Source organism: Ovis aries, chromosome 3, assembly GCF_016772045.2.
Source record: "Ovis aries strain OAR_USU_Benz2616 breed Rambouillet chromosome 3, ARS-UI_Ramb_v3.0, whole genome shotgun sequence".
In the NCBI taxonomy this organism is placed as follows: domain Eukaryota; kingdom Metazoa; phylum Chordata; class Mammalia; order Artiodactyla; family Bovidae; genus Ovis; species Ovis aries.
The window spans coordinates 57641241-57702188 of record NC_056056.1 but is presented as its reverse complement, the minus strand read 5'-3'; the positions used below and the strand labels follow the sequence as shown (position 1 = coordinate 57702188).

Sequence of the window (60948 nt, the reverse complement as noted above, 5' to 3'; positions counted from 1 at the left end):
TCTGCCTGCAAGCTCTGATCTATGACTAGTCCCTCCCTGGACTCTTGCATTGAGAAAGGTTCTAAGGCTGAGTCTGGGCTTGGGAGGAACCACTAAAGCAATGATTAGTGATGTCTCCCAAGGCCCAGGGCAGAGTGCTGTAAACCAAGTGCCATGATTTCAACAGCTTATTCTTCCCCGCTAGGACTCACTACCACCCCGTTTCCCTTCACTTGCCTGTCTCCCATAGTAGGGAAAAATCATTCATAATCCCACCCTTTTCACTTTGGCTGATTCACTGCTAGAGTTTCTATATACAGAGAGCCTTTTTATGCAGCTGTCGTCAAAAGTGCATTCTAATTGTAAATGTTTTCTCCACTTGGCATTACAACACAAGGATTTTTCTATGATCCTTTTTTAATATCTTTTTAAAAACTAACACAAGTACATTGTAGAAGAGACAAAAAAAATCAACAAGGAAAAAAAACGTTAAAACATCTTTAATTCCAAACTGCACAGGGGAACTGTGCTGTGTGTCAGGGAGTGGCAAACCAGGAGGATGGTCACTCTAGAACAATTGCTCCAACACTTCCCTAAGTATCAGAATTGTATGGGATTTTCTTTTAAGAAATGAGGGTTCCTTCTGCAAACTCATTAGAAAAGGTAAATCTCCCCCACTCAACAACAACAAAAAAAACAACAGCAAAGTTTATAAACAAGAAAATTCACAAGTAAATAATTAAGAAGGATGTTCTTCTCTAATCAGTCAGGAAAATGAAAATTAAAACAATGAGGTGATTTTCACCTCCCCCAGAATACTGGCATGAAGTCAAGTGTAAAAGCATACAGCACAGGCGGGGCAATGGGCTTAAACTACTATAGCCTCTTGGGAAAGTAATCTAGAGTTGTTTATGAAAATTAAAAATACTCTGTGTGCACATTTGTCAAAATAACCCTAGTTCCAGGATCTTCTCTATAATAGTTTAAAAAAAAAACCCAAAACACAGAACATGAAGACATGCTTACAAGGGCATCTAATGAAATACCCACTCATTTATTCGATGAACATTTGTTGACTAACTACTATGTGCCAGGCACCAGGAATACAGTGACTAAAACAAAAATACATTCCTGATTCTGTGGAGTTTACCTTTCAGAGGGAGGAGATAATAAAAAACAAAGGAAACCAAAACCCCCCAGATACACTTAAAAGATGTAGCATGGAGCAAAACAGAACAGGGAAGAAAGACGGAGAAAATGCCAGGGGAAGTAGAGTGTGCGGGGGGTTGGGGAAGGGTTCTATTTCACTTTGAAATAGAACAATCAGGGAAGGCCTCACTGAGAAGGTGGCATTTGATCAAAGTACTGAAGAAGGGGAGGAAACAAGTCATGGGGATATTTAGGAGTGGAGCATTCCTGGTAAGGAAACAGCTGATGCCAAGGCCAAGGGACAAACAGGGTCCGTTGTGTCCGAGAAGCAGTGAAGTCAGGGAGGTAATGGGGCAGATGGGCCCGTTGGAGGTCACTGCAAGGACCTGGCTTCACTCTGAGTGTGATCTTGCCATCTCGGGGATGCAGACAAGCATTAGGAAGTCAACAACATACAAAGGTCATGCAGTCTTGAAGGCGGGAGGCAGGGAGATAGCAGGAACTGAGGACCAGACCCCAGGGCATCCCAAACAGCAAAGGAGGCTAAGGAGGAGTAGCCAGAGGCAACCCAGGGAGACCGGGCTGCGTTTCACGGGGAGGAGGGATGGGCTGTGTCCAGTGTGCTGGCTGACAGACAAAGTCTGATGAGAACTAAGGACCAACATCCTGAAGGAGATGAGCTGGCCCAACCCTGGCAGAGGACTTCTGTCATGGAGGGTGGGCACCTGTACAAGCCCCTCGGGCAGGGAAGTGGAAAGAACCGCGAGAGCAAGGAGAACCCGGAGGACAGCAGCTGATGAGCCCGACAAGCTGTTGCATGGGACAGCTGGCTGTCTCCGGAGAACAATGGAGGGCCCTGTGTCCTTGAGCTCCAAGGAGGCCGCCTCTCACCCAGGGCTGGGCGGCCGGGAGGAAAGCGGATCCCTGTGTTAATTAAGTCCCATCAACAGCAAGTCAGAGCTTGCCAAGCTGCCGGGTGGGGCCTGATCTCAGTCCTGCCTCTGAGGAAACTTCCAGGACGCTGGGACTGGTGTTGGCTCCTCGGAAAAGTGCTAAGGCCGGGAGGAGGAAATGAGTCCCCGATGAGGGCTGGGCCAGAGGAAGGCCACAGCCCTGTGAGGAGCCGGGTGGTGAGGGTGGGGAGGGGGAACAGGGATTGCTGGGGAGAGGCCAGCGGAGGTCTGTCCTGAGTGAGAAAAGCAGATGCTATGAAATTCCTCTTCCTTCCTGCTGTGGGTGATGCCTGGAGGGACAGGGCAGGCTAAAAATGGTGAATTTCAAATAGAAATGAAACAGATTTTCAGCTCACCCTGGGGCTGAGTGACATTTTCTGGACAGAGAATTATCTAGCTGGAAGAGGCCTACAGTCCTCATGTCCGTGAACCACATATTTTACAAATGGAGGAACTGAGGCTCAGAGAGTGGGAGGTGTTTGCCATGGGTCAAGCAGCCAGTGAGCAGCAGGGCTGAGAGCCAGCCTCAGGACCCCTGGCACCTGTACGAGCCGAGGGGGAGCCTGGGAAATGGTGCTGCCTCCTGAATCCATGGACTGCGGAAACCAGGCTGGGGAGCGGAAGCAGGAGACACCGGAAGCCAGTGGGCTCTGACTGGAGAGAGCGGCCTGGCTCCCTGCAGAGTGGGCTTCTGATCGTGCGGAGGGGCCTCGAGGTCTGAGAGGGTGAGTCTCAGTGGGCCCAGGACCTGGAGGAAGCGGCACACAGGCCCTGGGAGGAATGGAAAGCCCATACCTTGGCCTGTGCGTGTGACCACTTCACTTAAACCCTCTGAACCAAACTCAGAACCTCAGTTTACTGCCGGAGTTCCCTTCCCTGTGGGTTCCATCCGGCTCCCACTCATTATTCATTTCCTGCTAAGAATTCTCACCATGTTAAGACTTCCTCCCTGGCCTGCATCTCTGCAGGGCTCTGCCAGACATCCTGGGCTGGAGTAGAATGGACAGGGCCCCTGGGGCTCACCGCTTGGCTCCTCACCAGGGCAAAGAGACCCCAAGAGCCCTCCCAACCCAGGCTGTACATTGAGGCCTCAGGGCCTAGGACTGTCCTGCAATGTGGTGACAGACTGACCTATTCTCTGCCTTCCAGGAGCCCACAGTCGAGCCAGCAAGATGGTTGGAGAGACAAGCCACAGAGCCACGAGGAGCTTGTCTCTCCAACCATCTTGCTGACAAGGAGGTGTCCCAACAGGCCCAAGGCAAGGCATGTGGAATCTGGATAAAGGTGAAAGGATCTTTCGCTGAGGGGCAGGTCAAGAGTCAGGGGAGGTGACCTCTCCTCGGATCAGAAGGACAGCCACTCACTTATTTGTAATTTCTCTAAAGATGCTCTGTTGGTGTCTGTTTTGATTAACGACCCTGGAAGCTATCGGCTCCTTCCAGTTATTCCCTGGTTCAAAAGAATCCCTCAGGAGGAGAAATAACGCTTTTCTAGCAAGAAGGAGGTAAGATCTCAGGCTCCATGTGGTGGGAAAGCCCGTGTGGGCTGTAATCTGAGCCTTGAACTCAGGCATGCAGGCAGTTTGGGGCCCAAGTTGGAAATGGGCTACGAGCAACCTTGGAGGTCACAGAGCCACTGTCTACTTGTACTCAAGATGGGTCACTCAGGGAGCTGAGGGTCTGGCCAAGCTTGACCCCAGGCCTCTGGGTTCCCAGATGGCCATGTTCTCCCTCAGTCACAGGGCACTTGGTTCTGGGTGGTTCCTCACTTGCTTTTCCCACATCCCTGAGCTTGGGAGAGGAGAGCGCAGGAGAAAGCCCACTGGAAAGGGCAGTTGAGCCCAGCAGGTCTGCCTGTGGGAAGTGCTGATGGGAAGGGCAGTGGTTCGGAACAGTCCGTCCAAGCTCCCTGAGGAGCAGGACAGGGTGCACCTATGAGGCTGCCAACAGGGGGCTGGGGCCTCTCAGGCAACTGCTCCCCTCAAGCTTGGCTCCGATCCAGTCCTGCCATCAAAGCCAAGGGAGGCCGCCCTGACAGATGTCACCAGCACGGAGCTGTCAGTCATCCCAGCAGGTCCCCACAGCACCCCCTCTGCCGTCCTGTGAGGGCTGGAGAACAAGGCTCTCCAGTGTGTACCCCGCTGAGCCCTGACGGCTGAGCCCCCTCTCCTAAGTCCTCTCATGGCTGCAGCCTCTGCCTTCAGTTTGGAGACTCAGCTGGTCAGAGACCCTCTGGCAGTGCCTGGGGCAACCACATGCATAAACAAATTCTAGCTCACCCAAAAGCCGAACATTCTAGTGGCCCTGATCCCAGCAGTCCCCAGATTGCGTTCCATGGGCCTTGCCCTGCCAGTGGTGCCCAGTGAGATGCATGTGTGAGTGATCAGTCGTGTCCAGTGCTTTGTGAACCCATGGGCAGTAGCCCGCAAGGCTCCTCTGTTCATGGGATTTCCCAGGCAAGAACACTGGAGTGGGTTGCCATTTCCTTCTCCAGGGGATCTTCTCAATCCTAGGATTGAACCTGCATCTCCCGTGTCTCCTGCATGGAAGGCAGGTTCTTTACCACTGAGCCACTGGGGGCAGAGCAGGGGGAAGCTCGTCCCATGAGAGGGGAATGAAATAAAGAATAAATGCACTCTATCAGCAGATGAACAGAGAAACAAATACATGTACAGTGGAACATTATACAGCCATAAATAGGAACATGCTCAAAATGGGTAGATCTGTTTTTAAATATTTATTTTTATTTATTTGACTGCACCAGGTCTTAGATGTAACATGTAAGATCTTTGATCTTCACTGTGGTATGCGGGGTCTAATTCCTTAATCAGGGATCAAACCCGGGTCCCCTGCATTGAGAACGAGCGCAGTCTCAGCCATTGGACTACTAGGGAAGTCCCAATATGGACAGACTTTGAAAAATTATGTTTATTGAAATAGGCCCAACCAGAAAGGACAAATATTGTATTCCACTTAAATGAGGTACCCGGAATAGGCAAATTTATAGAGATAGAAAGTAGGATAGAAGTTACGAGGGGTGGGGGTTGGAGGAGGTGGGAAGAGGGAAGTTATTATTTAATGGGTACAGAGTTTTCCTTAGGGATGATGAAAAAATCTGCAATACAGTTAGTGGTTACAGTTTCACAACATCATATCTTATTTAGGGCACTTCAAATGATTTAAATGATAAATGTTATACACATTTTATGGCAATAATTTTTTTTTTTAATGTAGTGCTCAAACAAGTTTGGGAGACATTGAGTTCTCAAATTTAAATGCAGGTGCCAAAAAAGAAAAAAAAAACAAATAAATGGAAGGGTAATATAGGGGTTGGGGATTAAACTTTTAAATTAAAAACCTTTTAAACTTAAATTTTTATTTATTTTTAAATAAAAATTAAATTGAATTTTTTAACGGGTTCTTATGGGATTATATGAAATCGTGTATGTAAAATTTGTGAAAATTGTAATGTGCTATAGAATTTAAAGAATATTTCATTTGATAAAAATAAACTTAGGACTCCCTGGTGGCTCAGTGGTAAAGAATTCACCTGCCAACAGAGACATGTGTTTGATCCCTGGTCCAGGAAGATCCCACATGCCACAGAGCAACTAAGCCGATGGGCCACAACTACCAAGCCTGGGAGCTACAACTACTGAGCCCACACGCTGAAACTACTGAAGCCTGCGTGCCCTAGAACCCGTGCTCCCAACAAGAGAAGCCACCACAATGAGATGCCCACGCACAACTGAAGAGTAGCCCCCACTCGCTGCAAAAGCCTGCACAGCACCAAAGACTCAGTAGAGCCAAAAAAATTTTTAATGGGACCTCACAGGACTTTTCAGAGCCTTTATGATGGCAAAATATTAACTACAGTTCCCAGTGGAGAGGATCACTGAACTCTTTGTTCTTAAAAATCCTAGTCCTGTTCATCTTGGGGCTGACCCACATTACAGCATTTGACTTCCTTGGCTGCCTCTCACACCTGGAAGAGGCACTAAAATTTTTGTTAAACCCCTTACCCTGATTTTTATTTAGACAATAAAGGTCAACATAGCTATCCCAATGTGTACCAAACTTTCTTCTATTTTCTCCAAAAACGGTGATTTATTTCCTGGGACTTGGAAGGATTTTAAGTTCTTTATTTAAACTTAAAAAAAAAAAGGGGGGGGTGTGAGTTACATGCATATGTGTGCATGCAAGAGGAAAATTCTAGAAACTTCTGGTGGTGGAAATGAAATCCCAGAGGAGGAATGCATGTTGTCTGTGGACCAGATGTCTTTGAAGGTGGTTTGGGGTATAGCCTTGGCACCCGGCTAAATTCAGGGCTCCACTTGCCTCTTGGGGCAGGGGCAGGCTCTGTCCTGTCCCTTCCTCCCCACAGTGTTGCCAGTCAGCTGCCTCTGGACAAGCCTCGGTTATAGGAGAGCCTAGGGAGAGGAATGTGGCTGGTCTAGGCCCTGCATCTCTTCTCCCAGAGGCAAGACCTGGATGCCTGCTCAGCTGAGTGTGGGTGAGAGGCCCAGCCAGCTGTCGTATTTGCTTATGACCTTTCCACTGGGCATCGTATTTTATAGTCTCCTGTTTTCAGGCTGGGATTTGGTGGTGACCTGGGGTCGGGTAGGGAGATGTTAAATTGAAGAAAAAAGACTGGATTCAAGCCCCAGTTGTGGGACAACTTCAGTGAGTCACAGAGCAGAAATGTGGTGTCAGAGAGAGAAGCCAGAGGGGAAAATATTTATAACTGCTGGAAACATGATGAACCTGTCAAAAATACATGCAATCAGCTAAAGAAATTGGGGAGAAATAGGCAAGGTCTTGTTTGGTTTTCTGGGAGTGTAAACATTTTTTAAAAAATCATCAGGAGAGAGAAAAATATTAATAATTCCTCTATACACAACTGCCTTGTGTGAGTGATGTTTTGGGGAGATCAAGGGAAAGTGCCTATGTTCCTTAAACTGAAGCAGAGTAGAGAGAAGGGATCAACCACAGGAAGCGACTGAGAGAGAGAGAATTAGATTGGAGAGACAGAACCATGGGTTTCCCTAGTGGCTCAGTTGGTAAAGAATCTGCCTGCAATGCAGGAGACCTGGGTTCGATCCCTGGGAAGATCCCCTGGAGAAGGACATGGCTACCCACTCCAGTATTCTTGCCTGGAGAATTCCACAGACAGAGGAGCCTGGCAGGCTACAATCCGTGGGGGTCACAAAGAGTCGGACACAACGGGGCAACTAACAAAGATAACTATCAACTCTCAAGAGATAACCATGGGGATGTAAGCCCCTTTGAGAATCCTCAGAGATCTGGAGCAATAATGGGCTTCCCAATATAGATGGAGCAAAGCAGTATTCTGATTTACATATGAACAGGAAAAGATGAGCCTTAGGATGGGGGGACGTGAACCCAGGCCATTGCTGTTGGGTTAAGCAGGGCCTCTCTGTCTGCCCAGGTTCTGGAGTTGAGCTTTGCGCAGTGGCAGTATCGTAGCCAATGAGGTTTATCTGAGGCGCAATTATTGCTAATTGAAAACTTTTCCCAGGTTCTGGAGTTGAGAGAATTAGACTTCCCTCTGGAGAATCAGGGGTCTTGATGGATTAGATACAGAAGAAAGTTAGATTAAAAAGAACTGTCTCTGGGACTTCCCCAGCTGTTCAGTGGTTAAAACTGCATTTCCACTTCAGGAAGCATGAGTTCAATCCGTGGTTGGGGAACTAAGGTCCTGCATGCTGCAAGGTACAGCCAAAACAAACAAACAAAAAGGAACAGTTTTCACAGCAGTAAACAGCAGTGTCCAGAAAGAATCGTGTTTTGGGGGCAGCCAGAAGAAAGGGCACTGAGGCCTGGCTGTGAAAGAGGGGCTGTTAACACCTGGGGATGGGATACAGCCACATCCCCAGATGACCAAACTAGGTGTCACTGAGTCTAGGGAGACACTGGAGTTACTGGAGGAGGGGATGGGACCATCTGTGACAAGTCCTATGGGCCGCTAAGGAGACTGGACTTTGCCTAGAGGTGACGGGCCCAGGGGAGGAACTTTAGCAACACACCTCCAGTTAGCAGTAGTGGAGTAAGGGTCAGCAAGGAACAGATCAGAGAGAGGAGGCCAGTCATGGAGTGGCCACATAGCCCCGTGGACATAAGCAAGGCAACCTCCTAACATATCCTCCATCATGTCATCCCAATGGTACCCCAGGAGGCTGGCCTGAGGGATTCCCGCCCATAGTTTACCCCAGAATGGCCCTAAGACTGGGATGATCAAGAAAGCACATCTCTTCAATGGATTAATAGTGACTGCCTGGAGCACTGTCTTGAACTCGGACAGCTTCAGACCACCCCCCCCAACCACCAGACAAAGAGCCACAGTTGATTAGTGATATCTGAGGAGGGGTGTGGGGGTGGGGCTGCATTCATTCATTCATCCACACACCTTGATAAACGTTTATTTAGCCCCTCCTGCAGACCAGGCACAGTGCTATGAAGCTCTCCTCTTCGCAGGAGTGCGCAAAGCCTCAGCCACAGAAAGAGTAAAAAGCCTCAAGCCTAGGCTCCCCTCTGCTCTGGAGCTTCTCCCTTTGAGCCGCTTTAAAAGTGAAAGTGTTAGTCGATCAGTCTAGTCCTGCTCTTTGCTACTCCATGGACTGTAGCCCGCTAGGCTCCTCTGTCCATGGAATTTCCCAGGCGAGAATAGTGGAATGTGTTGCCGTTTCCTTCTCCAGGGCCAACCTAGGGATTGAACCGGGGTCTCCTGCACTGCAGCAGATTCCTTACCATCTGAGCCACCAGGGAAGCTTCCTGGGCTTCTTTGAGTCCTTGGTAAAGGCCTGCGCCCTGTTCTCTCCGGTCTTAACAAACTAGCTGCTTGGTAGTTATTTGTGGGAGGGAGAAAATAAATGCGTGAATTACCATGTTTTTCATATTTTATCCGTTCATTCAACAAAGAAACCGATATACACATTGTACAAAGCCTTTTCAAGGATTTGGAGATGTGATTGACCTAATCTCTGCCCTCTAGGAATTCACAGTGTCATCTGGAGATTAGACACGTGCCCAAATATTTGCAAAACAAAGTCGTTATTTATTAAGCCAGGTTTCCTGGGGTCCCTGGCTTCAGGGAGGCAGACACAGCTTGTCTGGGGTCCTGAGGCCAGAGGAGACTGTGAGAAGGTAGGATCCTGGGGGCAAAGGGCGAAGCCAGCTGCTCCTGCCCCTCCCCACCTCGCTCAGGTGGGGCCCCCTCCAGCCTCCCTGTCCTCCTAGAGCCTGAAAACAGCAAGCATCCCTGCAGGTGGCAGAGAGTAAGGAGAGTGGCTACATGAATCTGCTGAAAGACACACTTGGAGACATCAGAGTCTTGCTTCCAGAGGGCTAGGTTATTTGTCACTTGGGCTGCTGGCAATAGCCACTTTGTAGCTCGGGAAGCCAAGTGCAAGGTGGGAGGCAAGTGTAACCCTTGCTCTAGCTCCCTAGTGGGCCCCCGACTGACCCTACCCCACCCAGTACAGCCGTTGTGTTGTTGTGTGTTAGCCACTCAGTTGTGTCTGACTGAGTGGACACAAAGTCACTCTTTGTGACCCCATGGAGTGTATCCTACCAGGCTTCTCTGTCCATGGGATTCTCTGAGCAAAAATACCAGAGTGGGTCGCCACTCCATTCTCCAGGGGATCTGCCTGACCCAGGGATCAAATGCAGGTCTGTCGCATTGGAGGCAGATTCTTTACTGTCTGAGCCACCAGGGAAGCCCCAGTACAGCCCCAGCTCAGCCCAGTTAGCAGTACCCAACTCTCTGCCCCGTATCTTGGGCACAAAGCAGGCCTGTCTGCACCTTTGCTCCCTAGGCAGTCCCTGCTTATAGCTCTGCTACCCAGTTCCCTGCCCCTGGGACTTACTAGCTCTTGCATCTCACTGACTTGTGAGGAAGGGGAGATGAGAGGGAGGATTAATCAGGAAAAGAAATGGGACATAAAGTGGCAGGGATTTGGGGAGGTCCAGGACCACGTGGTGGGCCATGGGGATGGGAGGAAGGACGGTGTGGGGAGATGGAATCCACAGGGGCCCTGGCCATGCTATGACCCCAGAAAGTGGCCCGGGGACTTGTGGAACCCTTCCCCAGAACTTACACCTCTCTTCTGGGACCGCCTGAAGTCGGAACCAAGAAGGAGCATGCAGCCTGTTGTTTTTGAAGAGCCTGATGACGCTCAGCCTTGAGCTTGGGGGGAACCTCCGACTTCCAGAGCTCTTCTTTGTGGTTTTGCCCTTTGGAGAGCAAGAAGCATGCGTGCTGCAGGAACCAATCATGAACCAGAGGTACACACGTGGACATGGTGCATACACACATGGCCTCCTACATGGGTACAAGCCCTCCGTGACCGAGCCACCCTTGGTGTGTGGAGCCAGGACCCAGAGCAAACAACGGAGCACGGAGGGTATGTGTGTAAATGAATCTGCAGGGGCCCTGTGACCACACTCTTAGCTGAAACAGGACAAGTGCTCTCAAGGCTCCAGGAAGGCGGCTCTTTACCACTTTTATTTTGGTGAGGGTCTTCTCGCACGGTCATTTACACAAACTGTTGAGAAGGCTGCCAATGAGATGTGAATCCATGGGAAATGGATTTTTCTTCCCTGGGGATGTACACGGTGGATATCTGGGCATACATGTGCGTTCAAGAAGGAGTGTGTGTGTGTGTGTGTGTGTGTGTGTGCGCGCGCGCGAAAGAATCAAAGCTGCTATATTGGGAGAGAAGCTAGAAAAGAAAAAGGTGGAACTTCTTGTCACTCATATGTGTGTATACATTCATACAGTCATCTGATGGTATCACAATTATTTGCTCGTCTATTTGTACACACACACACACACACATATACGTCCACACTTTTAGCACAGCCTGTATTCCACATCAGCGATTCTAAATCACTTTTTTTGTCAGTGATCTAACCCCACTTAATCCAGTAACTCTCAACCTTGCCTGCATGTTGGAATCACTTGGGGAGCTTTTAAAAGTCCCAAGTGCCCAGACCAATATAGCAGAATTTCTGAAGATGGAACTTTGGCATTAACACTTTATGTCAATATTTAATAACCTCCTTAGGTGATTCTAATCTCTTTTGAGGGCTGAAGACTTCTCTGCATAGAAAGTTCTTCTTCCATTTCTCTGCTCAGAAAACTCCTATTCATCCTTCAAGACCTCTGCCCCTCCTACAGCCCTCCACCCTGACATTCCTTCCAGAGTTCTTTTCTTATTACGCCTCCCCCACCCCCACGAGGGCTGCCCTGGTGACTCAGCTGGTAAAGAATCCAATCCACCTGCAATGCGGGAGACCACCTGCAGCACAGGAGACCGGAGTTCGATCCCTGAGTTGGGAAGTTCCCGGGAGAAGGAAATGGCAACCCACTCCAGTATTCTTGCCTGGAGAGAGGAGCAAGAGAGAGAGGAGCAGTTCCATGGGGAGAGGAGCCTGGTGAGCTAGAGCCCATGGGGTCACAAGAACTGGACACGTCTGAGCGACTAAACCACAACCCAACCACCCCTGCTGGGCTGTTACTGTCCCATTCAAGGCCCACTGCAGCACATGGATGGGACAAAGCCACGCCAAGACCTTGGGCAGGAACTGGCTTACAGGGCTGGAAAGGTGTTAAGAGCCCAGGCTTTGGAGTGAGGCCACCGTGTGAGACCTGGCTTTGTCACTGACCTGCCCTGTCTCCTTCTGTATTCAGGTTCCTGGTCTGTACAACAGGATAAAAAATTCAGTCTCCACCTTATAAACTCACTGTATGGAGTAAATGAGGTACAAGCAGAGAAAGCTCCTCATGTGTCCCTGACCTGGCCTCCTGGTCACTGGTCTAGGCCAAGGCCATGACGAAAGCCCCACCCCACCCCATTACACATATGCACACACACACACACACACACTCATTCACATACTGTTTATTTCTGAAGGACTCTCAACCTCTCTCCTCCCTCTGACTGACCAGCCAAAGTCCTGGTCACCCAGAGTCCATCAACACAAGCAAGTGTTTTCTTTACACATTGGGGCTTTTACTTCAATTTGAAGCAGATGGTTGAGCACAGATGTGAACAGCTTTGGCCTTGTGAGCACAAGGAAAGAACAGGCCTTGGCTTTGAACATGCCTTCCTCCCCACATTACTGGCCCATTCCCCTGGTCCCTTTCTCCCCTCTGCCCCCTGCACAGCCGTCACAGACCACTGGGCTCCAGGCAGGGCACCATCTTGTGTGTTCTGTCAGGAGGGTGGGCCCCTGGCAAGGAGTGCTGGCCAGGCCAGCTGGGGGCAGGTCACCTCGAGGCAGGTCCCAGGGGTGGGGTACAGGTGCTGCTCCCCCTACACACTCACTTCTCATGATGCTGAGGGCCCAAGAAGGAGCCTGGACCCAGGGAACATGGAAAATCAAGGTCAGAGGCCTGGGCAGCCAGTGGGAGGGAGAGAGGGCCGGGATCTCAGATCCCACTCCCCACAGGCACCCCCAGCCTCCCTCTCACAATCCCTAGAAGGTTTATCTTGGGTCCAGCCAGCTCAGGGCCCAGTGGAGAAAGACAGTTCCAGATCAAGTCTGAAGTCACCAAACGTCCACCTCTTCCATGAGTTCCTAGCGGAAATGTTGATTCGTCTTTGGCCTGAGATGGGACCCGGGCAACATGAGGAGCAAAGGTCACAAAGCCACAGTGTGGCTTTTCACCGTGGGGTCCTCTCACCCCCAGTTTGTTCAGTGTCCCTGCTGAATCTTTGGCAATGAGTTTCTGCAGCCAGAAGGACGGTGGGCCTCAGGCCCGGGCAAGGCGAAGGCTTTGCTCTCCCCACCCCAGCAGGCAGAGAGCAAAGTGCAAAGTCACCGTAGAGTAGCTGGGGGTGGGGGTGTGGGAGAGGGTGAGAGGGAGGCAGGCTAGCTCTTGTCCTGAGAGGCGGTGGTCTGAGCATCCGGTGGCATCTTAGAGAGGAAGACGAGGCTGGACTTGGCAAGCTCACCTTCTCCTCAAGCTTGACTTGGAAAGAGGGCCCACAGCAGCATCCTCAGGCGAGCCCATGGCTAGTCACTCCTGAAAGAAACAGCCAGTGGGAGGAAAGGGATAAATTAGGAGGACAGGATTAACATATACGCTACCATATATAAAATAGATAATCAACAAGGACCTACTGTAGAGCACAGGGAACTCGACTCAGTACTCTGTAATAAGCTGTATGGAAAACGAATCTGAAAAAGAATAGGTATATGTGTATGTGTAACTAATCACTTTGCTGCACACCTGGAACTAAAACAAGAGGCAGTCTCCTGCACTGCAGGCAGATTCTTCATCAGCTGAGCCACCAGGGAAGCCCCCGAATCAAACACACTCTAACACACACACACAAAAAAGCTAAGAAACAAACAAAACATAAAATAAAATAGCTAAGCTAAAAGGATATATTGTATGGTGCAGGAAATATAGCCAATATTTCATAATAACTTTAAATAGAATATAATCTATAAAAATTTTGATTCACTGTATTATACAACTGAAAATAATATAGTATTTTAAATCAACTATACCTCAACAAACAAAAAGAAACAACCAGCAGGGACGTCCTGGTGGTCCAGTGGCTGAGACTCCTTGCTCCCAACGCCAGGGGCCCAGATTCCATCCCTGATCAGGGAGCTGGATCCCACATGCCACAACTAAAGGTCCCATGGGCTGCAACCGAGACCTGGCACAGCCAAATAAACAAATTTTTTTTTTTAAAAGAAACAACCAACGGTCAGAAGTACCCCACACACACATACTGGTCCTAACTCCAGAAGGCCAGCCTGCACCGGGTGCCTCACTGGTAGCATCTGCTCTTACTTACCCTCACGGCTGCCCCAGGAAGGACCCATATGGCTCAGGCAGGGACTGCATCTTGAAGGGTTCAGTAAGGGATGGAGCCAACATTTGGACCCAAGACTGGCTGCCACGAGAGCCCACAGTGTCCCCTTACTCCCCACCCCACCTCCACTGCATTTCAGAGCCACTGCTGATTGAGTTGGGCTTCTCAGGTGGCGCTAGTGGTAAAGAACCCGCCTGCCAATGCAGGAGACACAGGAGACACGGGTTTGATCCCTGGGTCGGGAAGATCCCCTGGAGGAGGGCATGGCAACCCACTCCAGTATTCTTGCCTAGAGAATTCCATGGACAGAGGAGCTTGGTGGGCTACAGTCCGTGGGGTCACAGAGCATAGGACAAGATTGAATCGACTTGGCACACATGCTGATTTAGTTGGTTTGGGGGATGGGAGGGGGTGTAGCAGGTAGAAGAAGCCCAGGGACCCCTGGTCCTGACACCCAGGTGTGACCTACAATCCCCAGGTCACACCTCCAAGGAATGTTAGAGTCAGCCCTTCCCCTGCCCACAGGAATGGCATCCTTACTCCTTCTCCCCACATCCTTCAGACAAGATACTACACCAGGAGCCAAGAGGCCGACTCTAGGTGCAGCCCATCCCCCCGCCATCTAGGCCTCAGTGTTCTTATCTATAAAATGATAGTGTCTTCATCTAGTGGAAACAGAATAGCAATGAATTCTGACCTTGAAATTCTAATGCAGAAAACAGATGAGCATGGTTCCGGTCTATTTGAATCAGGAGAGGATGTGGGACACAGAGAGAAGGGGACCCAGAGTCTACAGTATTCTTTCCAATGTGGAGCCTGGTGAAGTCTCTGAGAACTCAGGTGCTTTGGGGCAAATTGGAAAACCCTTAGGTTAGACCATCTTTTTAGTCCCTTGCAGTCCTGACCTTCAGAAGCTTCACTCTGGCCACTGAACTTGGTGTTGCTCATGAAAAAACTGACCAAAGGGTGGGATTTGCTATAGGAAGGGATAGGAGATGGGGAGAGGTCATAGGGGCTGCCAGGGCTTTAGCTTTGGAGGGAGATCAGAGCTGGTGGGGAGGCTCTCGGGGGCTCCAAGTCCACCTAAGAACACTCAGGAGAACAACCATCCCTTAACTGGGCACGCAAACCCCTAGCAAAGCAGTGCCAAATACCTCTCTCTTGCTTCTTGCAACAACCCTGAACAAACAGCTAAGCACTTATTTTTGGAACAGAACAGCTGTCAGGCACCTCCGACGTGCCAGGGAACCTTCTCACATCCCCCATCTCAGAGGTAAGTGCTACCTACGAGTTGGCAGCACCAGCATTTGAACCCTGATCGGTGCTGTTTATCCTAACACACGAAGGCAACTCCTGCTGAAAGGGAGGCTTGGAGAGCCGGGCTGGAGCCAAACCATGAGGATGGAGGGGCTGCTAACCACAGGCCCCGGTAAGCCTCAGGCCTGGGCGGCCGATGGGCAGGCGGCCAAGGCAGAGGCTGGGGCAAGGCTGGAAGTGGGGTCCAGGGAGGGCGAGGGAGCCCCGCCAGGAGGAGGGAGTGTCCTTCGGCTAATAGAGGCTAAGACAGGGATAAAAGGAAAAGTGAGAGGAGGGAGCATCTTGATGTGGTGAGTTCGGGCTCACATTCTCCGAGCCCATGGTGCGTGCTGGCCCCAGCAGGAATCTGCTTTTTGTTACCGAGTCTGAAGAGGAGGATTAAGAAGCGGAAAGGAAACCCGTGGGGATGGCACTGGGTCTGTGGTCCATGGGGTGATTTACAGCCGCGTCATCCCGGCGCTGGCTGCCTGGGCGGGCCGGCCGAGGACTGGCCCCAAGTTCCTCCCTTGCTCAGTCCGCCTGCGGTCAGAGAAGGCGCGCGAGGCTGGGGCAGCTGGAGCCGGCCCACTGGCTGCTCTGTCAAGGCGCGGCCGCCCAGCTGGGCTCTGCCCCAAGCCATCGCTGGGGCTCTCAGACTCCACGGAAGCCATGGCTACCACCAGCCCAAGGCCTGACCTTCAGTTCTCAACCCCACCCTTTCCCTCGCGTCTGTACTGGACCTGCCTTCCACCACCCACCTGGGACCAGGAATCCCACATATAACATCATCCATCCAAGGAAGTCTTATGTCAACTGGGGCGTGGCGGGAGGAACAACGGGAAGTCTTAGGTGCCAGGACCTTTTCTGCAATTAACCAGCTGTGTGACTTTGGGAAGCTGACGCTCGCTCTCTATGACTTAATTCCTTCACCTGTATGGCAAGTACAAGTCCATGCACGTGGATAAGCACTCCCCAAAGGGTTGTTCTGCAGAGTATGAGCCAGGTGAGGCACATCCCATGAGTTTTAGAAACATCACAGACCTTGGCCCCACCTTGGAAAGTCACTGTATGGGCTTCCCTGGTGTCTCAGCTGATAAAGAGTTTGCCTGCAATGCAGAAGACCCAGGTTCGATCACTGGGTCAGGAATATCCCCTGGAGAAAGTCACAGTATATATGGATATATTAAAAGCTCTGAAAAATCCTGCAGTCAAGAAATGTGTTTGGTTTTATTTACCCAGCATTTTCTTTTGATTGTGTGATTGTGACTGGATTGCGAGAAGAAACTCATTCCAATCTTTCCATTATTCAAGGCTACCCAAGGGGCTTCCCTGTGGTTCAGTGGTAAAGAATCTGCCCACCAATGCAGGAGATCAATGAGTTTGATCCTTGGGCTGGGAAGATCCCCTGGAGGAGGAAATGGCAACCCACTCCAGTATTCTTGCCTGGGAAATTCCATGGACAAAGAAGTCTGATGGGCTAAAGTCCATTGGGTCCCAAAGAGTCTGACATGACTTAGCAGCTAAACAACAATGAAAGGGTATCTCAAGGAGCCTGGAAGAAAGTCTCAGGAAAGCTTGCAAACCTCAAGGGGCAATCTATGGCCCTTCCCTCCAGGTGCCTGCCAACCACATCACTCGGCCACATCGAGGCCCTGCTTCTTTACTGCTTGTCTCCCCATTGACCCAGTCTCTCAACATCCCCACCCCAAACGCCCAGTGAAGGTAGGCAATTGGTCCAGCCTCAGTCAGATTTCTTACCATGGACCCATCAGCTGTGGCTGAAAGATAGGAGACAAACCTACCTATGTCATCCTTTCAGAAGAGGCAAGGGTGTGTGTATAGGTGTGTATACACATGCACACACGCAAGAATAATTGCAAATACAGAGGAGAGGGTTGCGCTTACTCTCCACTGTGACGACCACACCACAGACTCCTTCTCACGTAACCCCTGGCCACATCCTGCTCCAGGTGAGAAACACAGCTTGCACCCCATCCAGCTCTGGACTTTTTGTGGGTGGTTGTTTCCATTGCAGCCAAGGCTCTGGGTGTGGCTGGGCAAGGGTTTCGTGGTCCTGAGGAGCCTCCTACATGGTCCCTCAACAAAGAAGATGCCCTTTGAATACAGGTTCTGCCTCTCATTAGCGTTGTTGTTCAGTTGCTCAGTCACATTTGACTCTTTACAACTCTATGGTCTGCAGTACGCCAGGCCTCCCTGTCCTTCACTGTCTCCTGGAGTTTGTTCAAACTCATGTCCATTGAGTCGATGATGCCATCCAACCATCTCATTCTTTGACACTCCTTCTCTTGCCCTCAATCTTGCCCAGCATCAGGGTCTTTTCCAATGAGCTGGCTCTTCACATCAGGTGGCCAAAGTATTGGAGCTTCAGCATCAGTCCTTTCAATGAATATTCAGAGTTTATGTCCTTTAGGATTGACTGGTTTGACCTCCTGGCTGTCCAAGGGACTCTCAAGAGTCTTCTCCAACACTATACAGTTCAAAAGCATCAAAAAGTCTTACTATCATAAACTTTAAAAATGACTAGACAAGATCCTTCCCAGGTCCCTTTCAGCAGGTCTGATGTGTGGAGTCCAATTGAGGTGATTTGGTCAGTGTGACAAAGTGGCTGCATTTATCACATTCAGGAATCATCTTTTTTTTTTTTTTTTGGCCACACCTCACAGCTTGTAGGAGCTTAGTTCCCCAAGCAAGGATAGAACCTGCAACCTCAGAGGCAAAAGCACAGAGTCCTAACCACTGGACTGCCAGGGAAGTTCCAGAAATCATCTTTTGATTGTTCACTCATTTGCGGTCAGAACATCAGCTCCACAAGGCCAGGGACGTGGTCTGTTTTGTTGGCTGTTGTAGCCTCAGGGCCTAAAACAGTCTGGACACACAGTAGCATCTCAATAAATATTTGCTATTTGTTGACCACGTGAATAAATATTTCCAGTCACTGCCATTTTATTTAATGTAGCGATTATGTGCCACAGATAGACTTCCTATTTCAAATGTGTCATTGGACATTTTGGCTAACTGCGCCTGTAACTGTTGTGAATTCAGGAACCGTATTGCATCTTTCTGCTTTTGTTCACTTCCAGTTTTTAAATTTCTAATTATACCTCCTCAGCTTACTAAGTTTGTCTCTGGCTTTAAGTGGATTGGTTTCCTCAGAGTAATTTTATCACTGTAGGGGCATTTTTAAAACTTATTATTTCTGCCTGTAAGTTGTTTAACCTTTCAAGGGCATTTTCAGTCACTTTACTTACTTAACCATGTTTCACTGTTTTCAAATTATACATTTTTTCCATAGATAAGCAATTTGGATACAGCCTTTTATAAGCAGAAAAAGGCATCAAATGGTAATGAAATCCTGAAGTTTTTTTTTTTTCTTTTTTTTATGGTTCGTCCTTAAAGGAGCAGTCAGATTCCAAATGTTATTTTAACAGTAAAATACGAAAGACAGGGACTTCCCTGTCAGTCCAGTAGTAAACACTCCATGCTTCTAACGCAGGAGGAGTGGGTTCAATACCTGGTTGGGGGACTAAGATCCCACAGGCTGCATGGTGCAGCCAAAACATGAAAAAAAAAAAAAGACGAAGAAGAAGAATGAGGCTTCCCTGGTGACTCAGTGGTAAAGAATCCACCTGCCAATGTCCAGTGTAGGAGACATGGGTTCTATCCCTGCTGTGGGAAGACTGCGCATGCTGTGAAGCAGCGAAGCCCGTGAACCCCAGCTATCAAGCCTGTGCCCTAGAGCCGTGCTCTGCAACAGGGGAAGGCACTGCAGCGAGAAGCCTGAGCACGGCAGCTGGAGAGTAGCCCCCACCTGCCACAATTAGAAGAAGCCCAAACACAGCCACAAAGACCCAGGGCAAGCAAAAACTGTTCAAATTTATTAATCTTTAAAAAATACTGAAAAAAAAAAAAAGACAAACAGGGAGGGCATCAGTGATGTACACTATCAGGCATTATTTTACTTTCATCTTTGGTGGGGGGGTGGGGAGGGGCAGGGAAAGCTGAGCTACACGGCTTGTGGGATCTTAGTTCTCTGACCAGGGATTGAACCCAGCCCTTGGCAGTGAAAGTGCCAAGTCCTAACCACTGGACTGCCAGGAAATTCCCTATCTTTCACTTTTATGTAAACCAATACGTAGGCTAAAAGGGGATTTTGTGTTTGGTTCTAAATGCTGAATGCTAGGTTTCATCTTGGCCTGAAAGTCAGTGAGGCTCTGGGGCCCTGGGGCCCTGCGCAGGCTGGTTGATCTCTCAAGAGTCTCAGTTTACTCATCTTTAAAATGAGCACGGTAATAGTACCCACCTTTAGGCCAGCTGCAAAGAATCAATGGGACAAGGGAGCCACATGTGCCCAACAGGGTCTGACCCACAGCTGAAGCACCAGTTCCCATTCCTGCAAAGAGCTGGGTCCTTGGGGTGACTCACTGGTGTTTGAAAACATCAAATAATACCAAAGGCTGAAAAGTCTCAAAACAAGTAACCAGAAATAGTCACAAGGAACCAACTGCCATCTTGGCCAGAAATGTCCAGAACAGGAAGCAATAAATCTGTGCGTGAATGCTCAGACGCTTCAGTCATATCCAACTCTGCAACCCTATGGACTATAGCCTGCCAGACTCTTCTGTCCATGGGATTCTCCAGGCAAGAATTCTGGAGTGGGGTGCCCTTCCATTCTCCAGGGTATCTTCCTGACTCAGGATCAAACCCACGTCTCTTATGTCTCCTGCATTGGTAGGTGGGTTCTTTACTTACTAGCACCACCCGGGAATCCCAAGATGGTGTGTGCACTAAGTTGCTTCAATAAGCACAATTTTTAAATCACTGAAATCACATTCATAATGAACAAACAAGTGAAATGTGGTATATTCATACAAAAGAATATTACTCAGCCATAAAAAGGCATGAAGTACTGACACATGACAGAACTTGGATAAGCCTTGAAAACAATATGCTAGGTGAAAGGATCCAGACACAAATGTTCAAGTATTATATGATTCCATTCACACAAAATGTCTATAACAGGGAAATCTATAGATTTGTGGTTGCCCAGAACTGGGAAGGAGACAGGGACTGCTAAAGCATAGGGGTCTCTTTTGGAGCTGATAAAAATGGTCTAAATTGGGGGTTCCATGGTGGTCCAGTGGTTAAGACTCCACACTGCCAACGCAGGGGGCCCTGGGAGTTCCACTCCTGGTCAGGGAACTAGATCCCACACGCCACAACTAAAGATGCTGAAAGTGAAAGTGAAGTTGCCCAGTTGTGTCCGACTCTTTGCAACCCCGTGGACTGTAGCCCACCAGGCTCCTCCATCCATGGGAAAAGATGCTGAGGCCGCACTAAAAAGAAAAAAGATCCCACATGCTGCAGAGCAAAAGGCAATGAATATCCAGCGGGCTGCAACTGAGAGCCAGTGCAGCCAAATATTAAAAGAAAAAAGGGGGAAAGAAAGAAAACGCTCTACATCGGTTGTGTGGATGGCCACATTTTGATGAAAATCCTAGAATCTATTGGATTGTAAGCTTTAAATGGGTAAACTATAATCTCAACAAAACCATTAAAACTTCCGTACATGCATAGGGAGTACAGGTTAATTGTGGAAAACTTAAAACACAGACAACTAAACAGAAGAAAACCATTTAAGTCACCTCCCCCTCCCCACCCAGAGAAACCACGGTAGCTATAGGTGATTGCTCTTCCACGTGCTTTTCCTTTCCTTTTTCTAGTTTTAAATTTTTTTTGTTTTTTATTTCCTTACTATTTCCATTTAAATTTTATTTCTTTTATTTTTGGCTGCCCTGGATCGTCGTTGCTGCATGGGCGGCTCTCTGGCTGTGTTGCACAGGCTCCCCTTTATGGTCGCTTCTCTTGTTGTGAAGCACAAGCTTTAGGGTTGTGACACCCAGGCTTAGTCACACTGAGGCAGGTGGAATCTTCCCAGACCAGGGATAGAACCCATATCTCCTGCATCGCAAGGTCGATTCCGAACCATGGGACAACCAGGGAAGCCTTAAGGCGGCTCAGTGGTAAAGAATCCGCCTGCCAAGCAGGAGACACAAGTTCGATTCATGGATCAGGAAATCCCCTGGAGGAGGAAATGGCAACCCACTCCAGCATTCTTGCCTGGGAAATCCTATGCACACAGGCGCCTGGCAGGCTACAGTCTGTGGGGGTCGCAAAGAGTTGGTCACGACTTAGTGACTAAATCACCACCACCACAGTTGATTTACAATGTTGTATTAATTTCAGGTATACAGCAAAGTGATTCACTTATATATACATATATATTCTTTTCCAGATTCTCTTCCATTGTAGATTACTGCAAGATATTGAATATAGTTCCCTGGGCTGTATGTCCTTACAATTTATCTATTGCATACAGCAGTGTGTATATGTTAATTCCAAACTCCTAATTTATCCCTTCCCATTGTTTTCCCTGTTAGTAGCCATAAGCTTGCTTTCTATGTCTGTGAGTCTGTTTCTGTTTTGTAAATAACTTCGCCTGTATCACTTTTGGATTCCACCTATAAGTGATATCATATGATATTTGTCTTTCCCTGTTTAACTTACTTCACTCGGTATGATACTCTCTAGGTCCATACATCCACACACTTTTCCTGTGCTTAGGCAGACCTGTATCAGATTTCTTGGGAGTGAAATCAGCTTGCACAAACCATACCGCAAGCGGGTGTTTGTGTTTTCTCGAACATTCCAGCCCATTCATCTTTGCATTTGGCAGACCTGCTCCCACATCTCCAAGGGGCCTAGCTCTGCTGAGGTTATTCTGGGCACATGCAGAGGACTGGGCTTCTGGCCTCCACATTTCCCAGGGAACTGGAAGCAGGTATGGTTCAGCCCACCCCCAGCGCCTCCTGCCTCGCCTGGCCCGGGCGCCACAAGTGACAGGCAGGAAATTTATGAGCAGTTGGAGCTGGCTGCTGTTTGCTGAGGGCGGGAACATGGTGTGAATCAAGGATCACACTGTGTCCTGGCTAGAAGGACTCTCAAGGTCTTAGAGCTGCAAAGTGATGGCCAGAGCCCCTTGTGAGCTGGAGGACTCCACCTAGGGACCATGAACTGGGGGAAAAAATTCATTTACTCAACAAAGATTTATTGAGTTCCTCCTGAGTGTCAGCTCTGTGACAGGCACTGGAGTTAGAGGCCTTGCCCTGGGGCAGCTTATAATCTAACCCCAGGGCAAAGCTGAAACCACCTGTGGTTTAGTGGCTAAGTCGTGTTCAACTCTTGGAGACCCCGTGGACTGTAGCCTGCCAGGCTTCTCTGTCTGTGGGATTTTCCAGGCAAGAATACTGGAGTGGGTTGCCATGTCCTTCTCCAGGGGAATCTTCCCCACCCAGGGATCGAACCTAGGTCTCCTGTGTTGCAGGTGGATTTTTACCAACTGAGCTATCAGGAAAGCCCACTGAAATCACTGTTGCTGGTAAATGCTGTCTAGTCACCTTTCCCCTGTCTCACCAAGCCGCTCACCAGAGGAGTGAATTCAATTGTCAGGGGTCCTGGGCTATAGGATGCTGTGACTGTCTGTGATACAAGGAGGCCAGGTCAGGAGCATGTCTTGGTCCAGCAGTCCAAACTCCTTGCTGCTGGGACTTTTCCTGGTGGTCCAGTGGCTAAGACACAGTGCTCCCATGCAGAGGCCCTGAGTTCAATCCCTGGTCAGGGAATTGGATTCTATATGCCGCAACTGAAAGTTCACATGTCACAACTAAAGGTCCTGTATGCCGCGAAGAAGATAAAAGATCCTGGTGCCTCAACTAAGACCCGGCACAGCCAAATAAATAGATTCATATTTAAATAAATAAATAAGCCCCTTCAGATTGAGGCCAATGGATGTGCTCAGACCTCAGGGTCAGTCAAGCACACACGGAAGAACTTTCCTAGTGGTAAGAAACAACAAGGGTTACCGTGCTAAGCACAGGGGATCCCTCCTGGGCTAAGATGCTAGAGGTGGCGCTGGGACGCAGGTACCAGGAGCAGCTCTGAGACATCCCCATGCAGTCAGTCCCCCAGGCCCCCTCTATCCTGGTTACAGCCTAGCTTCCAGTTATTCCTGCCCACAGAAACAGAGACTACAGGAGGGTGGGGCTCTGCTGGTCACTGTGTCCCCAGTTCAGACAGTGAGGCACCAGATCCACCTCACTGCAGGCTGGGGACATGTGTCTCCCTTTGAAGCTTCCAAGAGCTTCATGCCGACTTCTCCTCTGTCTTCTGTGCTCGAGTTATGGTTGGTGCAACTGCCATCGCCTGCCCACTCACCCCACACAGTGCCACCATGAGCTCCTGACAGAGGAGGCCAGGTCGTCCTCGGCTCCCTGTGTCCCCAGACCTGGGGACAGAAGTCAGCGGATCCACTGACAGAGGCCTTGTCTGGAACCCACCACACTCCTTTGCTGTTGTACGGCCCTTGGGAGGTGGCTGTTGCTGTGCCCATTTTACAGATGGGAAAATGGAGGCCCTAGGATGCAGGGCTAGGATGCAGCACAGCAAAGCAGAGCCCTAAGCCCCTACAAGGTTCAGCTTCTTCACCAGCAAAGAGGACTAGAAAGTCCCCAAGCCATCCACCCAGCTGCTACCTCCTTGGTTCTAAGGAAATCTCAGCCTTCATCCACTGGGGCCTAAGTGAAGGTGGCTGACCACGGGAGGCCTGGCACTCCCAGAGTCAGGCCAGTGCTAGAAGGGAGCCCATGGTCCTGCAGGGGACCGGCAGGGAGACCCCAGGCCCCACCATGCCGATGCCTTCTTGGGCTTCAGACCACTCTCTCTGGTGGCCAGGCTCTGCTTCTGTCTCCATACTCGGCCTGTGTGTCTCTGTGCCAGCTCTCTCTTGACCGCCCCTCTGTCTCTCTCTCCAAGTCCCTCAGCCTGTCTGTCTTTCTTGGCCCCCATCCCACCCCACCCCACAGTACAGGGCGAGGGTCAAGCTGGCCTGGGTGAGGCCTGAGCCCCAGCTGCTGCAGCCTCCCATCTGCTTCCCATCCTGGGAGAGTGTCCAGCCAACTCCACTTGGCTGCACACTGCTCTTCGAGACCCCAGAAGCACAAGGAGCCCCTGACCTTGCCCCACAGACAGGCTGGAGGGGAGCAGACAGCTGGGCAGACAGGTGGCCCAGCCAGGTGAGGAAGGTTCTGCTCCCTGGAAGCTTCCCATGGACCCTGACTCATGACTCTCACACGATCCGCCACCAACACTACACACACACACACACACACACACACACACACACACCCAACCACAGTGTCAGGGATCCCCGGGGCTTAAGATCGCTCCCAACCACCCTTCTGCACATCTCTGGTCTCCCCTCCCCAATCCTTATAGCAAATTGACAGCAGGAGTGATGGGGCACCAGCCAGACAAGCGAATCCATGCCAAAGTGCCAGCCTGCAAGCCTTTGCAAAGCCCGCAGCCTGCAAGCCTTTGCAAAGCCCGCAGCATGTCTTTAGGAGACCCTCGGTAAGAGTCTAGCTGTTGATATTTCAGGATGCGTGGAGGCAATAATGGGGTGGCTGGGAGAAGCTGTGAGGCCCTGGACAACCCGAATAACCAAATGATTTCTGTAAAAACAGTGTCCAAACCCCTCCTCTGGCCCTTCTTATTGTCCCTAAGCCCCTTACATCTAGACTCTGAAGCTACCATGGGATCCAGGTTGGGGCATCTCTGATCAGGGCTCTTTACTCACCACCACCTTGACTATCAGTGACACCACAGAGGTTCCAGGAAGAAAAATGTATGTTTCACCCACACATGTACACACACACACTTAAATGCACACAGAGACACCCCCGAACGCACACCACCCCCATTGAGAGGCTAGGCAGCATGGTGGTTAAATGTGGCTAGGGCATCAGACCCTGTGTGAAGCCTTACTTCCCCGTTCTACCAGCTGTGTGAATCTGAGCAGTTACTTAACCTCTCTGTGCCTCTGTTTCTCCACCTGTAAAAGGGTAATAATAGTAGTCTACAGTCTGAGGTTGAAGAGAGGATTAAAGAACACAATGGCTGGACTTGGTGATCCAGCGGTTAAGAATCTGCCTCCCAATGCAGGGGACACAGGTTCAATCCCTGGTCCAGGAAGATCCCACGTGCCTTGGGGCAACTAAGCCCAGGCGGCACAATTACTGAAGCATGTGTGCCTAGAGCCTATGCTCCGAAACAAGAGAAGCCCCGCTTGCTGCAGCTAGAGAAAGCCGGTGTGCAGCAATGAAGACTCACCCAGCACAGCCAAAGATTAATTACTTTTAAAAAAGAACACAATGGCTGGGAAGCCAAGCCCTTAGCGCTAGGCAGCCACGTGTCAGTGCGCACATGTGTGTATGTGTGTGTCTCCCCCATTTGCATGTCAGTTGACCACGACAGGAACTGTGTCTCCCCATCAGGTGACCAGGGCTCTGCTGGGCGCACCAAGGAGATGCCCATGGGATACCGTGGAGGACTGCTGGAAACAGCTCACTTGCTTGGACTTCCATGCTTCCTTTCATTTGGGGAACACTTTTTGAGTGTTCAGACCATGCCAGGCTCCATTCAGAGCACGTGAGTGTCCCGCGGTAGGCAAAACAGACAAGGACCACCCCCTCCACCCGCCCAAGAGAAGCAGCCCCGAGCTGAAGTGAGTTTCCCTAGAGAAAGGAAGCGCATGTTTTCTGTGCCTGAACAGCTTGGACAGGTCCCAGTTCTTGATAATTGATGCACTTCCCTGCATTCTCCGTCAGATGCTACTGGATGTACTTTGGCTTCCTCTTGACAACTCAAGGTCAAGCCCGGGGAAATCAGCCTACAGAAGACCCTCCAGGTCCTGGAGGCTTCTGGGCCCTTTACCCTGACACCGAATGGCTCCATGCCTCCTGGCTCTTCTGAGCCTCTGGTGTTGCTCTTTTTGTTCTTCCCACGCCATTGGGCCACTGGCTGTGGTTCTGGGGGCTCTCACTGCACCTGCTCCAGGAGCTGGCCTCCCAGCCCTTTCTGCCCGGCTGCTCTGACCTGGGTCACCAGGAAGTCATGCTCATAAGAGCTGTCCACAGATTCAGCGCAGTGGGCTCAGAAGCAGGGCTCCCCTGTGAGCTTTCCCGTCTGGCCTCTGTGTTACTTACCCCGAGTTCCAAAGGGTGGGGCCTTTGTCGGTTTTGTTCCTCAAAGTGAACCAGTACCTAGGACAATTCCTAGCACATAGTAGGAATTCATTTATCCTTGAAGGAGAAGGTGGGATGATTTGAAAGGACAGCATTGAAACATATAAGCACCATATGCAAAATAGATGACCAGTGTGAGTTCGATGTATGAAGCAGGGCACCCAAAGCTAGTGCTCTGGGACAACCTAGAGGGATGGGGTGGGGAGGGAGGTGGGAGGGGTGTTCAGGATAGGGGGACACATGCATTTCTATAGTCAATTCAAGTTGATGTATGGCAAAAACCATCGCAATATTGTAAAGTAATTATCTTCCAATTAAAACAAATAAATTTTTAAAAACTACTTATTTTTAAATAAATGTAAAGGGTCCTTCAAGCTGGCTTCATCTTTTTGTCCCCATATAGAGATACAACAAATGACGAACCACAAATGGATACATGTATGTGTACAGCTAAGTCCGTTCTCTGTTCACCAGCACCTATCACAATGTTGTTAATGGGCTATGCCCCAATACAAAATAAAAAGGTTAAAGTCAGAAGAAAAATAAAAGAACAACGGCATGTAGTGGGTTGGCCAAAACGTTTGTTCAGGTTTTTCTCCACGATCTTACAGAAAAGCTGCTGAACTTTTTGGCCAATCCAAAGTATGCAGAGGAGGAGGGTTCTGCCCCTGGGTGTGCAGGGCTAAACCTTTGCAAATAAGCACACTCGCTGCCACCCACACCCTCTGTGTGTGTGGTGGCGGTGCTGGTGGGGAGGGTGTCAGGAACGCCTCACTGTCCTGAGGGCGGAGGCAGAGTAGTTCTCAGTAACACCTTGTCACTGCTCTCTGGGCTGTGGGTGGGGTCACTGGGCTGCCCCTGTGCGCCCAGCTGCCTGGCTCTACCCTGCCTACTACAATGGAACCCCGCTAAGGGCTCCTGATCCCTCGGAAAGAGAGGGAGATTTGAAACCTATAAGTTCCGGGCATCTCCCCAGTGCCGGGAACTCAGCCCACCACGTGTGAGGCCCTCCATCTGATTCTGGCAGATAGTGACTACTTATGCCCAGCAAACCTGTGCATGGATGCACACACAGCAGAGGGACAGACCTGGTGTCCACTGCCTAGCAACCCAGGGTAAGTCACGGGATGGGGAGGGGACACGTGGGCTCCCTCTGCTCACCTCTGTAATGGACAGCAGTGACCTCTAGGAACACCAGTGACTAACAAGCTCATCCAGCTGATGAGGCCCTCTCGTGGCCATCATTGCCTTGAACCCTCCTCACCCGAGGACATCTCTAGCCATGTCTTAGAAGAAAGCAAAGCTTGGAGAAGGCCCAAGGCGACAGAGCTCACAAGCGGCTGGGCTGAGACTCAGACTCCAGCCCCCCAGCTTGAAGCCCTGCACTGCCAGACCTCTCACCTTGGGAGAACAGGGGCCAGTGATGGTCTAGACTCAGGAGTGCCTGTTTCACAGAAGTGGATGAGCCTTCCTAAGTCTTGCCCAGCCACCCGGTTGGATGGCCCTTGGCGACTTCACCCCCCTAAGTCCCAGCCTCCTCATCTAGCTCCGTTAGAAATGTGGATTTCAGGAGGTCCCTGCAGGACTAAAGAGGACAAGGAGTGTGAGAGGCTCTGCACACTGCAAAGCACTTGCAGACTGATGAGGCCACCAGGGGCCTGGCGTGGCCACCTCTGTTCTCTGAGCCTCAGTGCTGCGCAGCGAAAATGGGCTGCGTCCATGCTCAGTCGCTTCAGTCATGCCCAGCTCTTTGTGGCCCCATGCAGTGTAGCCAGCCAGGCTCCTCTGTCCACAGTATTCTCCCGACAAGAATACTGGAATGGGTTGCCATTTCCTTCTCCAGGGGATCTTCCTGGCCCAGGGATTGAACCTGCATCTTCTGCACTGGCAGGCGGGTTTTTTACCACTAGCACCACCTGGGCTACCGGCCCTTAATTTGGGGAGCTGCAGTGAGGAATGGCAAACTCACAGAGATGAGGTTCTGGTACTGTGGTTATGGTTATGACACTGTTTAGCCTCACTGGGAAGAAAATCACTCTGTCACGACTCCAGATCAACTTTTGAGAGATTAGCCACGTGGCTGTTGACCTGGCTGCCCTCCTAGCTGAGAGGACCTGATGTCCTCCTCTGTTTCAGGGAGAGCACCCCCTCTTTCAGGTAAGGGATGTCTGGAAAGGATTGACTGAACTGGTGAGGAGACAAAAGCTCTTACTGGCAAGGCCCTGCCCTGCCTTGGATGTAGTATGTGGATGAAGTACTCAAGTGCTGTGGCAGCCATTGTGTAGCCATGAGGTAAAGACCAAAAATGAAGCCTGAAGTCTCAGCATCACCAGAGCCTTGGAGCCAGGGAATAGTTACCTCCCTTCACCTTTCCTAACTGTGAGAAACAGGAGCCCTGTTAGTTTAAACTGCTGCTTGAGGAGTTTCTGTGATCTAAAAGGCAAAGCTTTTCTCACTGATTCAAGCCAACAAGATCCAGAATTCCCCAAACAGGAGCCTGGGAGGAGCCCAGGGGCACTTCCGTGTCTGTGTCTTGAAACCCCTAGCTGGTCCTTCCTAGAGTCTTAGCCTCCAGCCCAGGAACATTCAGCCCCAGACGTTTGGATTTTCATGGAAGGAATGCTGTGCATTATTTAGTGGGTGGGGCTTCCCTGGGGCTCAGATGGTAAAGAACCTACCTTCAGTATGGGAGATCTGGGTCTGATTCCCGGGTTTCAAAGATTCCCTGGAGAAGGGAATGGCAACCCACTCCATATTCTTGCATGGAGAATTCCATGGACAGAGGAACTTAGCAGGCTACAGTCCATGGGGTTGCAAAACATCAGACATGACTGAGCGACTAACACACATACACATGTATGTGCCGGAGCTGGGGCACAAAGATGAAAGGGCTCACAGTCTAGATAGATACATTAAACATACACTGTAATGTAATGTAGTACAGAGGTTTTTTTTTTACTTGGGGTATAACTGCTTTACAGTGTTGTGTCAGTTTCTGCTGTACAATGAAGTGAGCCAGCTTTATGTATACATATATCCTCTCCCTCTTGAACTTCCCTTCCACACCACCCTATCCCACCCCTCTAGGTCATCATGGAGTACTAAGCTGAGCTCCCTGTTATAGAGCAGCTTTCCACTAGCTATCTACCTTGCACATGGTATCGTGTACATATGTCAGTTCACAGTATAAAGCTTTAATATCACATAATTTATCAGGTAACAAATTATGTAAAAATACAATATAACGACAAAAAACGAGCTCTAAAATATTACATCATAGAGGATCACATAATATAATAAGTTCTATCAAAGTGTATCACAGGATGCTTGCCTGAATTAGACTTTACTCACCCCTGTGTAAGGGCATGGAAGTGGCCGTGCTTTGGGGCCCTGAGGAGGCTGCGCTGGGGGTCAGTGAGGGCTTCCAGGAGGAGCTGAGCCTTCCAGCATGAGCAGGAGGTGGCCAGACAGACAGCAGAGAAGGGCATTCCAGGCAGAACGGACATTATGAGCACAGAGGCCAAAAATAGCCCCTCTGGGTGAGGAGTTCCATGTGGCTAGAGTGTAAACTGGGATAGCCAGAGTGACCGGCTGGAGCCAGGTCACTTGGGGGGAGGGGCAGGTGCCTGTGGGAAGCCCCTGAGGGGTCCCAAGCAGGACAGGGTGGCTGTCACACCTGGCTCTCAGCAGAGCTGCAGGGAGGGCCTCAGGTGGGGGTGAATCGAGCCAGGGAGGAGCCAGGCAGTGGGGCCCCAGGTCGCCATGAATTCTGGGCAGAGAACAAACACCTTGAAGGCGTGAGAGGCTCCCTACTTCACCCTCTAGAAACACTTACACCAGGAGGTCAAGGAAGGCAGTGATCTATACTTTCCCCTAGAACAGGTCTGCCTCCAGTCTGTGGGGGCAGGAAGAAAAAGGATGACCAGCTTGAGGACAGGTGGGGAACTAGGGCCTGCTGGAGCTCCCTGTGCCCGGCTGTCCATTGTACCAACGGCAGGGGCTCAAGGCTGGGCAGTGGGCAGGACAGGCCTGGTCACTCCAGTGGGAGGGCAGTCTTGCCCCCCTGTCCCCTGCCTCTCCCTGGTCCTCTCGAAGTCTCTGGGCTAGAAAGCAAGCTCTGGTCACTGGACAGACCACATCATCACCAGAGGCCTGGGGCCAATGGCCACCCGTCCTTCCCCAGGCCCGCCTCAACTTTGGCCCCACAAAGACCAGGAGACTCGGGAGGAAAGGCAGAGTTCACAAAGCATTTCACATCCTTTGTGCCACTGACCCCTGGAAAGACAGGGAGGCAGACTGGCATCTCCCAGATAAGACAATGGAGCTAAGCCACCAGTTGCACAGCCCCCAGGGCAAAGCTGAGACCAGCCTCAGCGTCCAGACCACACATCTGCCCACCCAGGCCTCAGCAGAGCTGGGGGAAATCAGCCCACACACAGCCCTTCGGATCAGGAGATCAACTGCCCTGACATTGTGATAAGTCTCAGTATTTTGTCCTGCGGAGCTGCCATCTCTCCAAGTGAAAATGGGCAGAGAGGAGAAAGGCGTGAAGTACCGACCTGAGTAAAGCGCAGATGAGAGAAAAGTGAAAATGTAGTCACTCAGTCGGGTCCGACTCTTTGCGACCCCATAGACTGTAGCCTGCCAGGCTCCACTGTCCATGGGATTCTCCACCAAGAATACTAGAGTAAGTAACCATTCCCTTCTCCAGATCTTCCCGACCCAGGGAACGAATCTGTGTCTCCTGCAATGGCAGGCAGGTTCTTTTACTGTCTTAGCCAAAGTGCAGATGAAATGCCCTCCAGAGCCAGAGCCTCAGCTGACGTAGGAAGAGCCGACAACCCATAGCAGTATGGAAGACAGGATTTTTCCACTGCTGGGGTGAAGGGTGGCTGAGTTTCTGGGTCTCACGGAATAGTGTGGGGGGCAGGCAAGGAATAAAGGTTGGTAGGACTTGAGAGAGGCAAGAGGAAGCCCCCAGTTCCCTGCCCCTGACCTGTGACACCCCCATGCAGTCACCAGCATCTGACACCTGGGGAGGGGTCACTGTCCCCACCTCCACCTGGTACCCTGGGCCTGACTCTCAGCTCCTCCTCAAGGGTCCAGAGGGGTCTGAGGGAGGCAGACAGGCCTTGCCCTCTCCTCTCCTCCCCAGTGCGGGCCTCCCAGCGGCCAGTACTCCCCCAGCACCCCAAGGGCCCCCGATGACCCTCCCAGGAGGCGCCCAACTTCCAGGCAGACATCTCCCAGAAGTTTCTGGCAGCAGCAGCAGTTCTTAAAAAAGGCTTCATGTCATACTGCAATCAGCCAAGGAGCCCGGCACTGGGTGTTTCATTAATGCAGCTCTTCTCCCTAAGCGTCTCCTTCTGATGAGATGGTGGGGGTCTCTGCACCCTCTCTGCCCTCCACCCTTCCTCCAGTTTATGATTTTCTGCTGCCCTGTCTGCACCATGCCCTCCCGGGCACCTTCTTCCTGCCCTGTCTCCTCCAGCCAAGGTTTTACAAAAACAGTCACTTCTAACCATCCCCAATTTTTACAGCTTAGAGAACAGGAAAAAAAAAAAAAACAGTCGGGCATCGTCCAGGAGACTTAATGAGGTGGCCTTCAGGCACCTCGGAGGAGCAAGAAAAGTCACAACTGGTGCAAGAAGAGGAAGAAACAACATTAAAAGCAAACAAGGGGAAACGAAATAAAAAGCAGAGATAAAGAGTCGGGAGAAAACAGCGGCGCCTGAGAAACAGGGATTCCAGCCGCCAACTTTTACGGCGTCCAGCCCTGTTATTCATAAGCGAGTTTCCTCTCTCACAAAGGACCTTTTGCACGGTTTTCCCTGCTGCCTCCAAACCAGCTGCTCGCGCTGTTGTATCGTGAGTGATGATGAGGCTCTGAAAGGGTTTTTTGGGAACAGATGGCCAGGGGAGAGCTGGGGAATGTGCCAGCAGAGGGCTGGGCGGGCTGCCAAGCCCTGCGGTGACTGAGTGCTTGGGCTTCCAGCTCGCGTGCTTTCCCTGCCCTCTGCCCTCCGTGGCGCCAGCAGGCCTTCCCAGCGAGCGCTCGGAACATCTGGAGTCTGGGGCTGCCAGGAGGGGGGGCCGCGGCGGCCGGGCGGGGGACCCTGTGTTCCAGCGGAGCTCCCAGGGCTTCGCCACCAGGCCTGCCTCGCGGAACAGCTAATCAAAACCACAGCGCCCGAATGGGAACCAGGCGCGCTCCCAGCTGCAGCCAGAGGCCGCCGGGCGACTTAACCTGGTGTCAGGCCTTGCTGGCGGCGGCGGCGCTGGGGGGCGCGGGGAGGGTGGGGGTGGATCGGGGCTGCTGACACCCCCACCCCCAGACCAGCCCACACCCCCTTCACCCCCAGAGGCGGAGGGCTATTGGCTCCCCGCGTCTAAATGGAGTTTCCACGCGCTGCAGTCGCCGGACTGCTTACATAAGAGCTGTTGCTCCCCTCACCCACACCACAAGGTCCTGTACCCCCATTTGCTGGGGGTCTCCCGGGGCATGGGCCACCCTGCTGGGCGGTACGTGAACTTTAGGGCCCTAGGAGATTGGAACCAAAGAAACAAAGCGGCTCCACTGCTTCTAAAGCAAGACCTTGGGCAAGTTACTGCACTTCGCGCGGCCTCAGTTTCCCCTCCGTGCAACGGGGGAAGTGGTGCCAAAGTGCAGGAGTAGCAAAAGGGGTAGAGACAAATTATGGGAGGTGCTTGGCACCCAGTGGGCGCTCCCCACCCAGTCAGTGTGGTCTCTGGTGTTCGTGCGGTGGTGTTCAGACACTCAGTCATGTCCGACTCTTTTGTGACCCCCATGTTCTGCAGCCCACCAGGCTCCTCTGCCCATGGGAATTCCCAGACAAGAATACTGGAGTGGGTTGCCATTTCCTTCTCCAGGGGATCTTCCCAACTCAGGGATTGAACCTACATCTCCTGCTTGGCAGGCAGATACTTTTACCGCTCACCAGGGTGAGTCTGTTTAACAGCATTATGATCACGTAAAACCACAGGTTACTGCTTGTTCTTTGGTATGAACCCATGAACTTTGAAAGCCCATGAGTTTCTGGGCTGGTGAGATGCTCACCCGCTTTAAGGACGCAGGGCCAGAGCTCTGCCCTGAGCGCTGGACGAACAGAAATCCCCTATTCAGAATGATTTGCTCTGGTCATTCATCCCTTCTCAGCACTGCCTGTTCCTGAGATGATCCTTCCTGGGGCTCCATATGAAGCTGTTACCTTGTAGCTGTAAATTCATGAGACTTCCTTCCTGGCACTGAGAAAAGGCCAGCCCTTTCTCCTATGGGATGTTGTTGAAGCCTTCCAGCAAGGCGGCAAGGAAGGTACGGAAACTCTGCCTTTACACATGCGAGAACAGGGGCTCAGAGAAGTCAGGGAACACACCCAAGGCCACACAGGCAGAAAGTACCAGCGCCAGGACTCAAACCCTGGTCTCCAGAGCCAAAGCCTACTCTTTGCCCACTCTGTGGTCTTGCCAAGGATCTCCCTGTTGTATGTGCCTTAAAGTCAATGACAGCAGCATAGAAACTTAAAAGAACTGTAGGGTTCTCTCAACCGACCCCCCACCTATAGCATCCTGGATGGGGGACCACCAAGTCTTTCAAGCGGTTTCCAGGGAGTACCCTGGATCAAAGCGGTGCTCCAGGGGCTTCTCTGAGAGGTAGTGGCTTAAGCATCAGAGGGGACTTTCCACGGTCTCTGTGATTTTCTGAGTGGGAGACTTTGCTTCTTTCTCACCGTCAGAGACCCTGAGTTTTCATTCACACACAGTATAGAGGGGAGGAGGGTGGGGGTCTGTGAGTGAGGGGAGGGGAGGGGGAGGAAGTGAAGGGAGTGTGAAAGGAGAGGGGAAAGCAGCGCCCCAGCCTCTTCCCCACCTTGGGACCACCCGGGGAACATCAGACGGCCACGTCCTGCGTTCCAGGGCAGCCAGCTCCAGCCTAACCTGGGAGGCTCCTTGGCCAAACGAGCCCTCCAGCCCAGTGCCTGCCAGCCCTGTGGACTCACGGTGTCAAATGTGAGAGGGGAAACAGCAGCTGAGAGAATGCTCCACGTTAGAACAAACAGCTGGCGACAAACGTCTATGTAATTGGAATGCCAGAAAAAATAAATTGCATCCATTTTTATGACGAGAAGGGAATTTGATGGTGGTTTCCCACCACCCCCCTTCTTTCCCAGCAGAGAGGGGCTCCATGGGCTTTCAAAGCACATGGTATTTAACTCAGTAACATGGCCCAGAGGATGTAGAGATAGAACCTCCTCTCACCACCCCATTTCCATGCAGGGGGCAGGAGGGGGAAGCGGCAGAGGGGCCCCCCCGGGCACCTCTTACTGGCCAGTTCCTTAGGCCTCTGAGCCTTGGATTCATTGTTCCTGGGACAACACCAGGCTTCCCAGATGGCGCTAATGGTAAAGAACCAGATTGCCAATGAAGGAGACATAAGAGAGGTGGGTTCGATCCCTGGGCTGGGAAGATGCCCTGGAGGAGGGCATGGCAACCCATTCCAATATTCTTGCCTGGGGAATCCCATAGACAGAGGAGCCTGGTGGGCTACAGTCCACAGGGCTGCAAAGAGTCGGACATGACTGAAGTGACAGCATTCATGCACAGGGGACAACACCAGTCTCCACCTTGAAGGGATGGGGCAGGGAGGAGTCAACGGGGTGATCCGTCGGAAGTACTAAACACCCAGCACCACGCCTAGCATGTGAACCAGGCTCTAAGAACGTCAGGTATTGTCAGTATTCTTGTGGTGCACTGGGGTCCCAACAGTCTCTGTGAGTGATTTTCAAATCTGTGTGAAATGCCTGTGATGGGCAGAAGGGAAGGGAGCAAAACACATTTAGTTATTTAGATAGTTAAGGGGCTGAAGCGACTTCAGCTCAGCAAGTCTGACCAGAAAGGGCCATAGCAATCACTTCCGGGGTCAACTCACCTTGGAGATGTAGAAGCCAAAGCCCCAATGAGGGTGACCATATATGCGACGGGGGGACAGAGCTCGGACAACGCCGCTCAGTGGGCACTCTGGGGACACAGGAGACACAGGAATTGTGGAGTTGCTGTCTCCCACACTTCAGGGCTCAGGAACAGTCCACAGAAACAGCAGGTCCCTCCAGGTCTGCGGCCTGGGCTCAGACACCAGACAGAGAACACTCTCGGCTCCCACTGACCCCCTAACCCCAAAACCAATGTGCCATCTCAGCTTGCCCCCAGCACCAAAACATAGAAGTCTGCACCTGAGATGTCCTTCCAAAGAGGAGTGCGACTACCCTCCAACCTGTCATCACCACCAAAGGCACTCCCTGCCCAGAAAGCAGCAGGAGAAGGGGGATGACGTGGATCTGATGGAGCCACACCAGTCCTGGCCCCTCTTCTGGCTGAAGACCACCCACAGGTGAGGAGCAGCCTCTAGACTTGCAGAGCCCACCTTTCCGGTCCAGCTGGCACTGACAGCTACAGTCACAGCCTGGGGTCACCAATCATTGCCCAGGCAACTGGTACAGCCCCAAGCTCAGCACACCATGACTGATTTTTCTCTCTGTGTGTGTGTCCATGGGGATTCTCCAGGCAAGAATACTGGAGTGGGTTGCCATTTCCTTCTCTGGGTGATTGTCCCAATTCAGGGATCAAACCTGAGTCTCCTGCATTAGTAAGTGGATTCTTTACCACTGAGTCACTGGGGAACAGCCCCGAGGCCTGTGAGCAACTTGGTGGGGGACAAGAACTTACTGGCCATTCATCATCAGGGCTTAAACTGTACCATCAACGTTAGTAGCTGCTGCTGCTGCTATTGCTTTTGTTGTTGCTATTATTATTGTTGTTATTGTTGCTCTTATTTTATTCAATAGCTTCAAATCACTGGAAGGCAGTGCCCTAGATCGTAGGAAACTGGTCCTCTCCTATTCTGAGGTCCAGCAATGCCGATCCAGCCCAGGTGTGGAACAGCTCTGCTGCTCTTTCTTCCCCTCCTCCTCAGAAGCTCCCAGGAGTCGCTGCTTTAAAAACAGGAGCTGCGGAAACATGGCCCAGAGCCAGGTGCTTAAGGCACATTATCTCCGGCTGCGGCCGGAGTCGGAGCTGAACTCTGTGGAGCCGAACTCTGTGGAGCCCTTCCACTCCTCCCACCTGTCTCTCAGCTGGGCAGCCTCTGATGCACCTCTCTGCATGACTGGGGCTTCCAGAGGGACCCTGGATCCTCAGAGTCACATCCTGTGAGGCCCAGAGTTGGAGGACTCACCAGTCAAGGAATGTGGGTGCGCACCTCAGCAAGGCAAGGCTGGGGTGGGCAAGAATGTGCTTGGGGCCCAGGGGGTAAGTCAAGTTCACTTTAAATCCTATTCTTAACACAGGCCTGGAGGGACAAGGCAGCTTATCAGCAGACACAGAGCACAATCTCTCAAGGAGGCATCCTGGAAAAGGGTCACCCAGCCCCTGGGGCACATGAACTGTGAGGGAGCCACCCTTGAGTGGGACCGCTCAGGGTGCCATCGATGGGATTGCTGGTGATCATTTATGGAGGACCTCCTTTCAGCTGGTTGCTTACATCAGAATGTTTTTTAGTTTCCTCCTTTCTTTATCCTTCATTGGAATGTAAGCCTGACTCACTTGCATCCCCAAACCCTCAGGTCGCCCTGAGTGGCTGCAGGGGATGGGTAAGAGGGGCTTCATCTGAAACCCCCACCCTCTGACACCCCGCTGCATCCACATGCTCTGTCCACAGAGATTGTGTGTGTGAGTGCTCTAAGTCACTGCAGTCGTGTCTGACTCTTTATGACCCCATGGACCGTAACTCCTCTGTCCATGGGGATTCTCCAGGCAAGAACACTGGAGTGAGTCACCATGCCCTCCTCCAGGGGATCTTCCCAACCCAGGGATAGAACCAGCACCTCCTGCATTTTCTGCATTGCAAGCAGATTCCTTACTGCTGGGCCATGGGGGAAGCCCATCTACAGAGGCTTGGGAGGCTCAGACCTCATTGTTGACACCCACCATGGCACCCACATGCTCAGGCTGGGATTTCCCAACATACAACTCACTGCCAGTGCTTGATAAACACGGAATGAGTCAATGAATGAATGAACAAATAAAGGGATGTATTTCCAGGGGTTCTCATTAACAAAACAGTAGCCCATTCAAGCCACTCAGGGTCACTCGGCGGTCACTGAAGACCATCCTGAGGACACCTTGAAACTTACCTACCTGCCTGGTGACAGAGATGCAGGAAGGCACACACAGCAGGAAGGGGGTGATGCTGTGATCAGCCAATCTACCAGCACAGTGGCGGGGCCTGAAGATGTCCCAACAGCTCTAGGACCCCGGCCCACCCCTCCCTCTAAGTCCTCTCGGTAATGGTGGTTGTCCAGGCGTGGTCCTCGGGAGATGGCAGCCTCAGGACACCCCCCTGGCAGGAGGGGCTACAGGATGCCAGAGGCCCCTTGCCCTTCAGAGGTGAGGCAGGATCTCTACTTGGAAATCAGACTGCAAACAGCCTTGGAAATCACCGATGCTTCCACATCCCCATTGATTGAGGAGAAAAGTGAGGCAAGTGGTTAAAAAATGAGTCCAAAATGAACCAAGCCTTGAACTCAGAGCTGTTTTATGCTCTTAAAAGTGAAAGTGTTAGTCACTCAGTCATGTTTGACTCTTTGCGACCCCATGGACGGTAACCTGCCAGACTTCTCTGTCCATAGGATTCTCTAGGCAAGAATACTGGAGTGGGTTGCCATTTCCTTCTCTCAGGGATCTTCCCAAACCAGGGGTTGAATCTGGGTCTCCTGCATTGCAGGCAGATTCTTTTACTGTCTAAGCCACTAGAGAAGCCTGTCTGATGCTCTAATCCACCATCTAACACCTGTTTCCCAATCTGGACAATGTGGAGGCTGGACCAGATGGGCTATAAAGTGTCTTAGATTTGGGCTGATTTCAGGGGACGCCAAAAACTCATCTCTGCTGGCCATCGTCACCCCACTCCCCTTTCTTCTCCTCTCACTTTCCAAGTGTCTCTCCTCTTCCCCAGCCCAGGACACTCTGCTCCACAGAACAGGGAAGGGGGGCAGCACTCTGGCCTTTGGTGGGTGAGGGGAGGACTTGGGGTGGGGGTGGGGACGAGGGGCTTAAATGGGGGAAATGGCGCCTGCCCACCCTGCCCATCCACACCTCCGACCGCCCAAATGCCAGGGGAAGTTCACCCAGAGTTTACAACCCTCCTTTGTCACAGAGCGCTGCATGGAGCCATCAATCACACCCTTAATTTATCCATGTCACTTTCCAGAGGAAAGCCGCCCTGCTAGCAGCCAGTGGCACTTCCTTTCTCACCCACTAGATGAAGATTTCACCTAATTGGTCCACGTTAAATCACTGCCAGGATTGCAACATGCCATCAACACAGCAGTGGCTGGTAGTGGGGATGTGCTAGGCTCCTCCCTGCTGTGGGCAGGAGAGTCGACAAGGGTCTCTCTGCCTGGAAGCCTCTTGAAGGGGCCTTTGGAAGGCCTGGAGAACCCAGAGAAGGGCCTCCTTGAAAGGGGGGGTGGGGGGCCAGGAAGGAAGGAAGAAGGGGAAGGAGGAACAGATGGAGGATGATAGAGTCACTGCCCCCCACCCGACCGCTCTCCCCATCCCTACATGCCCGGAGGAGTCAGGCATCTCTAATCACCTCCACCCTTCTTACAGGTACGGACTGGGTCCCAGCATGTCTCTCTCCCTGTAGCTTTGTGTGCACAGAGATCCAGAGGGCTGCATCAGAAGCCCTGCTCTGCATTGCCTGGCAATGACCCGCAACTGGAAATGCTGGAAGCCAAGCCACCTGGGAAGCAAAGCTGTGCCCAACACCTTTCCTCCTGCCCATATTTCTCCAAACACATTAGGCTTTGTATACACTGTTCCCTCTGTTTCCAATGCTGTTCCTGCTTCATCTGCTCAGCAACCTCCTGGTTGTCCTGCTGGTCCCAGCTCAAACACCACTTACACAAAGGTGATCTTTCTAACTCCCTTGGGCAGGAAATGCAGCCTGTCCCTCCTCTGCCTGGTCTTCCCATACCCAGCAAAGGCTTCTGGGGCCTCCTGTCTATACTCTCCTGCCCTTATCCAGATGCAAGAGGGTCTCTGAGCATCCTGTGAGCTACAGAGGTGCTAGGACCACATGTTTATCATTTTTATACTCCTGCCCAGCAGGTTCAGCAAAGAGCTGGGGCTCTATGAATCCCTTCAGAATGAATGAATGAATGAACATGATTTGCCTTAATGCACGGCCTCAGAAAACCCACAGGCCAAGTCATAGTGCGAAAACATACCGAAGGGCTCTCTTGGGCAGTTACCAGCCCATGAGATCTCCCCCTAATATGATGTTAATCAGGGGCTGAGTGGGGAACTCAGCACCAGAACATGTAAGACCAGAAAGAGCTTCAGAGTTAAGCTGTCCTCATTTAAGTGATGAGCAAACAGAGGCCCAAGGGGACTGGCCCTGGTACCCAGGAGCCCCATTACCAGTGTGTTGTGTGCTAAGTTGCTCAGTTGTGCCTGACTCTTTGCCACCCCATGGACTGTAGCCCATCAGCCTCTTCTGTCCTTGGGATCCTCCAGGCAAGAATACTGGAGTGGGTTGCCATGCCCTCCTCCAGGGGATCTTCCCAACCCAGGGATCGAACCCATGTCTCACATCTCCTGCGTTGGTAGGCGGGTTCTTTACCACCAGCACCACCTGGGAAGCCCCAGGAATAGAGTCACACACAATCTCAGGGGCCCAAGGAAACTGAAACTGACGTGAATCCCAGCAAGCCTCCGAGAGGCTGGTCTTGCTGGTCCCTTTGGAAGCCGCTGGATGCAAGTAAGAGGCGCCCTGGATTGCGGTCGCTGCCTCCCCCTCCTCCCCACAGGCTGCTGCCCGCATGGCTGGCGCGTACCTTGCGCTTCTTGGCGCGGCCTTCGGCCTGCAGGGTGCGGGTGCAGCGCTGCACGCACTCGGAGAAGCTGAGGTTGCTGTGGTCGGCGCTGTAGTCGAGGTCGGCCAGCCGCGCCAGGGACAGGATGTAGTTGCAGGCGATCCTCAGGATGGCCAGCTTGGACAGCTTCTGCCCATACGAGTAACACGGCACCTGGTGGGTGAGAAGACGTCAGCAGGGGCTGCCCGGTCTCTGCTGAGAACAAGCCCAGGGGGCACCTTGGCCAGGAAGGTGTGGGGCCGTTCATGCCACTGCTGGGGAGGGAACGGTCAGGCGGCAGAGGTGGTTTGTCTGATCTCTCCACCCGGATTTTATTCCCTGTTCTAATCACCTGCTGTTTACACCGACACACAACCCCCGGGGGGCATCCACGTTCCCAGGCTGTACAGGAGGAAAGCCAGGCTTGGCTCTTGCCCGAATGTCAGTAATCAAGAAGCACAGTGCGCTTCCCCCTGGGACAGAGTTCCATCCCCTGTCTCCCTGAGAAGGAATCTTGGACAGAACAGATGTTTTTTGCTCTGAGAGTCTGTTCTCTCATTCAGTGACACCTGTCTTGCTGGACACTTGGGGTCTGACGACAAACAGTAACTGGATTCAACCATCAGAGGACTTACACTCAAGACTGAGGTTATGGACCACGGTGGGGGTACAGTGGGTAAGAATCCACCTGCCAATGCAGGGCACATGGGTTCGATCTTTGGTCAGGGAAGATCTCACATGCCATGGACCACAAATACTGAGCCTCAGCTCTAGGGCCGGTGAGCCGCAACCACTGAAGCCTGAGTGCCGAGAGTCTGTGCGACGAGAGAAGCCACTGCAAGTACACTGCCCGTGTACTGCAACTTGACAGTAGCCCCTGCTTGCTGCAACTAGAGAAAGCGAGCACATAGTAACAGACCGAGGACAGCCAAAAATTAACTAAAATTAATTTTTAAAAAGAGTGATGCTTTAACATCAAAGCGGAGCTAAGCACCCAGACCCTCAGAACAGATCAGAGGAAAGTGACAATGCTCAGCTGGGAGGCCCACACGTGACTGGGTTATGCTTTTCTTTTTCTTTCTGACCTCTGGACCTGGGAAGCTGCTGGGCATACAACAAGTGCCTAATAAGTACAGCTCTAACCAGACTCGACATCCTTGACATTCCTCACTGACTTGGTGTTCAGTCACTCAGTTCAGTCGTGTCTGACTCTTTGCTACCTCATGGACTGCAGCATGCCAGGCTTCCCTGTCCTTCACTATCTCTGGGAGTTTGCTCAAACTCATGCCCTTTGAGTTGGTGATGCCATCCAACCATCTCATCCTCTGTCTCCCCCTTCTCCTCCTGCCCTCAATCTTTCCCAGCATGAAGGTCCTTTCCAGTGAGTCGGCTCTTCACATCAGGTGGTGAGTGGACAGTCACAAATGGCACAGTGGTTTGTATCAGGTGAAGAGATGGAGTCTCTAACATCATCCACCAATGTTTCCACTGCTTGAGCAAAAAGCTACATGGACTGCAGCACAGATCTGTGTCGAAACATGGAGCATGCATGCTAAGTTGTTTCAGTCGTGTCAAACTCTTTTCGACCCCATGTACTGTAGGGCTCCTCCATCCATACGATTCTCCAGGCAAGAATACTGGAGTGGGTTGCCATGCCCTCCTCCAGGGGATCTCCCCAACCCAGGGATTGAAACTGAGTCTCTTTCATCTCCTGCACTGGCAGGCAGGTTCTTTACCACTAGTGCCACGTGGGAAGCCCCTGTGATGTGGAGACGTCACTACAAAGTCCACCTGTTGGTTAGACACGTGCTAACCGATAGAGCTGCTCTGATGCGTCGTTCACCTAAATGGCTAATTGTGCATACCCAGCAACCAAGGCTGTGGCGTCCTCCTCCCTATGGCTCTCCAGGAGCTATATGCAATATCCATCCCCAACACTGATACCTGGTACTGACTAACCCTCATCGCACAGTGAGTGGGGTCCCCATGGCAGGATCACTCAACACACACATGAAGCACTGTTCTGGACCAGTGGTTCTCAATCAGGGATAATATCATTGCTCAGCAGCAGCTGGCAATGTCTGCAGATGTTTTTTAGTTTTATTTATCTATTTTTGGCTGTGCTGGGTCTTCACTGCTGCCTGGGCTTTTTCTCTAGATGCAATGAGCAGGGGCTACTCTCTAGTTGCTGTGCACGGGCTTCTCATTGCAGTGGCTTCTCTTGCTGAGGAGCATGGGCTCTAGGGCACACGGGGTTCATTAGTTGCAGCATGTGGGCTCAGTAATTACAGCTCCCGGGCTCTAGAGCACAGGCTCAGAAGTTGTGTCACTCGGGCTTAGTGGCTCCAACGGCATGTGGAATCGTCCCGGACCAGGGATCAAACCTGTGTATCCTGCATGAGCAGGTGGATTCTTTACTACTGAGCCGCCAGGGAAGCCCTGAAGACATTCTTGATCATCACTAGTGGGTAGATGCTCCTAAATGTCCTACAGTGCTCAGGATCCTACAGCGCGGCCACAGCAAAGAATGACCTGGCCCCCAATGTCAACAGTGCTGTGATCAAGACAGCATAAACAAGAGAGCTGCTTCAGGGACTTCCCTGGTGATCCAGTGGTTAAGAATTCACTTTGTGATGCAGGGGACATGGGTTCGATCCCTGGTTGGGGAATGAAGATCCCTCTTGCCTTGGAGCGGCTGAGCCCTCATGCTGCAGCTACAGAGTCCATGCACCACAACAAAAGATCCTGCAGGACGAAACTAAGACCTGACACAACCTAATTAATTAATTTTTTAAAAGAGAGAGAGAGTTGCTTCAGATGAGAACTTTAAATGCATCCACAAATGGAGCCCACGTTAAAGCTCACTGTGTCCAAGAGCTTTCCCTGACCTGGCCCCCAGCCCTACACCAGAGGCTATGGGTACCTGCCCTTGATGATGCTCTAATCGCCCCCATCTGTTCTTAACCCCTACTGACTGTGAGTCATTTAATGGTCAGTCTCCTTGTGAGCTGTCGGGGGCAAGTCTCTGTATGCAGAGCCTAACACAGATCCTGCCCATCACTGGCCTCCAAAGGATTTGTCCAGTGAGGGACTGAATGAACAAATGAATGCTCTCTTCTCTCTCTCTCTGTTTTTTTGTGAGCAGGGCACATCATGTGGCTTAAGGGAACTTAGTTCCCCAACCAGAGATTAAACCCATGCTCTTGGCAGTACAAGCTCAGAGTCCTAACCACTGGACCACCAGGGAATTCTCCAAAACTGTTCTCTCCCTGAGGACGAAGATTTAGGTGTTTGGTGTGGAGGTGAAGCTTGTATATCCTTTGGTCCCCTGGGCTAACTCCTGGTCTAGCCACAAACCCTGGGCAAGAGACATGATCATTTTGGGCCTGGGTGTCCTTGTTATATCACTAACAGGCTTGGCCGCACAATGTGGGAAGGACTAAAGGAGACGGCACATGCGCTACACTGCCCGTCAGGGGCATTATGTCCGTAGGTGTGGCAGAGAGTCTCCTAGGAAGGGCCCCAGAGAGGGTGAGAAGCAGACCTGGAGCCAGGAAGTAGCACCTGCTCATCCCTTACCCGCCCTCACCCCCAGGGTCCTGAGACCACAGCCCAGGGCCCAGGCAAGGTTTGCAGTCACCTTTCAACATCCTCCAGCAGCCAAGGACTCGCCCCTCACCAGGCTGGGAAACCCAGGGAGGGGCAGGGAGGAGACAGAGAGACTGCCAACTCCCATACATTGCCCCCCACCCCCAAGCTCTGACCACGCCACCAAATCCATCTGAAAAAAAGCTTGCAGAACAATGCACTTTGCCTGTTCTCAACCAGAGCCCAGAGAATCCTGCTTATCAGCCTGAACAAATAAACAAGGTCCGTGGGACAAAACGTTTCCTGGGGGTCCTAGGAGAGTGGCAGGGGTCTCAGGAGCAGCCCAGCCACCACTCTCCTCTGCACCCGGGGAAGGGAGGGCCTGCCTGTGGAGGCTCTGGACAGTAGGCACAGCTATGCGACCCAGGCCCTAGTGTGCTGTCACCCAGGGGCCACTCTAGGAGTTGCCTGGAGGGCTACAGTCCATAGGGTTGCGAGGAGTGGGACACGACTGAAGCAACTTAGCATGTACGCACATCTGCCAGTCGGGAGCAGGGCTCTCAGAAGGGATCTGCTCGTGGGGATCTGGGGTCATTGTGGGACGACAGAGCAACAGATGAGGTCAAGGCCAACCTAGGAGCTCCTGTGCCAAGTTCTGAGCCAGTTTTGTCCCAGATTTGTCACTCTTCCCCTCTGCTTCTCTCAAAGTCCAGGTCTAACAAGAAAACCATGTATTGAGCTCTGGTTGTTTACCTGGCCCTGTGGTCACTATTCATAGGTAGTTTTAGCCCATTGAAACATTCCCCCAAATAAAGACCATTACCCCATTTGCACACAAGGAAACAGAGAGGAGACATATTGGGCCCCAGGTCACTCATCTAAGACCTGATTGGAGCTACAAGCTTGTGTGTCTATCACTCAAGGAAGGCACATGGCTACCAGGCTCTCTGAGCTCCTGCTGCCCGAGGTGGCTGTATATGGCACACCAAGGATCCCTTTTGGCAGCTCACTCTGACTTCTCCTGCTCTCCAGGGCGGATGTTCCTCAGCTCACCTGGTTAATTCCAGGTCCTTCTCGTGCCCACGCCCCAGGATGCAGCAACCAGGCCCCCCAAGAAACCCAGCTCAGAGCACCCTGGCCTAATGCAGATCTGATTCTAGGAGGTCAAGGTAAGGCAGAAAGAGCTGATCTGAATCCCAAACAGTAGGATGTAACTTTGGACAGGCACCTTCACCTCTCCAAGCCCCAGTTTTCTTATCTGGAAGGTGGGAATAACATCTGTGTACCCTCCATGGATGCTGGAACCAGGTCACCCCCTGCTGTTTCCTGCAATCTACTAAGGCCAGGCCAAGGATGGCTGTTTTGAGAGGTATTTAATGCCCAGGGAGTTTAAGCACTTCCAGTATCTCTCAGCTGATGAAAGATGAGCTGGGTTTTGAAGTCACACCTTAGCTGAGCTCTTTCCAATTAGCCAGAAGCAACTGCCTGGGGATGTGGATGTATCTGCGTGTGTGCGTGCCAAGTTGCTTTAGTCATGTGCGACTCTCTGTGACCCTATGGACTGTAGCCTGCCAGGCTCCTCTGTCCATAGGATTCTCAAGGCAAGAATACTGCAGTGGGTTCCCATGCCCTTCTCCAGCGGATGTATCTTGGTGTTGTTGTTTAGTCACTAAGCCATGTCTGACTCTTTGGAATCCCATGGACGGCAGCATGACAGGCTTCCCTGTCCTTCACTATTTTCCAGAGTTTGCTCAAACTTTTATGTCCACTGAGTCAGTGATGTCATCCAACCATCCCGTCCTCTTTTGCCCCCTTCTCCTCTTGCCTTCAATCTTTCCCAGCATTAAGGTCTATTCCAATGAGTCAGCTCTGGCCAAAATATTGGAGCTTCAGTATCAGTCTTTCCAATGAATATTCAGGGTTATTTCCTTTAGGATTGACTGGTTTGATCTCCTTGCTGTCCAAGGGACTCTCAAAAGTCTTCTCCAGCACCACAGTTAGAAAGCATCAATTCTTTGGCGCTCAGCCTTCTTTATGGTCCAACTCTCACATCCATACATGACTACTGGAAAAACCATAGCTTTGACATAACTTTGTTGGCAAAGTGGTGCCTGTGCTTTTTAAAGTGGAGGTATCTATATGGTGTGGAGGTGGGCAGCCCACACTTCTGAGCAAGGGCTGGAGAGTTCTGGACTTCGTGGGACCCCAGCCTTAGTGCATCACCTCTCTGAGTATCCACATAAGGCCCAGAGCCCAGCCACCACACCATCTGCAGGAAAGCCCACAGTAGTCATCCGTTCAGCTTGCTCAGAGGACAGAGGCCAAAGGAGGTAGCAGGGTCAGTTGGCTCCAACTCCTGAGGCAGCAAAACTTCCAAGAAAGTAAAAGGACCTGCCTGATGCTCAACCCACAAGAACTGTTAAGCTTCAGGACTTCCCTGGTGGTCCAGTGATTAAGAATCCACCCGCCAATGCAGGGGACAAGGGTTCGATCCCTGGTCCGGGAAGATCCCACATGCCTCGGGCAACTAAGCCCATTGGCCGCAATTATTGAGCCTGTGTTTTAGAGCCTGTGCTCCGCAACAAGAGAAGCCATCGCAATGAGAAGCCAGAGCACCACACTAGAGAGTAGCCCCCACTCACCGCAACTAGAGAAAGCCCGTGCACAGCAACGAAGACCCAGCACAGACAAAAATTGAAAATAAAAAAGATTGTTAAGCTTCAGGGCAGCATGTGTGGGGATTTTCTGAAGGTCCCATGAGCCTCTAAGAGATTCCATCCCACTTACTTACCAGACCCTCTTCTGGCTCCAACAAGTGGGAGAAAGCAGGAAGGACCCTGGCCTGAGATGCTGAGGACCTAACTCTGCTCCAGGCCATCCACATGACCTTAGGCAGAGCCACAAGCTTAGGGGACTCAGTTTCCTCACCAATAAATGGACATGAGGACACCTGCTGCCTCAGAATGGAATCACCATGGGCATATGTAGGGAGGGGCTGGGGCTGTGAGTGTTAGTCTCTTAGTCATGCCCGACTCTTTGCAACCCCACCAGGACTGCAGCCCACCAGGCTCCTCTGACCATGGGATTTCCCAGGCAAGCATACTGGAGCGGGTTGCCATTTCCTTCAGAGGGGGAACAGAGAAGCACAGCCAGGAACCAACCAGCCAATGCAGGGAAGGCCTGGAAGCCCTCTTGCTTCTGTGCCAACTTCTACCCACTCCTCAGACCCATCCTCAGATGCCCACCAAGACTTCTGGATCCACAGAGCTCCAGCAACACTGTGTCCTCGACACACAGCCGAGCACCTGATTCCACTGAAATTATTCTCTGATCGTCTCATATTAGGGAGTTCTGACTTCCTGGGGTGAAGTCTCTCCATACAGAGCCGTTCAAGCTCCTTGTCAAGTTCCATCTAAACAAAATCCCAACCTGACTCCCAGCAATGAGGCCGAACCCTGGAAACCTGGGCTCAAGTCTTTATGAGCCCTGGCCCAGAGCCAGATGGGACAAAGCCTGGTCACTAGTTCCACCTCTGTAAGTGTCCTCACCTGCGAAGTGGGAACGTGGGACTACACATGCGCGACCACAGGGCCAGGTAAGGTACTTCACCCCCTGCAAAGAGGTTCAAAAGGCAGCTGCGCTGGTGACTGGATGAGAGGGGCCGGAGAGAGGCTTCTGTCACTTCTCTCCCCTCTGGACGCAAGCAGGCCTGTCCCTCATTCCCTGAGGAATGGGGTACAGGCTGCCACGGCTGGCATCCTATGGGGTCTGAGGTTGAGGGAGGTGCGGGGCTGGGGGCGCCATTCGCATGCCCCATTCTAGGCCACCCTGAGTTCACTTGTGGAGGATTCCCCAGGAGTCCATGGCGCCTTTCCTGACAGCTCAAATGGTAAAGACTCCACCTGTAATGCAGGAGACCTGGGTTCGATCCCTGGATCGAGAAGGTTCCCCTGGAAAAGGGAAAGGCAACCCACTCCAGGACTCTTGCCTGAAGAATCCCATGGACAGAGGAGTCTGGCGGGTTCAGGCCATGGGGTCGAAGAGAGTCAGATAAGACTGAGGGACTAACACTTTCACTTATGCAGAGGTACCTCAGCATGTCCTGAGGGCTCTGCCCTGCTGATCCAGGCCTTTGCCTGGCCAGACTGCCATTCCTCCAGTGCTGAGGGTCTTTACACTTCTCTGGGAGAGAGGAAGTCTTGCAAGCACACCAGATGCCCTGTGGGCAGGCACAGCCTGTGAGCCAGAAGGTTCTGTCAGGGAAGGCCGAGGCCCACGGGCTCAGGCCCCTTCCCTCCCCCACCCAGCAACACCAGGCTTTCCCTTGAACCCCCTCCCACCTGGCCCGGAACAGCCCCGCACATGGGCCAGGCCCAGCTGTACACACATGGCCTTCACATGAGGCGGCAGGGAGGGCCCCACGCAGCTGGGCTGGTGGCATGTGGCCTGACCATCTGCCCTGCATACCCACCCCCCACCCTCCTGCCAGGGGGCCTCTCTCTCCCCCATCTGCACGTCTATGGCCAGGCAGCCTCCTACCCCCGTTCCTTCCCTGGTGGAGAATATGGTGGGTTGGACAAAACAGGAGACTGTCGAGCTTCCCTGTGCTGGGGGTGGACAGCTCCAGGGCGATCACCAAGCTATTAGGAGTCTGAGCCTTGGAGCAACTCACTGACTGATTTGAATCCAGATTCTGCAATGAGAGCGCACATGCACCTTGGAGCCTAGTGAATGGCAAGTCAGGGAGATGAGCAGTGCAAAACCCATGAGGCCTGGTGCGGCAGCCAAAGGCTGGGAGACCACCACCAATTTACAGAAGCTCTCTGAACCTCAGTCTCACCGTCTGTGAAATGGGGGTGGAACAGGGGTGGGGATGGGACAACACCTATTTTGTTGAATGAACTAATACACATTACACACTTAGCCCAGGATCCAGTACAAAGGATAGCAAGGAGATCAAACCAGTCAATCCTAAAGGAAATCAACCTTAAGTATTCATTGGAAGGACTGACACTGAAGCTCAAGCTCTAATATCTTGGCCACCTGATGTCAAAGAGCCAACTCATCAGAAAAGACCCCGATGCTGGGAAAGATTGAGGGCAGGAGAAGGGAGTGGCAGATGATGAGATGGTTGGATAACATCACCAACTCAACAGACATGAGTCTGAGCAAACTCCCAGAGACAGTAAAGGACAGGGAAGCCTGGCATGCTACAGTTCATGGGGTCACAGAGTCGGACATGACTGAGTGACTGAACCCAGTTGCTTTGGTTGCTGCCACATATTGATGGCAGTTTCTATGATTGTTAAGAAAAATGATTATAGAATTCTTATTTCTACATCTGTCCAGGCCTTTGCCCAGCATTAAGGACATTGTGGATATTCAAGAAAGGTTCATTCCTCCTATGGCCTCTCTTCCTTTCTTCACTCGATGTTTGCAAAGAAGCTGTGTATGAGGTGAGCCTTATCACCATTTTCCAGTTTCATTAACTGACGCTCAGAGAGAAAATGACCTGTCCAGGGTCACACAAGAGGCATACAGCAGAGACAGGACTCAAATGCTGGCCTCCAGGCTCCCTGCTCGTACTCTTCACTGTACCAGGAAGTTGCTTAGGGAAACGGAACTCCAGACCAGAGTCACAGTCCCACCACGGCTCAGCGCGGCAACGGCCAAGGTCTCATTTCAGGCAGAACCAGACTCTTACCTTTCGCTTCTTTCACAGGGGCCCATTTCAGATAGTCAAGCCTGAGCCTAGATCCAAGGGCTTCCCTGGTAGCTCAGCTGGTAAAGAATCTGCCTGCAGTGCGGGAGACCTGGGTCCGATCCCTGGGTCGGGAAGATCCCCTGGAAAAGGATACGGCAACCCACTCCAGTATTCTTGCCTGGAGGATCCCATGGACAGAGGAGCCTGGAGGGGTACTGCCCATGGGGTCGCAACAGTCAGACACGACTTGGTGACTAAACCACCACCACCAAGCCTAAATCCAGAGCCACAGCCTGTCTGGACAGGGGCACGTACATGGGTGTGTGTTTGTGTGTGTATGCACATGCACACCTTCTACAGGAGGGAACCTGAGGTCCAGAGGGGGGAGTGCTTCCAGGACACAGGACTGTCCCCATCGGACAGGGGCTGTGGACCAGTGAGTATGTCCTGGGCCCTGGGCTCTGGGGACCAGAAGTGCCCTAGCAATTTCTTTTGCTCCTAGATAGCCTTTCTGGGGAAAGCACAGATGCTTTAGGCCAGGAGGGCAACAAACAGGAGCGGATGTTTCTGTCTAAGCACTTGGTGTGCGCTTAAGAACACAGGTACTGATTGTGTATACACACAGCTGTGTGTACCTGTGTGTGTGCACGCACTCGCTCCATGAACTTTCCCACAGAAGGACAGAAGTGAAAGGAAACCAGGATTAACAATCCTGTCGCAGAGAGTCAGGCTTGTGTCTGTCCACCTTCCAACTATAAATGATACTGCAAGTCCAGGTGGGGGGCCCACGACACTGATACAGCTAACACTGTGAGAAGCATTTGGCCAGCCGGGCGTTCTAGAAACTTCTATCATCTTTCTTAACCCACTAGGTGATTTGGGAAGAGTCCCCTTCCTTCTTTCTCCGGGCCCCGGTTTTACATTCCATTAAGTGGAAAGCTAATTCAACTGACAGGGATGTTAAGATCAGGTAAGATGGAATTTATTGCTAAAAGAAGTTAAAGCCACTGGACAAATAAGATGCAGTTGAGCACACAGAGACTATGAATATTTTCTCGGCATCGAAAGAGGCAGCTGGAGGAGTAAAAAGAACCCGGAACTGGCAATCAGAGGACCTGGGTGCCAGCCCTGGCCTGCTGCTCACCAGCTGTGATGCTCTGGGCACGTGACCTCCCCATTTCTGAGGGGGTTTTCCTAGCTTCAAGGTGAGCAGGTGGACGGGCATCTCTTTGTCATCTCAGCCTTCCATCCTTCAGGCTGCTACCTGAAGGTGAGACTGAATTCTCCACTTGGCCCACTGCCCAGGGTCCCAACTGTCTGTGACTGCTATCTGACCCCTCCACTCCACTCTACCTCACTGACTAATAAGCTCACCCATTCCCAAGTGAGACACTTTGGCTCAAAAGTCACAGAGCCTCTTTCCCCCAAGAGTTCAGTTTCTCTCCCAGGGATGAACACAGGCACTGCCCGACCCACACACAGGAGGAAGCACAGGAAGTGTGATAAAAAAAAATATCATATTTTCTGAAATCCTTTATTACTGGCTAAAGCCCAGAGAGGGTGAGTAACTTTCCTGAAGTCACACAGGAAGTCAGCTGCAGAGCAAGCAGAAATCCTGACCATTCAGAATAGTCACATCCACCCACCCCCTCAACCTTCCCCATGCCCTGTGTGGAGTGGAGGCAGAGGGCACTTACCACTCACTTCTTAGATCTCTCTTTGCTCTATGAAAATGAACAGCCTAGAACTCCTGAGCAGTCTCAATCCTGTCTAAGTGGAACTGTAAAACTGCCACTTCGCACTACAGGGAATTCTTGGACAAATATTCCTCCCCATCCCCCCAAGAAGACAGTGTCTGGTGAGGACAGCTGCCACCTGCCCTAAACTAAGAAGCCCCTAACCCACTCCAGAACTAGTTTCTGAAGATGCCCTATCAACCAGTTCCTGCTCAGCAGACCTGCCTCTTCCATGTGCGCTGAAGGTCAGCAGTAAGGGGAATCTCCAGGAAAGACTCTCTTCAGCCAGTTCTTGGGGAAGGGTTACAGCCAGGGTCCTTAAGGACACCGGGGGCGGGGGTGGAGGGGTGGGGGGGTACAGAGTGTGTAAGCAACCTGAGGGCAGGGACAACCCTGCTGGGAGGCGGGGGCTGAGAAGGGGTCGACAGGCGAAGGCGGAACACTTTTATTCTGGCAAAACCAGGACCACCCCTCAGCAGCATTCCGGGTCTGCCAGAAGGGTAAGGGTCTTCGCCCTTACCCACCGGAGACAGATTCCCACATTTCCCCTCTCCACTCCTCACTGCGCCCAGGGGACTCCGGGAGACAAATATTCGCTGCCATAAAAGTGAACTATGAGGGCTGGAGTCAGACTCGCAGACAGGGTCACCCCAAAGGGGATGGAAGTGGCAGTAAAGAGGGCCAGATATCTCTAACCTTCATCCCTACTTTGCAAACTAAGACCCATACCAAAGTGTGGCAAAGGTCGCTGCCCCAGGCGGTCCCATACCCGTCTTGGCGCTGGGACCGACCGGGCGGGGATTACTTGCCCTTTTATCCACACCCTCATCCTCCTTAAAGTCCCCCCACCCCGCCCGCTCCTCCACTTGCCCCTCCACTTGCCCACCCACTCCCGCAGCCGTCCCCAAGAGCAGTGAGGGTGTGTGGCTGGGAGCGGGTACCTGCTTCCTGAGCGCCTCGAAGGCTGCGCTGATGGTGTGCACCCGCGTCCGCTCCCTGGCGTTCGCCAGGAGCCTCCGGGTCTGCTGCAGGGCTTTGATCTCTGAGGAGGCGGCGGTGGCTTCGCCCGGCCGTTTCCTAGGCGACGCGGAGGAATCCGGGTGGTTATTGTAAATTACGTGTGAAATTGACGAGTAAGAACTTTCCCCAGGGCGCGTGGGGGGTGCGGGGCGCACAGGGGGCTCTGGGGGCGCCGGGGGCGCCGACGGCGTGGGGCGTGCTGGCGGTGCGCACAGCAAGATGCGGGGACGCAGGCCGGGCTCCCGGAAAGGCTGTGTCTCGGGACCCCCAGGTACCTGGCCCTGGGGCGCAGGAGGCGGCGGAGGTGGCGTGGGGAGTCCCGGCCCCACTGCGCCCAGGGCGAAGCCGCGTTTCCGCGCGTCCAAGACCTCCGGCGCCCGGGCGCCCCCGCGCTCCCCGGCCGTGTCCGCGCCCCCACCTGAAGGAACGGCCGGCGCCACCCGGGCTGGCACCGGGGTCGGGACTGGCTGCAGCCGCTGGGTTCTGTCCCGCAGCCCGTTGGTGGCGGTGGCGCCGTGCTCGGGCGCTTCTAAGTCCAATCGGAAAGTTTTATAGCCGTTCGTGCGCCGCGCCGGCTCCTTGCCTTTCCTCTTGAGCTTCTTGAGGCCGTTCAGCTCCTTCACGCACACGGTCTTCCAGGGCCCGTCCTGGAGAACCGGGATGTGCTTCATGGCGCGGGTAGCGCGCGAGGCAGGGGCGTGGGGCTGCCCGGGAAGCGCGCCCGCCGCGCTCGCTCTGCCCGGGCGGCCGCCGCGCTCAGCGCCTCGGAGTCGCCAGCTCTCCCCCCTGCTCGCTCGCTCGCTCCCTCCCTCCCTCCCTTTCTCCCCCTCGCCCCGGGGCAGCTGCGCCGCCGGGCTGTCCGTTCCCGGAGCGCTCAGAGTGTCATCTGAAGTCGCTGCCGCCGTGCCAGCGTTTCTGGAGAACGCCCGCTGCGCTCCATCTGTGTTTGTTTAGCCTCAGTTTACACAGAAGCCCGGTTCCCCAGATCAGTCAGCGCCGCCGCCTCCCCAGCCCCGGCCGCCCGAGCCGCGAGCGCCTTTAAAGAAACAGGAAGCATTTTTCAAAACAGCTGGGCTGCCGGCCGCCTCCTTTGTCCGCGTCCTCTCTGCCTCCCCCCACCCCCAGCCCTGCTGCCCTGAACCTGCCTCCTCCGATTCTCCCTCCCCGCCCCCTCCTCGAGTCTTGGGCGCTTCTCTTTTCCCGCAGGACAGTCTGCTCCCGAGCACATGGCTTCTGGGCCCTTTGGCCCTTCCCCAAATCGGAGCTAGGCCTTCTTCTCTCGGTGACCTTCCGCACCCAGCACCTCCACGTCCAGCCCTCCCCGCTACTCTACCCCAGCTTGCCAGGCAGGAAAGAAACTTCTCCTGGAAGAGGGTGAGGTCACGGGGGGCTGAGGGGAGGAGGAAGGCTCTGGGGTTGCCCAAGACCCTCAGGCCCCCCTGCACCGCAGTCCCACTCGCTGGGTCACTCGCTGGAGCAGAGGGGAACCGGGAGCAGAAAGCCTAAGCGACTTAGGGAAAGGAGGGAAACTGAGGCTCCAAAAAGGAATGGGCTTTTCCCACGGTCACGCAGCGACTTTAAAGAGGCCCATCAGGGTGGAAGCTTCGGATTTCGACGCAGCATCTGTGAGATTCTGAAGTCACCTCACCCCAGGCTGCCCGTTAAGCCCGGATTTACTCATCTATGAAATGAGAAATTCGGAGAACATCAACGCCTAAATCACAGCGTGGCTGTGAGAAGTTAAGCCCCAGGCACATGGGAGGGACCAGTCCAATGGAAGCTTCGGTTATTATTACTATTAACAACAGAGGCAGAAGAGCTCCTAGAGGCAGATTTCCTGGCCGGCTCTGCCACTTACAAACTGAGTAACACTGGGCAAGTCACCGAACCTCCCTGTGCTTCCCTTTCCTCATCTGTAGAATGGAAGTAACAGTTGTATCTCCAGGACTGTTGTGAAGGTTAACTGACCCTGTATGGACAAAGCGTTCAGAGCAGCCTGGTGCAAACTAAGAGCTTTGCAGGTGCCTGCCGTTATTGGCAGGGGGCAGAAAGTGACTTCCCAGACCCTTGGTCCTCAGTGCCATTCTACTGGAGATTCTGGGGAGGGGAGTGGGAAGGTCAAGCTAGTTGGCCCTCACTAAGCCCTCCCCACCCCCACACTCCCCCACCCCAGAGGCTGCCCCAAGGACCCACACATACTCCTCAAAGGTCCTTTCTCTGTAGCAGTTTCTCCTTAAGGTGGTGATGGGTGCTTTAAGTAGTTTGGGAAAAGATTGACCTTGGCCTGGGGCTCTGACCTCTTCAGCCACTGGAATCCTTATCTTTCTGGTTTCAGTCCTTCACTCCTACCCCCTATACCCACCAAAGGGTTCATCTAGAGTGCCTTCTCTCTCTCTCTCTCTCTCTCTCTCTCTCCCCTCTTGTCTAGGGGAGAATGCCCTAAGGGTGTGAGGAGGCAGATGACTCGGTGGCCTACACCATGCAGTGTCCTGGAAGGTAGGAGAGGGGTCCAGGCAGAAAGTTCAAGGGCAGGAGCAGAGATTGTGCTTGGCTTTTCAACTCTCGAGGCCTGTGACCCTGGACAAGACAGTTCATCCCACTGGAGTTCTGAATCTGTCCTTGAGGGTGACATTTCTGTGCAGCCAACCTCTCAAGGTGGTTGGGGAAATAAAAAGAGATCACAGACTTAAGAGGACTTTGACATCAAACATACCCTCATATGTCTGCATACACACAGGAACACACACACACACACACACACACGGAAGCGTGCAATTTTCTGACTATGGCTGGCTGAAACACAGTACGTATGTGCTTAGTCATGTCCGACTCTTTGCCACCCCATGGACTGTAGACTGCCAGGCTCCTCTGTCCATGGGATTCTCCAGGCAGGAATACCGCAGTGGGTTGCCATTTCCTCCACAAGGACATCTTCCCAACCCCAGGGATCGAACCCCTTGTCTCTTATGTCCCTGCATTGGTAGGTGGGTTCTTTACCACTAGCGCCACCTGGGAATAGTAAATGCAAAACCTCATTTTCTTTCCACCGGGAATCGGTCCCAGCATGATACAGTGATTGCTTCCTGAGGCACCCACTTCCCTGGACACCCAGCATCTTCCCATACCTTACCTCTCTCCTGAAGACCAAGGGTAAGGACTGGAGCCCCCATTCTCCTGCTCCTCAGCCACAGTGCCCAGACCCTTTGCAGAGAACACTCTTCTCGCTCTTGGATGACTGGCTTCGGTCTCCTCTCTCTGTAAGCCTTGGCTGGTCATCACAGCCCCCTGTCACTCTTGCTGGCCTCTGCTCACTCCCAAGAATTGCTGCAGCTTATCCTCCACTGAGGTCCTGTCTGAACCCCTAGGTTTGTGAGGTCCTGAAACACCACTGTTTCTGGGACGTCTGATGGTCCAGTGGTTAGGACCCTGTGCTTTCACTGCAGGGGCCTGAGTTCCATCCCTGGTCAGGGAACTAAGATACTCAAACTGCTCTTTCCTTCCTCCCAGGAAGGTCTCCGAGGAAACCTTTGCTGAAGCCCTCACTCCAGTATTCTTGTTTGGAGAATCCCATGGACAGAGGAGCCTGGAGGGTTATAGTCCATGGGGTCACAAAGAGTCGGACCTGGCTGAGCGACTAACACTATCTTTCACTTTCATGCCCTTTACATTTGCCAGCTCCCAAACAGAGTCTGAGACCCCAGCTAGCCCACTCCTCACACATCTAGCCAGTCAGTGGCAGAGACTGAGGGGAAAGCCAAGTCCTCCTCCCCAGAACTGCTGAGTTCCTCCCTGAACCTCAGTTTCTTCCTGTGTAAAATGGGGATCATTGTCTCCCAGACAATAATATTGTCTCCCAGAACTGGCATGAGGTTTGAGTGAGACTGCATATACAACACTGAGCTGGAGTGACAGTGGCCTCAGGCCTCTGGGCTGGCACAGCTGCCCAGACTCCTTGCATCGCAGCATCTGCCTCCAGTCTCGGAGTGCACTTGCAGGCTGGAGATGTCCACAGCTAGTGGGAGCACGTGGAAGTCTTGTAGCAGGACTGAAAACTGTCCCTGGAGAGGCCAGCATGGGCTCCAGGAAAATCACCTGTCTTTGTTGAGTATCAAGGGCTCCACTCACACTGATCCTGAGCCTGTCACCAACTCTCTCAAAACAGGGGAGAAGGTCACTGAGATCCCATGGGAACAGGAGAGGAGAAGGGAGTGGATAGGAGTGGTCAGCTGTGCTGGGCGGAGGTGGAACGGGACTCAGACCCAGCAGGTCTTCCAGGACACGCTCCTTCCCCCACCATGCTGCCTCTCCCGTGGCTCCAGGGGCTGGCATCAGGCTAGCCTAGGGAGGAATCTGCTTTGCCGCTTACCAGCTATGTGGCCTTGAGTACTCCCTTCACCTCTCTGAGCTGTAGTTTGTTATCTGGGCATTACTTCCTTAGTCATAAGATGGAATGCCATGTACCAGAACTGGAGAGCCCAAGTGATGTGAAGGGTCCCTGTTATTGTGATTCTCAGCCCTCCAAGTGGCAGACCTTCAAAGTCCAGGCTAACTGCCCAAGGTCCCCCAGCTTAAGGGCAAACCTGCCACCCAGGGCTCACTTCCCTTAGTCTCCTGGAAAAGTGGAGGAAGACCAGCCTGCCGGCGCCCTCTGGTGGTATGATACAGTCTGGACTACATATAGCATAGCTGACTTGCCACAAGAATTTAGAGCGCAGGACTAGAGTGAAGTCGCTCAGTCGTTTCCGACTCTTTGTGACCCCATGGTTCCTCTGCCCATGGGATTTTCCAGGCAAGACTACTGGAGTGGGTTGCCATTTCCTTCTCCAGGAGATCTTCCCGACCCAGGGATTGAACCCGGATCTCCTGCATTGTAGGCAGACACTTTACCGTCTAAGCCACCAGGGTGGCGGCGGCTGCTGCTGCTGCTGCTGCTGCTGCTGCTGCTGCTGCTGCTGCTGCTGCTGCTGCTGCTGCTGCTGCTGCTGCTGCTGCTGCTGCTGCTGCTGCTGAAGTCGCTTCAGTCGTATCCGACTCTGTGCGACCCCATAGACGGCAGCCCACCAGGCTCCCCCATCCCTGGAATTCTCCAGGCAAGAACACTGGAGTGGGTTGCCATTTCCTTCTCCAATGCATGAAAGTGAAAAGTGAAATTGAAGTCGCTCAGTCGTGTCTGACTCTGTGTGACCCCATGGACTGCAGCCCACCAGGCTCCTCCCTCCATCCATGGGATTTTCCAGGCAAGAGCACTGGGGTGGGGTGCCATCGCCTTCTCCGGAGCCACCAGGACTGGTAGCCCTGAAATGAGAGTAACATAGATTTTGTGAATTCATAGAAATGCCAGAGTAAAAAGGCTTTCAGGGCCCCAAGTGGTCTCACACCCTGCTTGGAATGGGACAAGACACACACCCCTAGAAAACCTATGTGCGCGCATGCTCAGTCTCTCAGTCGTGTCTGACTCTTTGCGAACCCACAGGCTGTAGCCTGCCAAACTCCTCTGTCCATGGAATTTTCCAGGCAAGAATACCAGAGTGGGTTGTCATTTCCTCCTCCAGGGGGTCTTCCTGACCAAGGGATCAAGCCCACGTCTCTTGCATCTCCTGCATTAGCACTCAGAGTGTTTACCTCTGAGCCACCTGGGAAGTCCTACGTTAAAAACAGCCACTGGGAAGTTCCACATCCTCTGTATGGCTGATCTAGGGAATAGGAATGAAGCTAGAAAGGGAAGTGAAGGCAACAGCTTAGGGCTTGGGTCACTGGGAGCAAATGCTCAAAAGCCAGGCAGTAATACCACCACAGTGGGAGTGAATATAGGCTGTATTTCTATATAGGCTCAATTTCCTTATAACAACCCAGGGAAGTAAACCCATTGTACAGATAAGGAAACTGAGGTTCCTAGACCAAAAAGAAAAAGAAAAAACTTGCCAATGGAAAAATTAACAGAAGTGGGACTTGAACCCTGGCCAACTGACCCCAAAACTCAAGCTTTGAACCACTGTGTTTTGTGGCCTCCTGCGACCTCACTGACCAGCATCTGACCAGGCGAGTCACTGGGCCACGTACAGGGCTGGCCTCTCTGGCTGGCCATGCTGGCTTCCCTGCATGTGCCACCAGGCTGGGTGAGATTTTTGCTGTCCTCTTCTCAAGGGAAGCTTCTGGCCTCCCTTGGACCAGCTCAGTGATCCTCCAGGTCAGGGTCAGATGTCAGGGGTACTTCCTCTGGACATTTGATGATCTCAGGCATATGGATCCCAGATCTTATCCAGGCACTGGTACCTCCTGGCATTGCCGGGTGGAACCTACCCAGCAGTTCCTTAGTGCATACACACCACCCGTGGTTGAGGACAAGATAACTCTGCCAGGTGGCACCCCATGATTGCCATCTCCTTGGCAAATGAGATGGATCCTTGGATCTTTGCTACATGGAATGCTACATTCCTGAATCTGGAGTTCCCATTTCCGACTGTCCAGATTGTTCCAAAGCGGGTGTGTCTTCAATTCGAGCAAGGAAGAATGGAATTAGACTGCCAGAAGGCTACAGAACACATATGATCACTGCCTTCTGGAGTTGTGCTCATATCCACCCTGGGTAGGACCACCCAAGGGAGTGAGCAGAGAGTAGGATAGAGCCAGCCTGTGGCCCCCAAGTCCCCTCCCTACCTTTCAGTCACAGTGTCTGAACTGCCACCATTAACCAGCAAGACGCTGGATCCAGAGGACAGAAAGGAGACATCCAGGCAGAAAGCTCTCAGACTCCCTCTCCAGCTTTCCTTCTAGCTCCCTCTATCCAAGTGACCATCTAAATTGTGAGAAATTGAGAGACTTTGGAGCTGGGACAGGGGCTGGATAAGGACATGACAGGAGGGAAGCGGGGAGGCCTTTAGCACCCCCTCTCTAGGACTCCCTCTCTGGGGTTCTGTCTCTGGGATAAGCTTGGGTGTCCCTTCTCAGGCCCAAGCACATGCTCTGTGGTTAATGCAGCAGACTCGCCTGCACAAGGCAAAGTCCACAGGGCACACTTGGTCCTGACTCCTGTGGTCAGGAAGGAAATGGGAGGGTCGGGCCCGGAGAGAAGGGGTTCAGCAAGCATGAGGGGGAGCCTGGTACAACAGGCAGGTGGGTGCCAGGTTCTCACACAGTTGCCCAGAAGTCCTTTGAAACCTAGGACACATCCTGTCATTCCTTTGGGTGACTTCCTTGTTTTCTCACATGTGTTAGGGGCTGCAATCCTCTCCACCTGCAAGCATGCAGACAGGGGTATGTTCCTCCATCCCAGAAACCTGGACTGCCTTGGCTAATGGAGGCCTGCTGGAGTAGAAGTGATGCTGTGCTTTTAAGGGCACTGGCTGTTTCAGCTTCCTGCCAATGGGAGCCCTGAGTCACCATGTGAGGGGTCCAGGTTACTGTGTTGCAAGGAGAGGCCTCATGGGAAGCCCCAGGGTGCCTGCCAGTTCTGTGATGGAGGAGGGGACCCAAACACCTGCCTTCAGATGCTTCTGGCCTCAGCCTCTATCTCTCTGTAACCACATGGAGAACCTGAGTGAGAACTGCCCAGTTGAGCCCAGTCAACCTCCAGAACCATGGAAATGTATCCTGAATTGTCTTGTTAAGCCACTGCATTTTGGGGTGATTTGTTATGCAAGCAATAGAGAACGGAAACATTCCAGTAGGAACCAGGGTTGGCATCTAGTCCCCCATTTCTCCCATTTCCTCTCTGACCTCATCCCTCAGTTCTCCCCAGAACCCACCCTATCCTTCTGCTCCCACCACACTGGGCTTCTTCTATACCTTGAACTTAGCCAGAAGGCTCCCTCCTGCCTCAGGGCCTTTGCATTGGCTATTCCCTCGTTCTGGAATATTCTCCCCCAGGTAGCCTGTGACGCACTCCCTCATCCTTCTCTGGCGCCTCTGTCACCTTCTCAGTGAGACTGTCCCTGGGCACCCCATAAAATTTGTACCCCACCCTCCAGAATCTTCTGCCTCTTCCCTGCTTTAGTTTTCCAAGCACTTGCCATCATCTGACATATTATATTTGCATATATATTACTGGGGGGTTTGTTTCTTTGTCTCCCGGACTAGAATGTCAGCTCCATGAGGGCAGGGATTTTTACCTGCCTTGCTCACTGCTATGTCCTAGCATCTAGAGCAATCCTGGTGCACGTGTGTGCATGCATGCGTGTGTACTTAGTGACTTCAGTCTTGCCTGACTCTTTGCGACCCTGTGGACTATAGCCTACCAGGCTCCTCTGTCCGTGGGTTTCTCCAGGCAAGAATACTGGAGTGGGTTGCCTTTTCCTCTTCCAGGGGATCTTCCTGACCCAGGGATCAAATCTGGGTCTCCTGCCTTAGGGGCAGGTTCTTTACCATCTGAGCCACGAGGGAGGTTCACTGCTCTGTTTGGACCAGGTCTTACTCAACTATTCAACCAGCTGCTTTGATAGAAGAAGCCAGTGGATCCAGAGTTGATCATGTCTTAGAAACAATCGCTGTGACCCCCGAGAACTGGTGGTTTGTCGAATTCACTGTCTTTCTCTCTGGCTTCGTGTCTCCTGGCCTGATAAACAGCATGGGGGACAATGGGT

At 52.3% G+C, this 60948-nt stretch overlaps 1 protein-coding gene and 1 pseudogene across 4 annotated transcripts; one reads left to right on the top strand and one right to left on the bottom strand.

Annotated features, from left to right (window-relative positions):
* Positions 1-7541: 7541 nt before the first annotated feature.
* LOC114114291 (U4 spliceosomal RNA) lies at positions 7542-7656 on the top strand (annotated as a pseudogene).
* Positions 7657-11987: 4331 nt separating this feature from the next.
* Positions 11988-53144, bottom strand: ATOH8 (atonal bHLH transcription factor 8). Of its 4 annotated transcripts, XM_060413865.1 has the most exons (4): positions 52291-53144; positions 40304-40495; positions 13229-13285; positions 11988-13130 (listed from the first exon to the last, which is right to left on the bottom strand). In XM_060413865.1, exons 1-4 carry the CDS (start codon positions 53038-53040, stop codon positions 13125-13127), a joined length of 1005 nt encoding a protein of 334 aa, XP_060269848.1. In that variant the 5' UTR covers positions 53041-53144; the 3' UTR covers positions 11988-13124. The 4 variants fall into 4 exon arrangements, with proteins under 4 accessions (XP_060269848.1, XP_027822544.1, XP_060269849.1 ...); XM_027966743.3 differs by lacking the exon at positions 13229-13285; XM_060413866.1 differs by lacking the exons at positions 11988-13130; positions 13229-13285 and adding an exon at positions 13627-13776.
* Between the last annotated feature and the right edge of the window lie 7804 nt (positions 53145-60948).

Bases quoted from the DNA above. Each gene is read 5' to 3' on its own strand.
- ATOH8 (XM_060413865.1), bottom strand. From the start codon at position 53,040: ATGAAGCACATCCCGGTTCTCCAGGACGGGCCCTGGAAGACCGTGTGC. The intron at 40,496-52,290 runs GTACCCGCTCCC...CTCACCCACCAG, and splicing joins TCGAGGCGCTCAGGAAGCAG to GTGCCGTGTTACTCGTATGG. The intron at 13,286-40,303 runs GTACGCGCCAGC...ATTCTTTTTCAG, and splicing joins GCCGCGCCAAGAAGCGCAAG to ATTCGTTTTCCATACAGCTT.